Source organism: Lissotriton vulgaris, chromosome 2_1 (assembly GCF_964263255.1).
Source record: "Lissotriton vulgaris chromosome 2_1, aLisVul1.2, whole genome shotgun sequence".
Lineage (NCBI taxonomy): Eukaryota > Metazoa > Chordata > Amphibia > Caudata > Salamandridae > Lissotriton > Lissotriton vulgaris.
In genome coordinates, this window is record NC_141687.1 from 2,128,877,099 (window position 1) to 2,128,949,187 (window position 72,089).

A 72,089-nucleotide genomic window follows, 5' to 3' on the forward strand; every position below is an offset into this window, starting at 1 on the left:
CAGTTTGGGTTCTGTAGGAAATTACCATCAGTTGTGTGGTGTACCCCCGTATTTTTGTCATATCTGTTTTGCTGGCTGTATGGATGTGCACTTCTACCTCTGCTAGTTAAAGTGTCTGTGCTCCCCTTTTAAAGTGGTTGAATTGGCATAACCCTAATTGGCATATTTCACTTACCTATATGTCCCTAGTACATGGTACAAAAGTTTATCCAGGGCTTGTAAGCTAAATGCTACTAATGAACTGCAGCACCTATTGACCCATCAACTACAGTGGCAGTGCATACATGGCTTCTGGCAAACTACCACTTCACTTTAAATGGTCTTTAATCTAAAATTCAACCTGTTAAATCCGCAAATTCACAAAGTGGGAATTATTTTGCTTGGTCGCGCTTGAAAAATACAATATCGCGCGTTCACTTACTGTGATTCTGAGTTCGCGAGTTGTTTTTCTCCCGGTTTGCATGTGCTGTGCCATTTTCGATCTTGCTACGTGATCGCGCGAGAGTTTTTCGAACGCATTTTCGTCATCGTGGCTCACCATCTTGCACAACGAGAGTTTGACAATGGGAGTACGTCATAAGGGCCGCGATCACGCATTGCGGGAGTAAACAATGCCGAACACGTAGATGCGGCGCCCAGCTGACTTCTGGCGGGAGATTTGAACAGCTTGCGCTCCCGAAATTGCAAAAATTGCAATTCTGCACAAGAAATCCACCGCAGGAAGCATAAACCTTGTGAAAATGATGATTTTGATCAGAATAACTCCTCAGATTGACATTTGGTTGCACTTTTTGGTGCAAGGCGTTCATTTTTGGGGGGGGGGGTGGGAGGAAGGAAGTGCCCCAGAATCTCCAACTTCCTGTTCCTGTCCAGCAGGCTCCTCCCAGTGCTTTGTCCATATCCTGGTTACTTTTGATTGGGATCTGGAGCTGGAAGGATTACTTTTTTTTTAAAAAATCTTTATTGACATCAAGGCATAAGTTGCATGTACAGGATTACATTTGAATTGTTAACCTCTTAACCGTATATCCATGTATCTTAAGTTCATAGTCTCCACTGTTTAATCGTATATATGGCAAGTTTGTTCCAAACAATAATGTGTATGTTCGCTACCATGTATCCATAAAGCAATTCTTAAAGCATATTTTAAAAGCCTTCCGTTGAGCACTGTATAATATATTAACCATCATAACATGAATTCTTAAAACTAAAAAGAGTCATCACACTTAGGTAGTCATTCCACGTTCACACCGACCCATTAGCCACCCCACATGCTTCATGCTATGCCACTCATTAAATCTGTATTCGAACGACACTCCATCCGATCCAGCAACTCTAGCGAACCCTCACCCAGCTATCTACTCATCCTCCCCTTCAGAGTCTAGGACTTCTTCTTCTGGTAAGGGTTCACAAATTTCTCCTCTATAGATATTCCATGCTGACCATACCTTGTTCCATTTGCGGGGGCAAGCCCTGAGCACATACACCGCTCTTTCTGTAACCATCAGCATGTCCATATTTTTACTCCACCTATTCGCTGTAGGTTGTGTTTGCGTTCCCCATTTTTGCGCAATGTCTCGTTTAGCCACAGTCATAGCCAGGGTAGCCCATATTAGTCCATATCTATCCAGATCATTTGGGTCCCAGATGTTCAATAAGCATTTGCGAGGTTCAGGTAAAACGGCGATCTTAAGGGTTTGTGAGACAGTGCGCATAACCTGCTTGCAGAATTCCTGTATCTGCGGGCACTCCCACATTGTATGAAACAGTGTCCCTTCCTCCCCGCATCCTCTAAGGCAAAAGGGATGTGGTGCCCTGTGTATTTTGTGAAGTAGCGTCCTAGTGTAGTAGATGCGATGTAAGATTTTGAGTTGTACTAATCTGAATTTTGCTGAGATGCCTACTTCTCTCGGGGAGGCTAGTGCTTCATTCCATTCTGACTCAATAACCTCACCTATTTCTCCGTCCCATTTTTCTTGTAGTTTCATTGTAGGGTCCCCTAGGTTGTTGATCAGTTTTTGATATGTGAGGGAAGTTGCGCTTTGTTGCATAAAATCTGTCAGCAGCCTATCCTCCGGTGGTGAGGACTCTGGTACATCAGTGCCTGCTGGGATCGCCTGGAGCAGCGCGTGTCTTATTTGCACGTATCTAAACGTTTCAGTTGGGCTCAGGCCATATTGCTGTTGGAGCTGCGGAAATGCGACCACCGTGCCCTTGTCCCATAGGTCCCCAACTGTGGAGATTCCTATGCAGTCCCACTGCGTAAATACCTTACATGATCTGAGGTTCCCCAATGATTTTGTGTCCCATAGCGGCGTGAGTTTGGTGATCTTTCCTTTCCAGCCCAACCGCGTTTGTGCTACGTGCCACAGGGCCGCTGTGTGTTGCTGTGTGTTGCGTCGGTCCCAACAGTCTCTTGACGTGTGATTTATTATATAATACTGAGAGCATGCAATCTGTCCCCAGCTGCGACCAGTCCGCCCTATATGCTGGGTCATCTCTCGGAGTATGTATCCATTGGTTTATTATTTTAAGATGGGCTTCCCAGTAGTATAGTTGTATGTTAGGTAAAGCTATACCTCCCTCATACCAGCTTTTTATCAACGTATCATATGCCGGGCCATTATTCCAGAGCAGGTTTGTGACCAGTGCTGCGATCTGTTTGAAATATCTCAGTGCGACAAGATATGGAGTGTTTTCCAGCACATAGAGGAATCTGGGAAGTGCCATCGTTTTATAAAGAGCCGCACGCCCAAGGAGGGTCAGTGGCAAGGTCGCCCAGTGTTTTATGTCTGCACGAAGGCGTTCCATCGGCGGCTTCAAGTTTTTGTCAAAAAAGTCTGTGGCACTATCCGTAATGATAATGCCCAAATATTTAAAGGAGTCTGGCGCCAATGCCAGGGGGCAATTTTCCTGCAACTCCGGTTCCGGACCCCTCAGTGTGTAAATCACCGATTTGGACCAGTTCAGGGTATAGCCTGATGACTTCCCATGTGTGTTACAGGGATCCAGTAATGCTGGGATCCCAGTTTCAGGCTCAACCATATAAATCAACATATCATCCGCATAGAGGGAGATTCTATCTTCCCATCCATCCTCCCATTTGATTCCTTTGAGCAATGGTGTTGTTCTGATTAGGATTGCCAAGGGTTCCAGCACCAGGGAAAAAAGTAAGGGTGACAAAGGGCATCCCTGCCTAGTCCCCCTTCCCAGCGGGAACGTCTGCGAGATGTGACCATTAGCTACCACCTGCGCCACCGGTTTCGTATAGAGTAGTCGTATCCATGCTATGTACTTCAGTCCAAAGCCCATATGCGTTAGTACCGCAAATAGATATTCCCATTCAACTAGATCAAAAGCCATTTTGGCATCAAGCGAGAGAATCACTGCTTTTTCCGAGAGAAGGTGTGCTCGTGCCATTACCCCATGAACCCGCCTGAGATTCAGTGCTGTACTCCTGTGAGGCATAAAGCCTGACTGATCAGGGTGGATCAGTGTTTGCAGGTGTTGTACCAAACGGTTGGCCAGTAGTTTTGCCAGAACTTTGGCCTCTACGTTGAGCAAGGAAATGGGGCGGTATGAGGAGCATTCAGACGGGGGTTTGCCCGGCTTTGGTATGGCTACAATCATGGCAGTGCGCTGGTGCAGCGGTAGTTCCGCCTTTTCCAGGCTTTCCATGTACATTTCCATTAGCGGTTTACTGAGTGTGTTGGCCATCGATTTATACCATTCTATGGGTATTCCATTTGGTCCCAACGCTTTTCCCGATTGCAGTGCCTGAATCGCCAATTTAATTTCATCTGCTGTCGGGTCGACCTCTAGCTCTTGCATTGCCTCCTGTGTGAGCCTGGGGATGTCAATGTTTTCTAGCGTGATTGACGCCGCTTGGGCAGTGACGTCCTGCTCTCGGGTATATATCTCTTGGAAGTGGCGTGCCAAGGTGCATACTATTTCTTCTGGATGCGTCTGTAGCTGTCTGTCATGTGCGTGGAGTCTCTGTATACCTCTGTTACTTCCCCCTCTCTTATCTAACCATGCCAGCATTTTCCCAGCGTTGTCTCCTACATCGTATATTCTATGTGCTGTGCTCGCGATATAGCCTTGGACTTTCGTTTTAAGGTGGGCCTGGTATTGCTGCTGCCGTAATTGTAATAGGTGCGCTGTTTCCGGTGTGGGATCCGCCATGTGAGTAGTGTTCGTATTGTGGAGTGCCATCTCGAGCTCTGTAAGGCCTCGCCGGGACTCTCTTTTGTGCCCTGTTATTGTTGCTATTGCTTCCCACAAGACCGAGGGAGAGGACACCGTTCCTGCGTTTTCTGCAAAATAGTGTGTGGTCACTAATTTAAGTTTCTTCCTGATCTTAGGGATTTTTAAGTAGTTCGGGTATATTGGATAAATTCTAGTGCATTTCTTTTCTTTGGTGGTGAGTGATAGAGATATTGGTGAATGATCAGATATGCCTCTGGGCAAGATGTCTTTTTTGTCTATTTTCCCCAGTCCAACCCCTAGGGACAAGAAATAGTCTATACGCGACAGGCCATTGTGTGCAGCGGAATAATATGTTTATTGTGCTGCTGTGGGGTACAACTGTCGCCATACGTCCGTAATGCCCATTGCCTCTAGAAAGCCAGGGAGTGTTGCAGTTCCTCGAGGGCGTTCTCTAATGGGAAATGTGTCTAATGTTCGATCCAATATTGCATTGAGGTCCCCTCCTATGATCGTATCGCCCTCTGGGAGGTCTAGAAGGAATTTACCTAGGGCAGGCAAAGCAACAGAGTGGAGCACCGGGGGGATGTATACGGAAACCACGTTGAGGGGCTTTCCTTCCCATTGGCCATGTAGTGCTGCGAAACGACCCTGATCATCTATCTTGCGGTGTTCTACCATAAAGGGCGATGTCTTCTTCATAAGTATCCCCGCCCCTCGGGAGCCTGTCGTGAATTCTGCATGTACTGCCATCACATACCCGCATCTATCAAGCTCCTTACATGTTGTCCCCGTGAGGTGCGTCTCTTGGAGTAATACTAGGTCAGGCCCTGGCGTTTAATGGCCTGCAGAACCAATCCCCTCTTGATTCTATCGCCCAATCCTCTGACGTTCCAAGTAAGCAATCGCAGGGGGGGCACTTCAATTGTTGTAGGGGCGCCCTCAACAGGTGCAGCGTGTAACTGCTGGGCCATTGGATCATTTGGGTAGTGTTCTGGCTGCCATGTTACTGGCCTCAGTGTGCATGTAGCGTTCTGTGTCGATGCGTAGGAATAGCTCGTTACTCGGTGCGTTCGTGTACCATGTGGCGTGAGTGATGACTATTAACATTATCATTAACATTAAAACTCTCCCTCCATCCCCCCTCCCTGCTCCCCTGCTTCACAGACTTACCCCCGCCCGCTTCCCCAACTTTGCAGAGTGCTTTGACCCATCCCCAACTATCTTACTTGCTCTTGGGGTCGGTGAGTCCCCTACAGGCACCGGCTCTGCCCACCCTACTCCGCTTCACCAGGTCTAAGTTCCAGTGTATCGCATTCGATCTGTCCCATAGTCTTTCTGCCTTCAGACAGGGGCTGGTTGCCCAGAGTCAGGTGGATTCTGATCAACGTCGGATTCTGCTTCCGAAATTCCATCTTGACGTGCCAAATTTCCGGTCTGCTTATCCGTGTGTTTGCCATTATGGTGGTTTGGCCGACCCCTGTGTGAACGGCGAGGTTGTCCCACTTGTCTCCAGCCATCAAGCCAGTCTTGCGCCACTTCCGGCTTATCAAAGAACCACGTCTTCCCATCGGCTACAATCCGCAATTTAGCAGGGAACAGCATTGAGTATGGTAGTTCTTTTTCTCTCAGTGCCTTTTTCACCTCATTAAATGATTTCCGGCGTCTGGCCACTTCCGCTGTGTAGTCCGGGAAAAATGCTAATGTTGAGTTTTGGAGATTAACGGGTGGCGACACTCTCGCTGCCTGTAAGATTGCACCCCTGTCTCTAAAGTTGAACAGTCTAGCCAACACAGGCCGCGGTGCTGCACCTGGTTTAGGTGCTCCGCCAGGCACTCTATGTGCCCTTTCTACTGAGAAGAAGTGCGATAGCCCTTTAGGTTGCAATTTAGTTTTGATGAGATCTTCGACGTAGAGGTCCATTGTTCCTTTCCCTTCTGTCTCCGGAAGACCAAGGATGCGTATATTATTTCTTCGGGAACGCCCTTCTTGGTCGTCCAGCTTGTCTTGCAGTAGCCTGGTGACTTTCTCCATACGTTCCATCGCTATTTGTAGTTCAGAAGTGTCCTCTACGAGAGATTTCGTAACCACCTCTACCTGTGACACCCTTTCGGTTATTTTTTGAAAATCTGCTCTCAGTAGAGTAACCTCGGAAGAAATGGAGCCCACTGTCGTTTGCACTTCAGAGAGGGTCTTCATAATGTCCTCCAGCGTCACTTTCTTGGCCCCGTCCGTGTCTTAACTAGAGCCCGTGGAATTTCGCCCATTCACTTGCGATTGTCCATGCTGGCTATAGGCAAATTTATCCAGTGTGGCCTGTGTTGACCCACTCCTGGGTCCCCTGCCCGCCATGGCCCGAAGCCTGTAGACACTGGTCCCAGTTCCGGCCAGCACTGTCGTCACTACACTGCGAGTACCTTCACGTCCACTGTGCGGGCCAGGGAGCAGCGGCTTGGCATAATCCCAGCGACATTGTGCGTCTTGTAGTGTTTCCCCCTCGGGTCACCTTGGTGTTTGTTGGCAGGGGTGTTCAGCATACAGTGTCCGTTATGCGCTCCAGGGAGTTACCCGCTGCTTATCTGTCAACTTGTCTCTCTCCCTTCACTGATCATGCTGGACGTCTATTATACGCACCACGTGAACCTTTTCTGGCCGTTAATCCGCTTGTCTGGTAGGGGTGTTCGCTGCCTGTATTGCTGCTCCTTGCTTGTGCCTATTGCGTGGTGTTGTGGCAAGGCGCCGATTAGGCGCCGGGTGGTGACAACCCCAATATGCCCCCTGCCGTTTTGCCTGCACCAGCTTAATCCTTGTCCTGCAGTTGTTCTGGGGGTACGCCGTGAATGCAACTGCCGGCTTAGTAATTTTCCCCCACTCGCACTTTGTCTAATGGCCCGGCTAGAGACCGGCTGGAGTCACTCCAGTCCGGGGCACCCTTCGTCTCTCTTCTTTTGGGCCCGGGCTGCTTTTACTTTTGGGGCCGTATCGACAGACGCCGGCCCCTCGCATGTTCTCCCAATGCCGCCTGCGTTCTCTGCGGGACCCCCGGGGCACCTGTATGCACCGCCAAAGGCCAACGCTGTGTGTTGCCACTCGCGCCGCTGCCGATGGCATCTCAGGGTCTTCCCCTCTTCCGGCTTGCAAGCACTCCTCCCGCCTCACTCTCGTCAGTCAGGTCTCACCGTCGCTGGGGTGCCCTATGCACATGAGGCCGTGGCCGATTCGCCGCCGTCGGTCCAGTTGCACTCTTGATCTTTGCGGCAGTCGTACTTCCTCGGCGGTATCCCGAGGGCCCGGCAGGTGTCCCCGCTGGTCTCTGTCTCAGCGGCTCTCCGGAAGCCCACACTGCATCCTCTGGTGCGGGAGTGCCCTCCGCTTTGTCCCAGTCAGGGGAGGTCCCCCCGAGTGCACGCCGGCCAGACCACACTTCCGATGGGGTTGGACCTTCACTCGAGGCCGGTGCTACACTCCCTCCGCAGGCCCAATTTCGGCAGTGTTCGATGAGGCAGTTCCAAGCCCCCGATTTTTTTCTGGGTTGGATCGGATGGTGCCGCTCTGGTACCAGACCTGGTTTCCGCTCCTTCGGGTGAGTAATGTGACGGATTAGAGTGCCGGATTTTAGAAAAGGCCGTAGTGCCTTAGGGAGCTCTCACTTCACGCTGCCACCATGCTTGGCTGCTAGCCACGCCCCCCAGAAGGATTACTTTTTGTGGCTGCTGCTGGATATTTGTATTTGAGGAATTTTTGGACTTTGGAGTTTGGATCACTTTTTTATTTTTATTTTTTATTTTGGAAAACCTTTATTTACAAATCAAAGTACACAGCTATTTAGCCTTACATCCCAGAGGCTAGGCAGCATAGTAACGGTAGAATGGCCAGTGCACACAGTACATAATATGAAATCGTACCAGGTTTAGTTTTATGTCATAAAATAAGAGAACAGAAAATAGAACACAATAAAAGAGCACCAGAACCAGTGCTAAAAGGCAAGGCAAAAGAACATGATTGCGACAGTACCCAGGTCAGGGGAAGGCCGGGCCAAGGAACCCGAAAAGTACACAAATGAGCAGTGCAAAATGGACGATATCAAGAGGGAAAGAGTGCAGGATGTGCAATGTAGTAACATTTGAGTTGGAACCACAGGCTACGGGGATAGTCGTTCCTCCAAGGGGGCAATGTCGGGTGGGAGACAGATATCACCCCTATATTCATTCCAGGCCCCCCAGACCTTATGCCATTTCTTGGGGCTACCCCGGGCCACATACACTGTTTTCTCACGTACCATACACCAATCCATATTGGTCTTCCACAATTCAACAGAGGGAGACAACGTAGCGCCCCACTTCTGAGAGATGTCACGCTTTGCCACCATGTTTCCCAAGGTGACCCATTGGGTTTGCGCATTATTGTAGTCCGTGGGGCCCCACACATTCAATAGGCAACGCCGGGCCTCAGCCGGGAAATCGACTTCAGTCACTTCACTCATCACCGCGTGGACACGCCTCCAATAGGAAGCGACCACGTGACACTCCCAAATGATGTGCATGAAGGTGGCCAATGCACCACAACCACGCCTACAGAGTCCATCGACCGAATGGCTCATATGTATCAACCGAGGACCGGTCACATACACCCTATGCAAGATTTTCGGCTGGACCAAGCGTAGTCTGGCCGGGACCGCTACCTCCTTAGGGGAAGACACCGCGTACTGCCAATCTTCATCATCCAGCTCAATACCATCTCGAACCCATTGCTCTCTCACACCCAGAAGGAGGTCTGCGCGGACATTGATCAGTTTTTGTAGACCAAAGAGATGGCACTATCTGGCATATGGCCGTCCAGCACCCTGTCTTCCAAGGGGACGATTCAGGGACCTTCTCACCCTCCGGCATCACTGCCAAAAGGGCGTGTCGCAATTGGGCGTACCTAAAATATTTCGTCCCTCCCAGTTGAAACTCCGTTTGTAGAGCGGCAAAAGATTTTATCTCACCCTTGACCATCATGTCTTCAACTTTGGAAATACCAATCAGGTCCAAATGATCAAACCCTCTGGTATGCCACAATTTGCCCAGCAGGTCCGAGTCGTAAAGTGGGGTGGCCATCGTGAGTTTTCCTTTCCATCCCTGTGCCTTCGTGACCGCCCTCCATCTGTATACCGCCGTCCTAGTCGGACTTGTCATTCTGCCACCCAGAGATCTCGAGTACAACGCCCTGTAATATTTCCCATCGTCAAGGAGCCACCAATCCATGGCGTACCCCGGACTGTCAGCCGGACCGTAGAAACCATGATTGAGGGCGGCTAGTTGGGAAGCCCAATAATATCTCCGAATGTCAGGCAATGCAATACCTCCGTCATACCTCGGAAGCGTGAGTTTAGCGATAGCAATGCGTGGCCTGCCATCCCAGAGAAGGGCCCGCTGCAAGCCCTCGACTTCTCTGAAATACCCGGATGGAACCGGGTCCTGAGTATTCTGTAGCGCATACAGGAATCTGGGCAGGGACATCATTTTGAACAACGCCGCACGTCCGAGCAGGGAAAGCGGCAGCTTCCGCCACCCCTCTACATCCCGCCGTAAGCGGGCAAGAGGGGGAAGCAAGTTATGCGCATAACGTGTCTTGGCATCGGCTGAAATATAGATGCCCAAGTTGTTGAACCCCTGCCTCGCGACCTGTATGTTGCAACCCCGTGGGAGCCGCGGAACCTCACCTCTCAAAACGTATAAATGTGATTTCGACCAGTTAATGACCAGGCCTGAGTACCTACCGAAAGTGTGCAGCACGTCGCATACCACGATGAGAGATTTGCAGGGAGAGTGAGGTAAAGCAAGATGTCATCCGCGTATAAAGACACCCGGTCCTCAAATCCAGGGGACCACCGTATGCCGTTGATGTCCGGGTGGGATCGCAGCCAGGCAGCCAAAGGCTCAAGTGCCAACGCAAACAACAAAGGTGACAGGGGGCAACCCTGCCTGGTGCCCCTGCGGAGAGCAAAGGATGCAGACACGCCGCCATTGACCGTAACGTTGGCAAGTGGACTGGCATATAGAAGCTTGACCCATCCTATAAACTCCGGACCAAATCCGAACTTCGTCAACACAGCCCACAGGTAAATCCACTCAAGGGAGTCAAAGGCCATCGTGACATCCAAAGACGCCAAAACGGCTGGCTCTCGGAGTGTACGGATCCTCGCCAGAGCCCCATGGAGTCTCCTAAGGTTAAGGGCGGTGCTGCGATGAGGAATAAAGCCCGACTGGTCCGGATGAACCAAATCGCTAATCGCGCCAACCAGTCGGTTGGCCAGCAATTTAGCCAAGATCTTAGGCTCAGCATTCAGCAAAGAAATAGGGCGGTACGATCTACACAGATCTCTGGGCTTCCCTTCCTTAGGGATGACCACAATGGTGGCCAACCCCTGGTCCGGGGGAAGCGTGCCCACTTCCTGCGCCTCCAGGAACATGTCCCGCAAGGGCGGGGTGATGGCGTCAGGCTGTATCTTATAGAGCTCCACCTGGAGGCCTTTGGGGCCGGGCGCCTTGCCGGACCTCAGGGAGCGTATTGCAAGCGCGATCTCGTCAGCGGTTATACCTCTATCCATGTCATCGCGTTCAGTATCCAACAAGCACGGAAGGTCCACCTCTCCCAATAGGGCATTGGAGTCCGCCTCAGACATTTCAGAGACCGAGGTGTAAACAGACTCAAAATATTCTGCGAAAACCATGACTATGGCGCTGGGGTCGGTAACAGCCGAGCCGTCCTCCCCCAGCACCTCAGGGACCACCCGGGAGGCCTTCTCCTTTTTATCAAGCCACGCAATAAGCTTGCCTGCCTTGTCCCCGACATCATAGATCCTCCCCTGCTGTTCTTCGCCCATATTCTTTGCAGCGTCAGTAACAGTGGCCCGGTACTCTGACTGCTTAAGCGAGAGAACGTGAAGTAGGGCCGGTGTCGGGTCGTTCTCCAATTGGGAGTCAAACCCCTTGATCTCTGATTCAATCTGCACCACGTCCTCATCCCGACGTCTCCGCACCTCGGCTATCAAAGAGAAGGCCTCTCCTCTCAAGACAGTCTTGAAGACCTCCCATAGGGAGACAGCTGATGTGACCGAGCCCGTATTTTCAGAGAAGTAGAGCTCAATGGCCTTGGCCAGGAGTCCACGAGTCTTAGGGTTACGAAAGTACCACAGGCTAACTGGCGCCACCCTCTTGGACACCACGATGTCAAAGTCAAAGGACACCCAGACCGGAGAGTGGTCCGAGATGCCCCTGGCCATCAATCGGGCCTCGGAGACCGCCGAAACGTGGGCCGCTAGAGCCAGAACATAATCAATTCTGGAGAGGCTACCATGCGCCCCAGAGTGAAACGAGTAGGGACGCTGGGTAGGATGAAGAAGCCTCCAGCAGTCAATAAGCCCCATAGTATCCAAGAAGTCGGGAAGCCAGGACTGCGCACCTCGAAGATCTCTGGATGGATGCCTGTCCAAGATCCCCGAACCAACCGCGTTAAAGTCGCCACCCACAATAAGCAGACCTTCAGGCAAACCCAAAATGGCGCCCCCGAGATCCTGAAACGTGGTCGTTTGCATACCAGGAGGGACATAAACAGAAACCAAAACCAGGGTACGCCCCTCCCATCTGCCCGTGACGGCAACGTAGCGCCCCCTCTCATCAGTCACGCTGGATTCTATCTCAAATGGGAGTGACATCCGCACCATGATCCCCGCCCCGCGGGACCCTGAAGAGAACCCCGAATGTGCCACCATCTTGAAACCCTTTCTATTGAGCACGTGGCACGTGTTTCCTACCAAATGAGTTTCCTGCAACAAAATGACATCGGGCATACATCTCTTGAAAATTTGTAGTACTACACCTCGTTTAATACGATCCCCCAGCCCATTAACATTCCAACACAGAACATTCAATTTCTTACCCCCCATCGTCAAAATACAGGCCCATGCCAGCCCAGTCGGGTGGAGTCGCTACAACACAATTAGCAGCACAACATTTACCTTGCCGTGAAATAGAAAAAAGGAAAAAAGGAACAAGTAAAGAACAAACAGCCCATCCACCCCCCACCCTGCACCCCTGAATTAGACTAAAGAGCCCCCCCAACTAGCAGTGTGCCTGTCGCCCCTAGAAAACTACTCTACGAAAAGCCCCTAGAGGAGAAAGGAGTCTATCCTTTCCCCCCTGCTTCCCCCGTTCAAAAATCGAGGATAGTAACAGAAAAGTACAGTACTGCGATACCAACTGCCTGGGCAGTCCCATTGTCCGAAAAGGCCCGAAGGATCATTCTACTCCTGGCGATCAGGGCCACCCGCTGCTCCCTCCGACTGGTCCTCAGGTACCTCACGCCGCTGAGGCAAAGTGTCCAGCCAGTCCCCGGCGACCTCAGGCAAGCCGAAGAACAATGCACGGTCATCATGCTCAATACACAGTTTCGCGGGGAACAGCTTGGAGTACTTCATCCCCAGCTCACGCAGTCTCCGTTTCACGCCCGTGAAACTTTGCCTCCGCCTCTGAACCGATTGAGTGAAGTCCGGGAAAAAGTTAATATCAGCATTCTGGTATTTCAGCGGCCCACCCCTCCTCGATGCCTGCAGGATAGCGTCCCGGTCCCTAAAATTGAACACACGGGCAATGATGGGACGCGGAAGGGCACCCAACTTCGGGCGGCCTCCGGGCAGTCGATGAGCCCGTTCAACCGAGAAAAACTTGCTGAGGCCCCCAGGGGCCAGATGATTCTGGATCAAGTCCTCGCCAAAGAGGTCGGTGGCAGTCTCCTCGGCCCCCTCCGGCACACCGACAATTCGGACGTTCTGGCGCCTGGCACATCCTTCAAAGTCCTCAAGCCTACGGGCAAATAGCGAAACAGGTCCCGAACCTGTGACTGCAGGTCCGAGACGTCTGTGGTCAGGCTCGAGGTTTTTATATCGAGTGACTTGACCCGATCATTAGTCTTGCCCAAATCTGCTCTGATCAGGTTGACCTCAATGGCCAGCGTGTCGACCTTATGTGTCAGGACCTCGTGCTGTTTGTGCATCTCGGCTTTTATACCCGCGATGGCGCCCATAACATCCCGGAGGGTTGGGGCCGAGTCGTCCGGTGACACCTCTCGATGCATGTCCTTAGGCCTCGCGGCGGCACTAGGCGAGCCCTTAGGGTGGGCGTATCGTTCCATGGTGCTGGATTGGGAGTAAGCTGATTTCCTACTGGCCCGGGGCTTCCCTCTGTCGGGTTCACCTTTGCCCGCCATGTTAAGTGAACGACCACCATGATCGAGAATACCCCGGGGCCTCGACGGCTCACCCACGTGACGAGCGGCCTCAGCTGTCCCCGCCGTCCGTCCCGCACCAACACACTCCGAAACTCAGCAAGCTCCACTTCGGGGCGAAACAATCACTCTCTTCCCATGCCACCTCCGAACGGCTGTGTTGCTCTCGCCGGCTCAGGCACGGGCGCTGGTCACGTCGTCGTCCCCAAACTTGCACACGGTGTAACTTCACCCAGGGACGTTGGAATTTCAATCGGACAACGAGTCCCGCAGCAGCAGCGGTTCACCCACAGTTTCCCACTCTCATGGAGCAGGATAGACGACAGGATTAATGCGGAGGATCAGAGGGTCTTCGGAGCTCCGAGCTCACGCGGCCATCTTGGTTGCCCGCGAAGCTCCTCCTCCAGTTTGGATCACATTTGACTTGAGATTTTACAAGTAAGTTGGTGTTGTTTGTTTGGGACATTGCAGTTGAGGCAACTACAGTTTTAAAACTTTTTTCACAACTTTAAAAAAATATATATTGTGGGTAGCCACACTATCCAGTAGGCCCAGGGTTAGTCATGGGTGCATGATACAACTGTTTCTGCGATTTTGTTTTAAACTTAATTATCATTTATGTCATGGAATTTTAGCTCACTGTTATATGTTGATTTTTTTTTTAATTTTGGGGTGCCTGTAAAGCCTCACTAGCCAGTAGGCCCAGGTGTAGTGAGTGGTGCATGGACCTAGTCTTTCTGTGGGGTGTCTTGAATTTAAACATCATTGAGGGCAGGAATGGCGTTGGATTATGGTGATTTTTGTGTGTTTTTCGACTTTTTGTGGTGTTGATGGGGCCTGGCCATATGGGTGGGGGCCTTTTTGAGGCCTGGTACAGGCAGAGCCTGGCCATGTGGTGGGGGTCAAGGGGCCATTTTGAAGCCAGGCAGTGTGTTCAGGCCTGCAACCAGTTTGCCTTGCTTTCAACCATTATGCCCAGGTGTAGTGAGAGGTGCATGGGCCTAGTCTTTCCTTGGGGTGTATTGAATTTAAACATCATTTAGGGCATGGATGGCATTGGATTGTGGTGATTTATGTGTGTTTTTTGACTTTTTGGGGTGTTGTTGGGGCCTGGCCATGTGGGTGGGGGCCATTTTGAGGCCTGGTACAGGCAGGGCCTGGCCATGTGGTGGGGGTCAAGGGGCCATTGTGAAGCCAGGCAGTGTGCTCAGGCCTGCACCCAGTTTGCCTTGCTTTCAACCATTATGCCCAGGTGTAGTGAGTGGTGCATGGACCTAGTCTTTCTGTGGGGTGTCTTGAATTTAAACATCATTGAAGGCATGGATGGCATTGGATTGTGGTGATTTTTGTGTGTTTTTTGACGTTTTGGGGTGTTTAACTGATGTTCCTCTGGCTTCCATTGCTTTTAGGTGAACAAGAGAACCACCAGTGCCAGGAAGAAGTCCTGCAGCGGTGTGTGCCACACAACGTCACGTGACGTCATGTGTGGCCACAGACAAGACAACTCTGCAACCCGTGCAACTGCAGCCTGCTGTTCTGACATCTGCAGAAGATGGCCCAAAGAAAGTTGGCCATAGCGCCTCAGCGAAAAAAGTTGCCAGTGCCACTGCCAGTAAGAAGGAGCAGAAGAAGCAAGTGGCACCACCTACCAAGGAGACTGGTGTGCCCACGACACCTTTTTTTGGAAAAAATACTACACCTGCAGCAGCAGCTGTGTCCGCCGGGGATCAAGCTGAAAGCAGCGCCTCCGCTTCATTGGGATCAGTGCCACCACGCCAAGTTAGGTCCAAGACCATGAGTGCTGCTGCGGCAGCCACTTTGGTTGTTCAATCATTATCGACCAGTGATGTTGGCTCATCACAGGAAAGTACCATCCAATCAACGCCGGGTGTAACTCAGCGGACGAGTGTTCAACAACCACAGCCGCAACGACAACCACAGGTAAAACTAGTACAAGCGCAAGTACATGGGCAAGGAGAGGCGCAAGGAGAGGCGGAAGTAGAGGCGCAATGAGAGGTGCAAGGAGAGGCGCAAGGAGAGGTGCATTGAGAGGTGCATGGAGAGGTGCAACTAGAGGTTCATGGAGCGGCACAACTGCCTACAATGCTTGTTCCTCCAGAAGTTGGGGCACATCAGGAAATTGATATTCAAGCGTTATCATCCGAGGAACCACTCCTCCTGAGGATGATCCATTGTCTTCCAGATCCCCAGCAAGAAAAAAGTCAAGGAGGGCTACTACTACTACAAGTTCTTCTTCAAGCCCCATTCATTCTGATGATCTTGATCCTGATTGGAACCCACAACTGCAGTCTGAGAGTGAGGCACGCCATGAGCCGACAATAGTAGCTAAGCCTAAAAGGAAGGTTCCTGCAAGGCTTCGACTTATGTGTGATGACGACGAACAAGAAGTGGTGTCTTCTGCTGCTGATGAACAGTCTGACGACGACCCAGCCATCACAGTTGTCACTCCAGCCCCAGCGGGCATGCAGCAGACAGACATTTTGACCCTATCCCGAATGGCTGCTGAGCAGGATGTGGGCGGCGTGGCACTGGTACCACCACCAACGCAGTAATCTACAACACCAACACGACCTACAGCTTACATATTTTTTTGTCAGAAGGGCCGGCAGGGACCTCCATCCAGCTCTACCTCCATTACCTCAAGTAGTGGTGCTGTAAGGGAACAACAGAAACAAATTCAGCCAAGCCCATCCTCCACTTCATCTGGCATTGAAAGTCAAAGTAGCACCTCCACCACCAGCAGACATCTCCGGTCCCCAGTTTGGGACTTCTTTACTGTTAGCAAAAAGGCGGAAAACATGGTCGTTTGTTTGATTTGTAAAGTATTCGTTAGTCGGGGTAAGCTAGGTACCAACTATGGTACTGGAGGCCAGAGAGGTCATCTCAACAAACACCACCCTATCCAGTGGTATACGCACCTAAGTAAGATCGAGGAAGTTCAAAGTAGAACTGATCAAAATGTATCCATTCACATTGCATCTGATGCTGACAATGGGCTGATTGTGCAGGGGGAAGTCAATAACTGAGCGACATTTTTTCTGGTACACCCAGTACCCCTGGCAGCAGCACTGCAGTGGTAGCACTCACACCCTCTACCCCTGCAACATGTATGAGGCACACTAAGAGTCTGGGACAGACACCAATGCAAAAAAGTCAATCAATGAGCCTAACTGGTTTGAAGTCTGCATCATCATCATCATCACGTAAAATGGTCCAGCCCACCATTAGAAGCATGCTTTGGTCGGAGGCGCCATTTCAACGCAACCACCCAACGGTACGTCTGCATAACGCAAAGCTGGCTAAAATGCTAGCGCTGGACCTTCTCCCTTTTTCTTTTGTGGAATGGGTGGAGTTTCTAGAATTTGGGGCAACAGTCTGCCCTAAATGGAAGGTTCCTAGCCGGTCCTATTTTGCCAGAGTTGGGGTTACAGCACTATATCAAGATGTGCTGGAGGTGATTGGGGCAGCTTGCAGAAGAGTGCTGTTCACACTATCCACTTGACAACAGACATGTGCACCAGTTGCCAAGCCCTTGATGACATGTGCATCACTGCACACTGGGTCTCTTTTGCAGGGGTTAGAGACAAGTCAAGTGCAGGTGTTAACCCGGACACACTTTTTCAAGCTACTCGGAAACATGGAACATTAGCCATGTTTGCCATGGAGAAAACTCATACTGCACCTAACCTTTTGGAGGAGTTTGATAGGAAGGTCTCTGAATGGCTGCATCCAAGAAATTGCATAGTTGGTTATGTTTCCACGGATAATGGCAGTAATGTAGTTAAGGCCATGTAGCAAGGTGATTATTTCAGAGTGCTGTGTTTGGCGCACAGTATTAACATCATGGTGCAAGATTTCTTAAAAAACTGAAAACACAGTCAGCAAGTTACTGACCACCTGCCGAAGAATCTGCACACATTTGAGCCATTCTTTTAAGGTCCGGAAGCAGCTGAGGGGCATTCAACATGAATGTAGACTGCCAGTCAAAGGACTTATCCAGGAGGTGGCAACACATTGGAACTTAACCTTTTACATGCTTGAGCGTCTGTCTGAGCAGTGCATGGTAATCGATGAGTATGTCTTTCGACGGGGTTCTACTATGAAAGACATGAGGCTAGAGTTGGAGGAATGGAAGCTAGTTAAAAGCCTGACAGACATGCTTCGTCCTTTTGAGGTCTTCACGCGTGAAGTCAGCAGGGAGGACTGTTCTTTGGGTAAAGCTATCCCATTGTTGGTCATGCAAGAGCACCAACTGAAGGCGGTGTCTTCAACGTTCAGAGATAATGCTGAAAAGCAAGACGCATATCAGTTGGCAGAGAGGTTATTAAGCTGCCTAGTTGACAATGAAAGGCTTAAAAACATACATACAGAACAACATTACATTTGTGCCACTATTCTGGATCCACTGTACAAAAAGGCAGTGGCCAGTAAAGCATTCATTCCTTTTGATGAAGCAGATGTTTCAAAGTACAAACATTGGCTAGCTGTGTCAGCCACTCGGCTCGAAAAAGATCTGCAGAAAATTCAAGGAGTCGGCAGAAGTCCAACTGAATCAGCAGGCCATCCGGCATCCAGTTCCACTTCTGAATCTGTGGGCGAATGACGTCACTTTCCCTCACAGCCGTTAACGACACCAGCAGCAAACGTATCATCATCCTCACCTGCACCAGGCCCAGCCATAATATTGTCGGAAGCAGATTGGCTAACTCATCAAGGGTTTGCTCGTTCCAGTGCTGCAAAGGCCACAGATGGTATGCAAAGTGGAGCAACCGTGGAGAAGCTTGAGTCGATGGTGCATGCCTATCTGGATGACCCAACAGAGGTCTTTGTTAATAAGAACCCATTGTTGTAATGGTACAGGAAAATGCCTCTATGGCCACTGATCACCAACCTGGCTCTACTTTATTTGTCTTGCCCACTCGCAAGTGTGTCTTCTGAACATGTTTTCAGTGCTGCTGGTGCCATCGTAATTTCAAAAAGGACCCGCCTCTCACCCAAAAATGTGGAGAGGTTAACACTGATCAAGATGAATCAGCACTTCATAACACCAGATTACAAAGTACGTGAATGCACGCAGGAAGAAGAGGACACCGACTTAGGTGACAGAAGTTCTTCTCTGTTAGCTAACCTACTCTCTCAATTCAATTCATGTCAATTCATGTCAATCTCAATTCATAGAGTTTGAGGACAAGGTCTACTTCCCTGACACCGAGGCCTGAAAATGACTTCCTTTTTTTCGTCCTTATTCACTTTTAATCCTGTGTGTCTTTCTTTGTTTTGCAACTTTTACCACTAATCACCTAATCACAACAAGTCCATCAGCAGCACTGTCTTCATCTTATATTCCTTATTGATTTAAAGGTGCCGCAGTCTGCATTCCTGAGGTTCACAAGTTCACAACTCAATCATGCTCCTCTATACTCCTCCTCCAGACTCCTCCTATCTATTTCCCTCAAGGCAGATGGATGGATTACGATGAGTCCCCTCAAGTGGAAATTACTGACTGACTACTTGCTGACAGAGTTACTTCTGATATTGACAGGAGAGGCTGCCCTGTGGGCCCTCACTTTCCGAAGAAGATGCAGACAAAAAGTAGAACAGGTAATGAATATTTGAGAAGATGGCATGCATTGGACAGCAATGGCTGTCTGGCTCTGATTAAACCAATTGCTGTTTGTTTTTTGGGCATGAAATGATGAATCATATGTCTTGTATTAGTTATTATTTAATCTTTTACACAGTAATTGTAACTCATGTCAATTACTCTGGGTTTTTTACCTTGTTTAATTCAAATTGTACTTCAAATTCAGGGGCCACTATGTTGCATTTCACAATATGCAAAATGTCCTGGGAGCGGACTCACTTGCCAATATACCATGGTGATTTATTAAATAATATATCTTTTTTCTTTACAGTCACTCACTGGGATGGATGGATCATCAGCATCGGTTTACGGAGGAACTATGGCCAATGTGTGAGTGGCAAACAGGTAAACCAGTCTACAACAACTACTACAGCAGAACTACATGTCTGTCTATTCGTGGTATGTAGTGGTCGAGCGCCAGGCAGTGTACTGTTGTTGGTATGCCAGGCAGAGTCCACTCCAGAGAGCAGTTCATGTAAAATTGGGGCTATGTGGCTTTTTGCATACAATTAGATATGCTTTGTCTGTCTGACAAAGAGCCTAGGTATGCTACATCAGGTTGCTTCACTCAGTGGTGCCTGCCTTGACCGTCTGCATGGCACTGCCTCAAGCTTGGGCCAAACATCCGTTATGTTTGCGAAATTTGCTGTTTTTTGGTATTTCGGAAATCTCGCGAAATTACCGAAAAATCGCAAATTCTTGAGCGGAACAGATTTTTGGCCCATGCTTGTGGCAGGGCCATGCAGACGGTCAAGGCAGGCACCACTGAGTGAAGCATCCTCCTGATGTAGCATACCTAGGTTCTTTGACACAGACAGACAAAGAATATCTAGAGTTTAGGGTTCAGTCCGATTTACTAGGGTTTTTGGGTTTAAGTTGGTAGGGTTCCCGCTGAGTCTAGGGCTCAGAGCCCGATGCAGGCTTGTTCATAATGATGTTGGCAAGGTTTTAGGGGGGTTTGGTGTTCTTTGGTCCAGAATTGGCAGAATTTTGGCCTTTTTGGGTGTTTTGCGGGCGCGTGTGTTTGGGTGAAAACTAAGTGAAAACTAGTCGGAGACCTTCTTCTTCTTCTTCTTCCTCAAAGAGCGCTGTGGTTCGATTTTGTTCTGCCTTGCTGAGATTCTTGGGAATCGCTGGAACAAGTGTCCAGGTAAATTTCTAGAGGATCGAAGAAGTGGAAGTGCTGAAAACAGCAATTTGTTTTAAACAGTGGAATTTGCCATGTTTTGAATATACCACTATCGCATGTTTTTGGGGGGCTGTTTGCGGGTGTTCTAGATTTGTGGGGGTGGGTCGGGGGGTCTGGGAGCACTGCTGGGATAGTCTAATTTTGATTGCATTTGTTTTTCAGAAAATCCATGGTGGTAAAGGGGAGTTAGGGCCTAGCTGCAGAGGGCATTTGGACTGAACTGAAGGTAGGCCCATTTTTGCTTTTTGCCTGTTTGGGGGTGTTCTTCTTTTTTGCGGGTGGGTTCAGGGGCCTGGGGGCATAGCTGGGAAGGTCTAATATCGGAATCAAGTGGTTTGGACAAAATCCGTGGTGAAAAAGTTTTTCACTTTTCAGACTTTTCGCTCACTTTCGTGTTTTCGGGGGGCTGTTTGGGGGGGTTCCTGGTGTTTGGTGGGGGTTGGGGGGTCTTGGAGCAATGCTGGGCATGCCTAATTTTGGTTGCAAGTGGTTTGTAGAAAATCCATGGTGGAAAAGTGGGGATTTGTCCTAGTTGTAGAAAGCGTTTGTGTTAGACCTGGCACCTTGGCGTGAGTCTCCCTTCCACTTTTTGCTGATGGGCCTCAGATGTTTTTGCTGGTGTTCGATGCTCAGGGCACTGCGCCACGGCCGATCCGTGCCGCAGTGCAAGTGCTCCCAATGTAAAGTGTATGTGTAACTGATTTCCACGTTTGCATTATTTGTTTTACTGTCAGTCCTCAGTAAAGGGCACAAGGCGTGCCGGGGCTTATAGATACAAATGCCGCTAGTGGGCCTGCAGCGCTGGTTGCGCCAATCACAGAAGCGACCTCGTAAGATATGTTTTGGGTACACCATCGCTGACCCCGCGTACAGTCCCGCACTGTCACGCTGACTGTGCAAGTGCCCACACTTGCCAGTCCCCGAACCTTCCCTCACCTTCATATCAGTCACCCCTATGGTAGGCCTACGGGCAGGGTGCATTGTAAGCGTAAGGTAGGACAAGCCCAGAGTGTGGCATGTCCTAATAGTGAATTACCGCCTCTCTCGTTCTTCACTATTGAAGGGCTGCCGGTTCTCTTAGGCCAGATGAGCTGTCGGAGCTATTATACGCTATAGTCCCGGCAGGCTCAGGGAACATGGTAGCAAGTCGAGTTTAGTATGCCTGAACTCAGAATAATAAAATACTTCCTTTAGTAAGGTTTATTTTAATATCCTGTGTTTGCAAATGCTACTTTTATAAAGTTAGCCTTTGCTCGCCTAACTGTTCAGCCCGCCTCTGCCAGGATGTGTATCTGCTGTCTGGGTTTGTGTGAGTGACAGGGCTGGGAGATTCCTGGGGGATAGTCGGGTGCTCAGGAGGGTGAATGAGATGGTTACACCAGGATGGGTGGGCAGAGTAGTCCTTGACTCTGAATAGGGTTGTGCTCCACCACCACAATGCTGGCTACACCTCCTGCGAAGCGTCTGATGTCTCTGCCCCGCACCCTGAAAGAAGACGCAGCGTCCTGTCAACAAAGTACTCCAGAACCGGGTTGAACCAGGCTCAGGCCCCCTGGCCTGCCAAGACAAAAGAAATGCAGTATAAATATAGGAGCTCCGCTCCTTACAAATCAGATCCAGTTTTGACCACGACGAACCTCTGCCTGACTAGAAGGACCAAGAGAAGCTGAAGGACGGAAACCAGTCTGTATCCTGTAAGACTGGCCTGCAGTGGTGCCTCGCTGAGAACAGAGAGGAAAGAACCAGATAGGACTTTGTAGACTTGTGCCTGAAACGATCTCCAAGGGATTGATCGAGAGCTTGCCCCTGAACGGAACCCCAGGACCCTTGGGTTCTATCTGCTTGTGCCCGTTTGCTGTTGGGCCTCAGTTCTTATTCCCTCGCCAAAGTTGTGACTCGGGTGCCTTCGCCCTCTCTCAGGCCGTGACAGCTCGGAGCTTGGTCGCCCCGCCGTAGAGAGTCCCGCTCATCCCTGAGCTGCTCTCTGCTTCAGTGCCGGGCCGCCTGCTCTCCTGTCACCTCGCTGCTTACAGTGCGAGCTTCGCACCTCTCATCTTCTCCAGCCGGAATCTGGACGGAGAGCATCTCATAGCCTCGGACGGTCCGTACGTCGTAATGTACCCGACTGTCTCGCTTTGCGCTCCTGCATACCAAGGCTCGTGCCGCACCTCAAGAAAGGCCTCCCCGTACCGTGGTACCGGAAGCCTGGTGCTGCACCCGTCTGCCCGAGAACTCGATGCCCCTCACAGATCCACGAGTCAGACCCGACGTGCTAAGAAGTAGTACGCTCCGAAGGCCTGAACGGCGCCTCGCCCCGTGAGCTGTACCGATCCCGGATCGCCGCAGCCCTCCACAGTCTAGCTCCTTCACCTCGCTCCTCGAGGGGGCTTGAGCCGGTGAGATCCTCTGGAGAACCGTCGGCCTCGTTCGGGGTCCACCCTCACAAGTAGCCGCGCCTGAAACGCCTCGGACTTCCACCCACAAGGTACACTTGAACTCCGTCTCAAGTTCATATCGGATCCAGGGTCCGCAACATTCTTATTTCCCTGTCATCGTACCTTGCTGAACAAACGAACATTGAAAGACTAAGTTTGCCTATTGTAATCTAGTGACCTCAGTTACTAAACATTATTCCGGTCTTGTGATAATCCTGCTTGAATCTATCTATATATAAAGTATACGTATTTTTGATATAACCATACAACTGGTGTCCATTTGTGGGGGGTCAGTGGGTTTACTGTGTGTGCTCATGAATGCTTAACTTACTATCGCCCTGAGGATTAGCCTTGTCTGCTCGCGCCACACTACCTAGAAGGTGAGCAGGGGTTATTCGAAGGAGTAGTTCCCTTGCCCTGACGTAGAGCTGAGGGTCCCTGCTTGTCACAAGTGCAAACCTGTGCTAACCAGAGACCTCTGGGTCTAACATTGGTACCAGCGGTGAGGATTTCGGATTTGCATTCATGATTCATATACAGTGAATTACTGATCACCACGTAGTGAGAGCAAACCAATAACGCGACTAGATTACGTTCTTGCCGAGAGATCTCCAGTCTCCTAAACCATGCCTGGTTCACTTCCCACAAGAGCACTCTCTGTGATCTCTGGAGTCGACGATGTTGACTAAGACGGGCTTGAAAAGTGCAAAGCCGAGCACTTGAGAGCCCTGCGCGAAAAATTCTGAGTTTCGCAAGCAAACTGCAAAACCCGAGCCCAGCGCATCACGGCACTGAGAGCCTGGAAAGAGTCCAGAGAGCCCGAAAATCAGGTGGTAGTGGATCCACCCGATAGCCTCATCGGAGGCCTGGGAGGCCCGTTGGCCGAAGAGCTGGCAGACAGGGCCGCAACCAGAGCGCATGAAGTGGAGATGGCCAGATTGAAAGGTCAGATGGCCATGGAGGAAAAGAGGCTCCGGCTGGAGCACGAGATACGCCTAAAAGAATTGGAGCTGAAAGCAAAGAGCTTGGACGCAGCTCCCGGTCCTCAGATGCTTGATTCCGGTCTGGGAAAGATATGGCTGTGTAGTTCGGACTGGTCTGTTCCCATGGGGCACAGGGTCAGAGCTGATTTGCATAAAGCCATTATCTAACCCAGGGTGGTGTGGAGTGCAAAAAACGATGGATTTAGGCCCAGATCATTGTACTGGGGTGAATGTAAGACATTGATCTACATTCTGTCCATCAAATTGTTTTTTGTAAGCAGCTCCTGGTGGCAGCACAAGGCCAGCCCAGGTAGAGTCAAGGGTTTACGTACCGAAGGATGTGGTGAAAGATTATTTCAAGGGAGATGACATAGGGCAGTGGTTCCGAGCCTACGAGGTAACCATGTCTTCCCACCGGGTCCCTGAGAAGGATTGTGGAGCGGGCTTGTGGGGACGGTTCCTGAGAGAGGGGCGGGATACCCTGTTAGATCTTCCTTCTGAAGAGTCAGTCTCCTACCCACACATGAAAGATGCCCTGATGAATCGGTTTGGGTTAATGCCTGAAATGTATCGGCAACGGTTTAGAAAGTGTGTGAAGATTCAAGGGGGTACGTATGTGGAGTATGTGACCTTTTTCTGAAGAGCGCTGGATGGTTGAGTGAAGGGCAGTAAGGTAAATGATTTTCAAGGGCTGTTTGATTTCATCGCATGGGAGCACTTGTCGGATAATTATTTTTCTGAGTTACGCCAGCACCTGATCGATAGCAAGCTGTCCAACCCGAGGAAGCTTGCTGAGGAAGCGGACCGCTGGGTCAGCACCAGGGTCCACAAAGGTCCAGTGGGAGACTCAGCCAAAGGTGGGCAGGGTCCCCAGCAGAAAAGTGGGGGGGACAAGGGAAAACAGAAAGGATTCCACAAAGGCCCCCAAAGTAATTCCCAAGGGAACCAAGGGAAAGGTTCTCAGCCTCCTCCACCCCCGAAATCAACCGGGGCCCGACAGGTAAACCTGTTCCAAAGGGGCCCATCACCTGTTTTAGGTGTGGCGACCTGGGTCATGTTGCCTCTGACCCTAAGTATTGCTTGTTTGCAAAACCCGCACCCACTGGTGCTCCACGCCGGCAACTAGCTAATGTTAACTTTGGGGAGGAAGTAGCACTCCCAATGGGTGGGGATCCGGTCCAGATGACCCTAGACTCGCTAGGAGACACCGAGATGGTCACAGAAAACTACCTACCCAGTAACACTAAGAAATATGGGCAGGTAGTGACCATCAATGGTAAGAAAGCGGAAGCTCTTCGAGATACAGGAGCCAGCGTGACTGCAGTGAGGCAGCACCTGGTGTCTCAAGAGCATGTAGTACCGCATGCCTACTGCAAAGTTGTTAATGCTGACAATTCTGAGAGCCAGTGTCCGATGGCGCAGGTTCCCTTTGAGTGGGGGGGTCTCAGGTACTCTTCAAGTTGTTGTGAGGACCTCCATGCCTGTAGATTGTCTGCTAGGGAACGATTTGGAGAACTCCCCTTGGGAAAAGGTGGAGAAAACGACCCATCTGCGGATGGTGGGTCTACCCGACTGGGCAGGCGTGACCACGAGGTCCATGGCAGCCAGTAGGGGTGTCGAAGAGGTCCTGCAGCTGGGACCGTGGGGGCTTTGGGGCTCATAAAAAACAGTTCTTTTCAGAACTAACTTTCCTGGTCAAAAAAGAGCTATATTTCTATGATAGTATGTAAAACTTTCTGGTTTTTTTTTCTGCACCAGTTGTACTCTCTACGCATGCGCAGCCTCGCTTCCAAGCCCACGCTTCTTTGTCTTTCTTCAAGTTCACCAAGCAAGCCTGTCCTCATTTCAGGTATTAAATTTGCCACTTTCTTCTGCTGTGTCGTGTGCCTCATCCACTGCTATACTTTTGTAATATATCAATAATCATATTCTATCTATATTTATTTGAAACGTATTGCCGAGGCGCCAAACAGTAATTACATACTCCGTCCTCCGCATTTTAGTAGTTTTCCTCCGTTATTTTTTATTATACATGCTACTTTCAATTTACCTCCCTCCTCTCTTCTCTGTGATCCATGAGATTTCCTGCCACAGACACCACAGTGTTTGTCCTTGGCCTCCGATCATATCAGACTTGGTCATACGCATACCTAAAAACTAATTTAAAGCACGTTAGGCACAGACATTACAACTTGTGACCGTCACCACAAAGCCATTGCCGTGCTTATGCCTTTATCATGCGTAGTAAATGTACAGTAGTTGTAAAAGCATGCATGGTACAGCCATATGCGTGCTAATGAATTTGTGGTGACGGTCACGCGTGGGTATCACCGCGTTGTAATGGCTGTTTCCCCCCCAGGACACTGCAGGAACCTTTTCTGGGCGTGGCGGACTCCAGGGCTTCAGGGGTTGGGCCACGCAGCCTCCCTCTCACAATATAGAAATCTCCGGGGGGTGGTTGTTTTCGTGGTTCGAGGGGCGTCATTGAGGCCCGCACAGTTAATTTTGTAGGGGGGTAGGTTTGCACTCGAAAATGTCACAAGAGGTTTGTAAATGTGGTACAAATTGTTTTGTTTTACTTTGATTTCCTTTCTATGTTGTAGTCCATCCAGAGAAAATATAACTTATTGTACAGCCAGTACTTTTCAACCCTACTGTCAAACATCTTACTATAGTACTTCAAATTATATTATTTTTGATGTGGACCGTCACACCCCCCAAAAAAAAATCAAGTATATAGTTTTTTTTATTAACTTTTATTAAAACAACAATAACTGTAAACGTAACTTAAAGATAATATAATAAACAACTAGAAAAATAACTTTAATAAAACAGTATTATAAACAAATTGTGATGTGGACTCCAAAAGAAAAAAGAAAATTAGAGTTTAAAGTTATGTAGATGTGACTAAATAAGGTGAAACATTACAAGTGAAGGTAACACTACGATTTTACGTGTGTAGTGTGCCTAGTACATGTCACTTCTGTTATAGTCCCGCGTTCAAGTGGGGTCTATATGGAAGTGCCAACTGCGTTACTGACACAAAAGTGGCACAACGAGATTGTAAATACGCCAATTTCTAATGTATTGCTATGGAGGCATTGTATATCTAGACCGGTGTGCTTACCTTGTATAACTATAAACACTGCAGCCACCAGAATTCACAACTTGAATTCAACTCTTCTTCTACACGTCAAAGTAGACAGCATGGTCTATAACTTTGAAAGAGAAATGATGTCACAGAGAGTGAGAGAGAGAAAGAGAGAGAAAACAACATTAAAACTTTGAGAGAAAGTTATATATGGATCAGTTAATACAGGAGAAAATACTCATAGCTCACCTTTTGCCTCCGTTGTGTGTCCACGGATGTGCTGCTTCAGAGTGCACCCTCAACTTGCTCGATCTGTAACATCCTACATAACAAAATCAGAAAAGACGGAATTGAAAAGAATGTGGGAAGAGATTTCCCACAAGAAGAGTCTAATTAAGAAATTACATAGTTACAGTTTGAAGATGTTATCTCATCGAGAAATTGGAGTGTATGAATGTTTGGATCGCTTATCATCTGCAAGTCTATACTCCAAATATAGAAGAATCATTTGGGTGAGTCGAGGTCTTGCTGCAACACAAAATTGAATACTTAAATCTGTACAAGAAATTGAATATTTAGCTGAAAAAGAGCCAGAAAGAACAGATATTGTGAAAACAAATATGTTGGATACATAATATCCAAATAGAAGTCATCATCTTGAGAACATTTGTCTCTATGAAGTGCTGCAAAACTATATTTTTAAACAGAATATTAGAGAAAACATTAATAATGGCATATATGCCGTGATTGGTAAGCATGGGTGAATTTTGCGAATTCGCAATCCACGAATTTGCGGATTTGCAAATTCGCAATCCGTAAAATTCGCGAATTCGCGCGAATTTGCGGATTTCTTATTTTTGTGTGTTCGCGGGTGTTCGCAGGGAACTTTGCGTATTCGCGGGGCGCTTTTTTGCCTGGTTCATCACTCCCACCCGGTCGTTTTTTATGCCCTTCTGCGCTCTGTACCACTTGTTTTTGTGCCTTTCTGCCCTCTGCCCCACTCTTGTTTGTGCCCTTTTGCCCTCTGCCCCACTGGCTTCTGTGCCCTTCTGCCCTCTGCCTAACTCATGCCCTCTGTCCCACTTTGTGCCCTTCTGCCCTCAGCCATAAGTCAGCTTCAACAGGAAGCACTAATACATAAAGTAAAGCACGTGCTTGAGTTGAAGGTCAAATTAAGTTACACAGTCATTAATCACCCCAAGTTTGGGGTGATTAATGATTGTGTAACTGAATTTGAGATTCAACTCTAGCACCTGTTTTACTTTATCTATTAGTGCTTCCTGTTGAAGCTGACTTTTGTAACTATTTTAGAGGCTCTGGCAGCTTGCCGGCGCCATTCTAAAATAGTTACAAAAAGTCAGCTTGAACTTTTGACCCAATCCGTTCCGTTCGCGGATTTTGCGGGAAATTTGCGAATCTCGTGGATTGCGAATTTACAGAAAATCCGCAAAATCCACGAGCGGAACGGATTTTCCGCCCATGCTTAGTGATTGGTTCTGAAGGATGTTTGGTGAAGCAAAGAAAAGGACATTTGATTAATCACCGTAAACTGAGTTACGATCCTCCTGACAAAAGGGAATTTTAATGTGAGTTCTTAATATTGAGTACCTAGACTGTTGCACCCCATTGACACGCAGAGTCTGGAGTTGAGATTTTTTCTTGAAAAGTCAGACGCAGATTTACCAGCTCCTTGCACCACTTTTCCCATGTTAAAAGTGACACAAAAGTGGTGCAATAAGCTTGAAGATCTGTTTCTCAGACTGTTGTAACCTATCTGCTGTCACTGCTCGGAGGTAATTATACATTTCTACACAGTCAAGCTGCTGCACCCTACCCACTCTCTCCTTTTGCAAATATTTTGTTGTTTTTTCGGAAACAAAATTCTTTGCTCACCTAGTGCCATTGGTGTGATTGAAAGAGGGTGCTCTACGTATCGAAGAAGCCTTCACTGTAAGCAAGAGAGTTCACCACTTCAACTAAGATAAGGTTCTATACAGCAGACTGGAGATAGCCGCGTCCAAAACTGTAAAAAAGAAAGAAAGCGATGTGAGAGAGTAAGAAAGAGAGAGAGAGAGAGAGAGAAAAAATGACATTAAAACGTGGAAGAGACACACACGACAGGGGGGGTCCCTGAAGGCAAAGACGCAACTGCAGTCAAAAATATCGGGGGGGGGCTAGAAACAAAAATTCGGGGGGGGGGGCTTAATTTCAAGCCAAAAGAAGAGTGGAGCTGCAGGGGCTGTAAGCGGGGGGACATCAAAGCCTCATTAACAAGCAAAATGTCTTTAAAAGACCTGTGAAGTACTCTGGTGCGACTGTGTGTGGGCCCAGGAAGCTATCTCATCCTAGCTGAAGCCCCGTTAGCCCAATGTGTGTTTTGCGCGCCTGCCGCATACTACACCTTCTCTCCTTTCACAGGTAACTTGTTGTTCTTTCGGAAACAAGCTTCTTTGATCACCTTGTGCCTTTGCCGTCATTCAAACAGGGAGACAAGTGAAAGCAAAATAAATATAGACTCAGTCAGTTCTATATTACTGAAGACATGCCCAGCCGGGCAGTGGTCCTCAAAATTTATATTTAGATTAAAGTATATAAAAAGCAGTAACACCTTCAACAATTCACACACGGGGGGCACAAGCCTGTACCCAGCCACACGAATATACAGACAAGGACATACATAAAGGGCTTGCAAGGCAAAAACAGTCTCTGCAAAATTCCAATTTTACACAGAGAATTTCTTGTAGGTACCATTACACAGTATTGTATAGTCAATCATTTCTACAGGTATATGGTACACAGTAAGTCGACGACGTTTCGGACCCCCTTACTAAATGATGGGGTCCATCATCAGGACAAACAAATAATTGCCTTTAAAGATTTATAAGCCTCTTTTAGCCTACAGGGAGAAGGGGGAAAGGAAAACATTAAGTTTTGTACATATAAAAGATCGTGACTCTGTACAGTAGTTACTAATAAAGTCTACCTTTAACCAAGTGAGACCGGCGAGTGGGGTTGAGTGCATGTATCCAGGCATGTGACAGACATGTGACTTGTGACTAACTAACTGTTGCAGAGTAGGTGAACAGTGCTGGCAAGGGTGGCAAAATAAACAATTGAGGAGCGGCGCAATGGTGCGAGTGAATTTCACATTTCACATCTCATGCTCTTATGGCGGTAGGTTAACCATGGTAGGACATCGTTTTAAAATGAGAATATCGGCGCAATGGTGGCAATAGTGCGAGTGAATTCCACATTTCATGCTTTAAGGCGGTACGCTTCCCAAGGTAGGCCATCGTGTTCAATAGAGAATATCGGCACAAGGTGACAGAAGGCCACGAAATAAAGAGCAGTGCCACAATAAGTGCAGTTATGCAAAAACATTTCCACATTAAATCACAAGAGAAAACATCGGCGCAGTAGTGCAGGGTGGTATTCAAGGAGGGATGTAGTAATACTCTTACAAAGTAATACGGTAAGGCTTACCAAGGGGCATATAATATGCAGGCTTACATCAAAGCATGCAGGTGGGTTGATGAGACAGGACCTGTTAGACCACGTTTATCCAAATGGGTTGGTCTAGAGGGGGCGGAATGACAATGATTAAGAAAAACCATGCAGGGAGTGAGTCATGGGCGGCCCGTGAAATGTGTCAGACAGCTTACCAGTTAATAAATTTTTCGTCCAAGATTGCAAGGGCGGGGGAGGTTAGTTTCCGTTTCCGCAGTACCTGTGTGTAGGGTACATGTTTTACGAACGGAAAGCAGGAAGGAATTAGCATTAATTAACAGTAACGCCGTGTGGGGCTTACCTTGTTCGCCGAAAATTGCCGGAGGGCGCAATGCGCATTGGGGTCCTGGAACCAGGATAGACTAGGGGTGAGGGGAGAGATATCAGCCACGCAGTCTAATTCAAAGCGTCATGGGAGTCAAGCCGATGCCAAGAATGCGACTTACCGGGTCAGTCGGCACCACGCGATTTCCTGGTTAGAGGAAGTCAAACGAGCACGTCCTATATGAAGTGCTTGGCTATTGGCACCTACTCTGCAACAGTTAGTTAGTCACAAGTCACATGTCTGTCACATGCCTGGATACATGCACTCAACCCCAATCGCCGGTCTCACTTGGTTAAAGGTAGACTTTATTAGTAACTACTGTACAGAGTCACGATCTTTTATATGTACACAACTTAATGTTTTCCTTTCCCCCTTCTCCCTGTAGGCTAAAAGAGGCTTATAAATCTTTAAAGGCAATTATTTGTTTGTCCTGATGATGGACCCCATCATTTAGTAAGGGGGTCCGAAACGTCGTCGACTTACTGTGTACCATATACCTGTAGAAATGATTGACTATACAATACTGTGTAATGGTACCTACAAGAAATTCTCTGTGTAAAATTGGAATTTTGCAGAGACTGTTTTTGCCTTGCAAGCCCTTTATGTATGTCCTTGTCTGTATATTCGTGTGGCTGGGTACAGGCTTGTGCCCCCCGTGTGTGAATTGTTGAAGGTGTTACTGCTTTTTATATACTTTAATCTAAATATAAATTTTGAGGACCACTGCCCGGCTGGGCCTGTCTTCAGTAATATAGAACTGACTGAGTCTATATTTATTTTGCTTTCACTTGTCTCCTTGCCAGGGACCATTGTTGTTTCTTTATAATTGAGCTCCCCGAGGTCCCTCGCTGATACTAATTGGGGTCCCCTTGTTGTTTAAATAGTCATTCAAACAGGGAGCACTACTTGTCGAAGCAGGCTTCTCAGTTCTTGTTACAATGGCCAGGCATCATCGCAGAATACACGAACGTAGAGCTTTGTAAGTTTCTTTTGGGCCGGTATCGTCAATTTGTAAAACACAACCTGTTAGATAAAAAGGAAGTTAACATTGTGTGTAATTTTTTTACGAAACGAGAAAGGAAATAAGAGAGTGATTGAAAACAATACTTGGAGCTCACCTTTTTGTCACATGTTTTTCACCACATGCCGGACATATTCCATCCTGAAGCTCTACATCTAAAAGATAATAAAAGAAAGATGTTATGATTGGTAATTGTTACTATATTAATTTGGAATTAGATAACATTGTGCTTTTATACACGTTCCTTCTCACATTTCTACAAACTGTTTGTATTGGTAATATTCCAGACATTTCAGCGATTATAAAAACGTTCCTGCTATTGGGAAAAAAATGTATACATGTAAATTAATACACTATATAGGAGTGCGTTCATCTAAAATACTAAGTCTCGTTTTTGTATCTAGTCTGCTGCAACCCTGACTCCCTCCGATGCGTACTCAAGCCTCACTGTTCACCTTTTTGTGGAAAAGACACCTTCTGCATGATGTAGACCCAATCTGCAACAAAGAAGTCTCATATATGGTGCCGAGTCTTGATATCTCTATGGCTAACGACATACTCGTGCTCCCATCATCATCATCGCAGGTACTTCACCCGCACAGTGCTTTGGGCACCACTAACTCAGTGACCAAAGAGGCCATGCATGTAAAAATGTAAATGTAAATTGATGCTTGTACAGCGCACTACTCACCCGCAAGGGTCTCAAGGCGCTTGTACGAATACCGCTGTGGAACCCATCCTGGATTTCCCTGTGAGGCGTCCACTCTGGGCAACCCCAAGGTGGAGGCCAGGCATCCTTAGTGTTGTGGGGGCCGTTGTGGAGATTAAGCAAGCTATTGCCCAGAGAATGCTCTGGATGGGTGTAGTGTGGTTGTATACGAGCCATGAGGGAGTGTGTGTGCCGATCTGACAACTAGATGTGGAACTAAGAAATCACTACATTGGAAATCTGGGCCTTGTGCTGTTGTTGTGTTTTCCTGGTAGCGTAAGCACAGTAGGCTGTACTAACGTATTCAGTCTCGATTAATTTACCACCTCCCCAGGGGCTTTTAAATGTTGGGAGAGGGGTCAATATTTGTGCTGACTTTTCTCCTTTAGCGTGCAGTACTATATTGTTTTATAAAATGTATAACTCTTCAAACCATCTTTGCTCTTACGACGTACGGCCGCGATTTCCGTAATTGCTTTTAAAAGTAATATACGCTTATTTAAAGTTTTAAAAAACTATTTTTATACTTATCCCAGATAATGTCTTCCCTTAATATGTACATTAAGTACATAAATATATGTTTTTGAACAATTAGAAACTTTCACGTCGTAAACGTACGGGTCGCCGTACATGACGTCACGCTGAAATGCGAAGTCCGGTTTATTGTTAATTAGCCTCTGGGGGGGGCCAAATACCAGGGGCAATATTTTTATCCATAATTGGGGGCCCAGAGGGTCCTCCCCACGCGGGGATCACTACCCCCCAGGGCTTTAACTATATGTATGCAGTGGAAGAGTTTTGTTAGGGATTCCTTCCTGTTCGGGGAGTATAAGTGTAATGTACTCCAAGCTGGACTTTACGAAGCTTAATTTTCATTGGCTGTGAAGTATTAAAAGTAGAAGGTTTGGCAGTCATTCCTTGCTCGTCTGCGGAACAACTTGGACATTTTATTGGCTAAAGTGTTCCGAGCACAACTTTGTTCCTTATTGAGTGGGAACGGTTCACTGTTGTCAGTGATATTGTGATGCATTTTCCAAAGTCGTATGGGGAAAGAAAGTAGTAGAGGGCAGGTTAGGAACACTATTAACTCTGTACAGTGCCCATAAGGTGGTGGAGAGGGATTATGAGGGAAACAATTTTTTTCATATGTTTCAAGGGCCATTTATATAATTGCCGTGTGGTGTATAAATCACGGCGGAAAAATGACACTGTCTTGCGCTGTTTTTAATTTGTAGGTTACATACTTCTTAGGAGTACTATTTACTTATAATGTGATGTTTACTTTCATGATGGGGAGGTGTGGTTGCACAGCAAAAAAATGAGTCTAGGTTTGAAACAGTTTTTATTAAGCAAATACAAATAAACTTTCTTCAGAAACTGTCGCTGTATATATGAAAGGGGTGACAATTAAAAATGGAATTTCATAAAATATCAGTTATGCGTGGCTATATACTTCTTTTTTGTGCTAGAGTTTGTAAAAGTGTTGCCCCACATTTTTGATGATGTAAGAGGGCATCACTTACTTTTCGATAAAGTAGAATAGAACTGCTACAACAAACACTCCCGCACTACATTATCTCAGATCAAGAGAACAAGTAAAACACTGTTAAATACAAATCATTTCATATTACATGGAAATGCATGCATTATTATTTTTCAAATTTGTATTCTGTAAAATTCAGGAACATGCTGTCGCAGTGCTTAGAGGTTGCAGATTGTTCCGCTAATAAATCACATACTCACTAAAGAATTTATAGGATGTTACTCTTATAATATAAAGTACAGGTCCTATATATTCTTTAGGGAGAAGGTGAATAGGAACCGCAAATAAGAATAGAATTTAGAAAATAACATTCAGGGTTTATTAATTATTTAAAGTAACAAAGTATGCATGATAGCTGTACCCAGACCTGTGCCTGCACGCCCAGCCCGACCCTCCAGCCAATCACAGGCGCGGAAGGCGGGGCAGAGCCAGAAACAACCAGGGAGGCGAGCGGTTAGCGCTCTAGCTCTCCCCTACTCGAGGGTATAAAGACAGCGAGGAGGCGGCCAATTTTGCGGTAAGGGGGACGGTGGCAGCTCTCCCCGACCCCGCTTGGCGACATTCTCGAGCATTTAGCTCTTCCTGTGTTTAAACTGACGCTCCATGAGCTCGTGAGAACTTTTACACTGTAAAGTGATTTTAGCGATTTTAGCGCTGTTTTAAAAGGAGAATTACTGTTTGTATTTTTTCACTTTGTATAATAGTTCACATTGAAAAATTCCACTTACTTACATGCACTGAGGGAATCGATCCGCTGTACCCAGACCTGTGCCTGCACGCCCAGCCCGACCCTCCAGCCAATCACAGGCGCGGAAGGCGGGCAGAGCCAGAAACAACCAGGGAGGCGAGCGGTTAGCGCTCTAGCTCTCCCCTACTCGAGGGTATAAAGACAGCGAGGAGGCGGCCAATTTTGCGGTAAGGGGGACGGTGGCAGCTCTCCCCGACCCCGCTTGGCGACATTCTCGAGCATTTAGCTCTTCCTGTGTTTAAACTGACGCTCCATGAGCTCATGAGAACTTTTACACTGTAAAGTGATTTTAGCGATTTTAGCGCTGTTTTAAAAGGAGAATTACTGTTTGTATTTTTTCACTTTGTATAATAGTTCACATTGAAAAATTCCACTTACTTACATGCACTGAGGGAATCGATCCGCTGTACCCAGACCTGTGCCTGCACGCCCAGCCCGACCCTCCAGCCAATCACAGGCGCGGAAGGCGGGGCAGAGCCAGAAACAACCAGGGAGGCGAGCGGTTAGCGCTCTAGCTCTCCCCTACTCGAGGGTATAAAGCACCTCGTCGGCTCAACGCGCAGTGTTGACGCGCAGTGTGGCGCCTACTCCTGCGCCTAAGACGAGCCAAAGACCAGCCCGTCTGCGCCCGTCCGCGACAGGACGTGGCTAGGGGCCGGGGGATATGGCGTCCACATGTGTTCTCCCCGTGCCGACTCTTCGCCCTGCACTCACGTACTCTAGACAGTCCTTATTGGATCTGGGCAGGTATGTTTCTACTCTGTGCCACTATAGGGCTGATTGCTGCTTAGAGGGGCCTTTTAACTGCAGGGCTTGCTCTACACAGTTTACTAGCAATACTGTATTAAGTCCTTGCTACAAACAATCGATCTTTTCTGACCTTACTGAACACTCGACCAAGATAACAGCTAGCCCTCCCAACGATCCCCCTCTAAACTGTAAGAACCTTTTGTGCAATGTACGCTCATTAGTGTCTCACTCCATTCAGGTTTGGGACCTTATCACTTCTGAGAGCCCACATTTTTGTTTCTTAACTGAGACCTGGCTTAAGCCCCACACCGTCCCAGCTATAACTATGGGAGTGCCGGCAGGGTACAAAATAGTGAGGATGGACCGCCCTATTAAAACTGGGGGGGGGGTTAGCCATTGTTTTTAAACAGGAAATGGAGGTGGTGATTATTGAGACAGTATGTAACCCACAAATGGAGCTTATGATCTTTAGCATTAACCCCAGCTCTAGGGAATCTAGGAAAGGAGCACTAGTTTACCGGCCTCCGGGCACTGCTGGGAACTTCTCTATCCAACTTGTGGAAGCACTTGCCCCCCATATGCAAATGAACTCTGATTTCATTGTGGTAGGGGATTTTAATGTCCATTGCGATATTGCGACATGTCTTGAGGCACAGACCCTCCTGGCTGACCTATCCACACTTGGTTTTAATTTGGCAAATCAGGGACCTACACATGTAGCGGGTCATACCCTTGATCTTGTGCTATACAATTCCCCCTATATAAATTGTCTCCCTCCTTACCATGTGGACTGGACTGACCACACCATTATCAAATTCTATACTCGCTCCAACCATAGGACAAAAGGCATCCGGAGGAGCATGGCAGATGTCAGAAGACCCTGGAACAAACTAACTCCTGAGGGTTTTAGGGAAAAATACTCAGAACCCAACTGGGTTGAAGTTGGGGACAATGTGACCTCAGCTTTAAATAAATGTAATGAAGCTATAACTACAACCATTGATTGTGTTATTCCCCTGAGGACATACAAACCACGGCCTGCCCCTAAGCAAGAAGTGTGGTTCACAAACGACCTGAGACAGCTAAAGCTAACTACTAGGAAGCTAGAGAAACGATGGAGAGCCACTCGGAAAGTTGAGGACAAAGACAATCACAGGGCCTCCCAAAAAAGCTACCATAAAGCTCTTCGGGCCGCGCGGAAACATCATATCGCAGCCCAATTATCAGCAGCTGGCAAGAACCCCAAAGTTCTCTACCAAATACTACAAACATTCACTAAGCCCTCGGCCTGTGAAACGGATGGGATTGAGTCCCAGGAACTGTGTAATAATATTTCACAGTTCTCTGTCAGAAAAATTGATGGCATTTATGCTAAGATCTTAGCCTCAAAATCGACTGCTAATAGCCTTGACTCTGCTGATAGCATAACTAGCTTAGTAGGTAACAAGTTCAGTAAACATACGGAATTCCCACCGGTATCCATGGAGGAGATGACCACCTTAATCACTCAGACAAAGAGTGGATGCCCTTCAGATATCATCCCTGCAAGGGTCATGGCTCTTCTGAGTGACGAGCTGGGGGTTGGAATCCGACAGGTCATCAATCTTTCACTGAGCACAGGGGAAGTTCCCCTTGGTTGGAAGCAGGCCTTGGTAAGACCACTACGGAAAAATAACTCCATTCCGTGGACAGATTTGACAAACCTGAGACCCATTTCTCTCCTCCCTTTCCTAGGGAAGCTTACTGAGAAGTTTGTGAACGGGCATTTGTCTAGATACATCGAGAGCGCAGGGGTGCTTGATCCTTTCCAGTCGGGGTTCAGACCCAGGCACAGCACAGAGAGTGCCTTACTGTCCGTCGCTGACGATCTTCGTATGCTACAGGATAAAGGGTTTTCCGTTATCCTGGTGCTCCTAGATCTGTCAGCGGCGTTTGACACTGTCTCACATGAGATCATGACCTCCAGACTAAGTGACATCGGTCTGGAAGGCAAGGCGCTGGCCTGGCTAAGGAGTTTTTTTACCAACCGCACTCAGAGAGTCATACTGGGTCCATACCAGTCAGAGGAGGTTGAGATCTCAAAGGGGGTGCCACAGGGCTCCTGTTTGAGCCCAACGCTTTTTAACATCTATGTGGCACCCCTAGCTAACATCATGAGATCTCATGGGTTCATCCAGGTATCGTATGCAGACGATACTCAACTCCTCTTTCCCTTTAAAACCATGACCCCTGAGGTGCGTAACTCCTTTGCACAGGGAATGAAAGAGGTGGCACATTGGATGGCAGCAAATTTCCTTCAGTGTAACGTCTCTAAGACTGAGGTTATGCTCTTTGGGGAAGCCAAACGACTCTGGACTCCTGACTGGTGGCCTCAAGACCTAGGCCCAGTCCCCGTACCTAGAGTCGTTGTGAAAGATCTAGGAGTTAAGTTGGATCAGGAGCTTGCCCTTAAACATCATGCCAATCAAGTTGTAAGCTCCTGTTTCCATGTGATTGGCCTTCTCCGACGGGTATTTCCCATGTTACCTGATACAACAAGGAAAACACTAGTACAGTCGCTAGTGCTAAGCAGACTGGATAACTGCAACGGTCTGTTGCTGGCCGCCAATGAGGATGTCATGGCCAGGCTACAAGTCGTGCAAAATACAGCTGCACGGCTTGTTTTCAATGCCCCAGCCCGTACTCCCTCTATGCCACTTCTAAACAAACTCCACTGGCTCACTGTAAAACAGAGGGTGTTGTTTAAAACATGCTGCACCATTCACAAATGCCTTATTGGCAAAGGTCCCGACTACCTGACCAAAAAGTTCATTCCCTATACTCCCTTGAGGTCTCTGAGATCTGGAGAGCAACAATTGTTATGTGTCCCCAGGTTCTGGAAATCTAGACAAGGGGGAAGGGCTCTGTCAGTAGCTGGGCCAAAGCTCTGGAATGATCTTCCCTATGACATCAGAGTTTGTAAGGAACATTTTCCTTTTAGGAAAAAATTAAAAACTTTTCTGTTCAACTACTAGCTCTGTTAGGCATTTGTTATACACTGGTCAGGGCTTTTGTTCACAGATGTTGCCAAAGGCGCGGAGATACTCCTTAGGGAGTCGAGTTCCTAGTGCGTTACAAGTCGGTAAATAAATAAATAAATAAATTCTGCTTTTTCGTAAAACATGTTTCTTGAAAAAAATATCTGATCAAGTACTTTTTAATATTTGAAAGTTATATTAAAGATGGCGCTGAAAAATCTCCCATTCCTCTTCTGTAGCAATAGGACAAACTATTATAATATAACAATTGATACCATTGTTACAGTAAAAAGAAAAGGAAAATAAAGTTAGGTATTTAACAGAACATCCATAATGAAATTCCTTCGAGCGGTAATTATTTACTGAACTTCTTTTCTCCGGGAGGTGAAAAAGTTTGATCTTCGTGGTGACGGGTCATAAACTCCTCTAAGATCATAACGGTGAGAATAATAATATGTATATATTCTCACAGCACATGATCACAAGGGGAAAATAGACTGAAAACCGCAATCCGGTATCGTTGCTTACTTATCGTTACTCTTTGTGGCGATGGATCGTGAACTCCACTAAGATCACCAAGACTATTAATGTTATAATATACATATTAACAGTATGTGATCTCTAGGGGAAAACACAATAGCAAGTGGAAGATGGTGACGTTGATTGTAAATGTTTAGAGTTTGCGTCGACGGGTAACCAACACCTCTCAAGCTAAGTACAGTGTCAATATTATAATAAAAAAGTCACCATATGTAAGGTGAAAGGAGTCAGAAAAGGAGCAATGTTTGTTACAATCTATCTGTTTGTAAAAACAAGCTGCTGACGTTACAGAGAAAAAGCGAAAAATATGCAATAACATTTTTTTCTACATATAAATGTTTAAATATTGATAAATAGCCACAAATTATAACTAAGTACTATGCCTATGCCATATTGAAACAACTTGCAACTCCGGAATATGTTTGTTGACGCAAAAAGAGAATCCGATGCTAGAAAATGCAACCAGCAACATAGATTGGCAACTCAGAAATAACTCGCGAAAACGAAACTAATTGCACAGTAGGTGTGGTTTATATAGTTTTTGGTTGTTTAGTAGTCTACGGAAGGAAGCTGTGGGACCGCCTATTTATAGGCACATTTTGCAGTTTACACGTGCTCACGTTTTAACTGTTTTTCTTCTGCACGTGTTCGTAAAGGTTACAAACTGTGAAGCTGTAAAGGTTTTGATCGGATGTATGATGTTACCACGCGTACTTTTAGCACGCATACCATTACCACAGATTTTTTACAACGCAGGTCATTTTACAACGGATACCATTACAACGCAATACACTGCAACGCAGATACTATTACAACGCAGACCATTACAACGTAAGTATAATTATAGGTAAGTATATAATATTAATATATAATGTAAATAATTATTTTTGAATTTTTAATTTAAATTATTTATTATTTTATTTATTTAATTAATAAAAAAAAACAATCAAATAATTGTAATTTTTAAATTTGTAAATATATTTTAAAAATACCTCTGTACCCCAAAACCCAAACCCAGCCCTAAAACCTAAAAATGCCCCTGTACCCCAAAACCCAAACCCAGCCCTAAAACCTAAAAATACCCCTGTACCCCAAAACCCAAACCCAGCCCTAAAACCTAAAAATACCCCTGTACCCCAAAACCCAAACCCAGCCCTAAAACCTAAAAATACCCCTGTACCCCAAAACCCAAATCCAGCCCTAAAACCTAAAAATACCCCTGTACCCCAAAACCCAAACCCAGCCCTAAAACCTAAAAATACCCCTGTACCCCAAAACCCAAACCCAGCCCTAAAACCTAAAAATACCCCTGTACCTCAAAACCCAAACCCAGCCCTAAAACCTAAAAATACCCCTGTACCCCAAAACACAAACCCAGCCCTAAAACCTAAAAATACCCCTGTACCCCAAAACCCAAACCCAGTCCTAAAACCTAAAAATACCCCTGTACCCCAAAACCCAAACCCAGCCCTAAAACCTAAAAATACCCCTGTACCCCAAAACCCAAACCCAGCCCTAAAACCTAAAAATACCCCTGTACCCCGAAACCCAAACCCAGCCCTAAAACCTAAAAATACCCCTGTACCCCAAAACCCAAACCCAGCCCTAAAACCTAAAAATACCCCTGTACCGCGAAACCCAAACCCAGCCCTAAAACCTAAAAATACCCCTGTACCCCAAAACCAAACCCAGCCCTAAAACCTAAAAATACCCCTGTACCTCAAAACCCAAACCCAGCCCTAAAACCTAAAAATACCCCTGTACCCCAAAACCCAAACCCAGCCCAAAAACCCCAAAATACCCCTGTACCTCAAAACCCAAACCCAGCCCTAAAACCTAAAAATATTAATAATAAATAATAATAATAATAAATGATAATAATACATAATAAAACAATAATAATAAAAAAAAATAATAATAATAATAATAAATTATAATAATAATAATAAATAATAGTAGTGTATAGCGTTGTAAAGGTATCCGTGGTAAAATGACCTGCGTTGTAAAAAATCCGTGGTAATGGAATCCGTTGTAAAAAATCCGTGGTAACAGTTGTACACCGTTTTGATCGTAACACGTACAATGTATTATTATCTACATACGTTGGAGAGTTTAAAAAGTGTTACTCGGTAAAATGTGTTCTTTGCATTTTCATGATTAAAAACATCTAAATAGAAGACATAAAAAAAATATCGGTATCATTAGAAGAAAAAAAATTGAATAATATTTGTTATTATTATGTTTCCTTAATTTAAAAAATGCTAGCATTTGTAAATCGTAAACCTACCCTCGGAAAGGTGTGCTGGCGCTTCGGGTGTTGGGAAGATTAATAAATAATACATGCCCTTTTCTATGCACCTGCAAACTTGGCTTTTAAAGTTTCAATTGCCCAGTCTGTATCTTTACACTTCCTCCAAACATTCTTCTACTCCTATTTTAGTATTGTACTGAGCCGTACAGCAGTATGTGTTTATCCATACACTGTTTTAAAAGTGAAGCAGTTATACATTCAGCTCGACACTCTCCTTGGACAACTGTAATCATCCACTCACTACCTAAGTACTCATGCATTAAAACAGGCCTTAGGCCATACACTGCTTTAAACCCCTATAGACTATGCATGCATTCTTCCATGTACTTGCAACCTTGTCTTTTATACCTTCAATTCCTTAGTCTGTATGCCGCGGTTTGCGTAATTGCTTTTAAAAGTAATAAACGCGTATTAAAAGTTAAAAAAATATTTTCATAATTATCCCAGATAATGTCTTCTCTTAGTATGTACATTAAATACATATATATATGTTTTTAAACAACTAAAAACGTACGCGCCTTTCGCGTACGGGGCATCGTACATGGCGTCACACGGAAGCGTTGATGCGATGCGTAACGTCAAAGCAAATTCGTATCGTATGCACGGGTAAGTTTCACACACGTTATAGTTAGAAATTAGCATTTAAAAAACCTTGCAAATTCACTGAAAGAAACCATGGGTTTCACTCATGTTATAATTAGCTGGACATTTCACTCCTACAAAACCATTGAAATTCCCCCGTTATAGTTAGTTTAGCTAACTATAACTTGCGCGCCCGCAATGCACTGCTGATGACGTCACATATTACATCACTCATGACATGGTCAGTGACATCACTCATGACATCTCAAATTACATCACTGATGACATCACTGATGACATCATCCAGGGTCAAGGCTGCTTTGCATATAGCCATTGTCTGACCTAGAGTGGTGTGGAGTGCAAAAAAACGATGGATTTAGGCCCAGATCTTTGTACTGGGGTGAATGTAAGACATTGTTCTACATTCTGTCCATCAACTGTGGTTTTTGCAATTTTCACCCCGAGTGGGCTGGGTATGCTCAGACGTGAGTCCCAGGCTCTCCACATCACTGGAGTCAAGCTATCCAGGGTGAAGAAGGCTGATAGCCAGAAACCGGTCCTTGGATGCTTGATTCCGGTCTAGGAAAGACATGGCTTGGTAGTTCGGGCTGGACTGTTCCCATGAGGCACAGGGTCAAGGCTGATTTGCAAATAACCATTGTCTGACCTAGGGTGGTGTGGAGTGCAAAAAAACGATGGATTTAGGCCCAGATCTTTGTACTGGGGTGAATGTAAGACATTGTTCTACATTCTGTCCATCAACTGTGGTTTTTGCAATTTTCACCCCGAGTGGGCTGGGTATGCTCAGACGTGAGTCCCAGGCTCTCCACATCACTGGAGTCAAGCTATCCAGGCTGAAGAAGGCTGATAGCCAGAAACCGGTCCTTGGATGCTTTATTTCGGTCTAGGAAAGACATGGCTTGGTAGTTCGGGCTGGACTGTTCCCATGAGGCACAAGGTCAAGGCTGATTTGCATATAGCCATTGTCTGACCTAGGGTGGTGTGGAGTGCAAAAAATGATGGATTTAGGCCCAGATCTTTGTACTGGGGTGAATGTAAGACATTGTTCTACATTCTGTCCATCAACTGTGGTTTTTGCAATTTTCACCCCGAGTGGGCTGGGTATGCTCAGACGTGAGTCCCAGGCTCTCCACATCACTGGAGTCAAGCTATCCAGGGTGAAGAAGGCTGATAGTCAGAAACCGGTCCTTGGATGCTTGATTCCGGTCTAGGAAAGACATGGCTTGGTAGTTCGGGCTGGACTGTTCCCATGAGGCACAGGGTCAAGGCTGATTTGCAAATAACCATTGTCTGACCTAGGGTGGTGTGGAGTGCAAAAAAACGATGGATTTAGGCCCAGATCTTTGTACTGGGGTGAATGTAAGACATTGTTCTACATTCTGTAACACAACTGTGGTTTTTGCAATTTTCACCCGAGTGGGCTGGGCATGCTCAGACGTGAGTCCCAGGCTCTCCACATCACTGGAGTCAAGCTATCCAGGCTGAAGAAGGCTGATAGCCTGAAACCGGTCCTTGGATGCTTTATTCCGGTCTAGGAAAGACATGGCTTGGTAGTTCAGGCTGGACTGTTCCCATGAGGCACAAGGTCAGGGCTGATTTGCATATAGCCATTGTCTGACCTAGGGTGGTGTGGAGTGCAAAAAACGATGGATTTAGGCCCAGATCTTTGTACTGGGGTGAATGTAAGACATTGTTCTACATTCTGTCCATCAACTGTGGTTTTTGCAATTTTCACCCAGAGTGGGCTGGGTATGTTCAGACGTGAGTCCCAGGCTCTCCACATCAATGAAGTCAAGCTATCCAGGCTGAAGTAGGCTGATAGCCAGAAACCGGTCCTTGGATGATTGATTCCGGTCTAGGAAAGACATGGCTTGGTAGTTCAGGCTGGACTGTTACCCTGAGGCACAGGGTCAAGGCTGATTTGCATAAAGCCATGGTCTGACCTAGGGTGGTGTGGAGTGCAAAAAAACGATGGATTTAGGCCCAGATCTTTGTTCTGGGGTGAATGTAAGACATTGTTCTACATTCTGTCCATCAACTGTGGTTTTTGCAATTTTCACCCCGAGTGGGCTGGGTATGCTCAGACGTGAGTCCCAGGCTCTCCACATCACTGGAGTCAAGCTATCCAGGGTGAAGAAGGCTGATAGCCAGAAACCGGTCCTTGGATGCTTGATTCCGGTCTAGGAAAGACATGGCTTGGTAGTTCAGGCTGGACTGTTCCCATGAGGCACAGGGTCAAGGCTGATTTGCAAATAACCATTGTCTGACCTAGGGTGGTGTGGAGTGCATAAAAACGATGGATTTAGGCCCAGATCTTTGTACTGGGGTGAATGTAAGACATTGTTCTACATTCTGTAACACAACTGTGGTTTTTGCAATTTTCACCCCGAGTGGGCTGGGCATGCTCAGACGTGAGTCCCAGGCTCTCCACATCACTGGAGTCAAGCTATCCAGGCTGAAGAAGGCTGATAGCCAGAAACCGGTCCTTGGATGATTGATTCCGGTCTAGGAAAGACATGGCTTGGTAGTCCAGGCTGGACTGTTCCCCTGAGGCACAGGGTCAAGGCTGATTTGCATAAAGCCATGGTCTGACTTAGGGTGGTGTGGAGTGCAAAAAAACTATGGATTTAGGCCCAGATCTTTGTTCTGGGGTGAATGTAAGACATTGTTCTACATTCTGTCCATCAACTGTGGTTTTTGCAATTTTCACCCCGAGTGGGCTGGGTATGCTCAGACGTGAGTCCCAGGCTCTCCACTTCACTGGAGTCAAGCTATCCAGGCTGAAGAAGGCTGATAGCCAGAAACCGGTCCTTGGATGCTTGATTCCGGTCTAGGAAAGACATGGCTTGGTAGTTCGGGCTGGACTGTCCCCATGAGGCACAGGGTCAAGGCTGATTTGCATATAGCCATTGTCTGACCTAGGGTGGTGTGGAGTGCCAAAAAACAATGGATTTAGGCCCAGATCTTTGTACTGGGGTGAATATAAGACATTGTTCTACATTCCGTCCATCAACTGTGGTTTTTGCAATTTTCACCCCGAGTGGGCTGGGTATGCTCAGACGTGAGTCCCAGGCTCTCCACATCACTGGAGTCAAGCTATCCAGGCTGAAGAAGGCTGATAGCCAGAAACCGGTCCTTGGATGCTTGATTCCGGTCTAGGAAAGACATGGCTTGGTAGTTTGGGCTGGACTGTTCCCATGAGGCACATGGTCAAGGCTGATTTGCAAATAGCCATTGTCTGACCTAGGGTGGTGTGGAGTGCAAAAAAACGATGGATTTAGGCCCAGATCTTTGTACTGGGGTGAATGTAAGACATTGTTCTACATTCTGTCCATCAACTGTAGTTTTTGTAATTTTCACCACGAGTGGGCTGGGTATGCTCAGACGTGAGTCCCAGGCTCTCCACATCACCGGAGTCAAGCTATCCTGGCTGAAGAAGGATGATAGCCAGAAACCGGTCCTTGGATGCTTGATACCGGTCTAGGAAAGACTTTGCTTGGTAGTTCGGGCTGGACTGTTCCCATGAGGCACAGGGTCAAGGCTGATTTGCATATAGACATTGTCGGACCTAGGGTGGTGTGGAGTGCAAAAAACAATGGATTTAGGCCCAGATCTTTGTACTGGGGTGAATGTAAGACATTGTTCTACATTCTGTAACACAACTGTGGTTTTTGCAATTTTCACCACAAGTGGGCTGGGTATGCTCAGACGTGAGTCCCAGGCTCTCCACATCACTGGAGTCAAGCTATCCAGGCTGAAGAAGGCTGATTGCCAGAAACCGGTCCTTGGATGCTTGATTCCGGTCGAGGAAAGACATGGCTTGGTAGTTAACGCTGGACTCTTCCCAAGAGGCACAGGGTCAAGGCTGATTTGCATATAGCCATTGTCTGACCTAGGGTGGTGTGGAGTGCAAAAAAACGATGGATTTAGGCCCAGATCTTTGTACTGGGGTGAATGTAAGACATTGTTCTACATTCTGTCCATCAACTGTGGTTTTTGCAATTTTCACAGGAAAGCAGCATGCTCATTGGCTTTCAACACTTCTAACCAGGAAGTATTGGCATTCATCTTGTGCTAGGTAGACCGAGGCACAAAAGAAGCAGAAAAACAAATGTGTAAAACGCAAGAAGGGGGCAGGGTAGAAACACCCTGACCCCCTAGGGCTGCTCAGGTGGTCCCAGAAGGATATATACATATTTAAACTGATGACATCTCAAATGAAATCAATGATGACATCTTAATAAGAATATATATACATACAACAGCAACACGCGCTCCTTCAGCAGCGTAGAACGGGCCACACCAACGATCCTTACAAAGAAAGTTCTTTTTATTTCAAGACCAACAGGCATTACGCGTTTCAAGTCTAACGACTCTTAATCATATGCCACGCTGTTACATCAGTGGGTTCGTTGGCTTTTAAAACGTAACTTCTTAGATATTGAAAAAGGACTAATGTCATGCTCTTCCAATCTTAATTTAAAAGGGCAGTCAGTTGTTTGTTTAAGTTTGTGGTTTATGCAAATATTACCCATACTGCGAGGGTGAGTACAATTTCGCACTTCAGGTTTCTAATTTCAACCCCCAAATGGTTCTGTAATTCATTTGTTTTCATTTTCAAAGTTCCAGGAACTGCAACTCCCAAGGTGCACCAAAACTGCCCTTTACCTTCTTTTGTTGGTTTCAATGTCGATTTTGGCAAGACTCTACTTGATTCACTACTTTCCAAGTGCAAACACTTGCTTCAAAAGGATAATCCATTACTCGGTCACAGTGTTCAACCTGACAGTCCCACCACCACTGAGTCCTTTTACAAATATAGTCCATCTAAAGGTGAGTATCTTAAGCATGAAGTGCGTAGGGAAAATCCACTGTCAAATCCTGGCTATTAGAGAGTTCATTCCCCAAGTTGAGGCGGGCATCTCAACGTGGCCCTTCCATCGAAACCTCGTTCCTGCTCAATATCCCAGCCGGGGGGCACTTCTTTCAATCAAGCTCCTCGCTTCCAAACAACATCCTGACAGGTAGGTGTGTCGCTCCTCATGGATTGGGGCCCGTTTTTAGGTGTTTCAGACACCTCATTACAAACAACAGCAACACACGCTCCTTCAGCAGCGTAGAACGGGCCACACCAACGATGCTTACAAAGAAAGTTCTTTTTATTTCAAGACCAACAGGCATTACGCGTTTCACGTCTATCGACTCTTAATCATATGCCACGCTGTTACATCATTAGGTTCGTTGGCTTTTAAAACATAACTTCTTAGACATTGAAAAAGGACTAATATATATATATTACATTCACTGACTTCACTAATGATATGATGGTATGTTATGGCTTGCAGTGCATATTAATATAGGTTTAAAAATAACTTCAGAAATTGCAGTTAGTGCTTTTGCCAAAGTAACAATAAAAGTTGCTTCACTGCATCGGAGTGCTGGCGGTTTCCTATTACATACGTGAAGAAGCTGTTTTAGTCAATTTTACACAGCGCGCTGCGAGCGCTGTATTTCCAAGCACCACCAGCATTCAGGCTGCTATAGGAAACACACCAGAGGACATAAAAAATAAATATATTTAAAAAAAAAATATATATATATACATGTATATATATATATATATATATATATATATATATATATATATATATATATATATATATATATATATATATGTATGTGTATATATACATATTACCTACTGGCGGTCGCCAGTAGGTATATATAGTTAGGACCTAGTTACCATAAGTTTCGTGGGGATTCGTCAAGCGGGGGCCAAGAAAAAAGGGGGTCCCAAATTTTGTTTTCCCCATGTTAATTTCCGTAGGGACCTTTAGACAGGGCTACAGCCCGAACGGCTGAATGGAATTACACCAAACTTGGCAAAATGGTAGGGCCTGGTATGCAGTAGTGCCTTTTCTATATTTGGTGAAAATCCATCCAGTAGTTGTTGAGAAAATTGAATTTGAGCAAATTATATATCTATATGCGCTCAACATTGTATTGGGAATAACTTTGGCGCCGATTGAGGAATCTGTGTGTAATTTTCCAGGATTTTGTCCAGCTCCGTTCCGCTCCTTCCCTGGAAGTTTCGGGGGGATTCATCAAGCGGGGGCCAAAAGGTGTTTTCCCCATGTTAATTTCCATAGGGACCTTTAGACACGGCTACAGCCCGAACGGCTGAATGGAATTACACCCAACTTGGCAAAATGGTAGGGCCTGGTATGCAGATGTGCCTTTGCTATGTTTGGTGAAAATCCCTCCAGTAGTTCTTGAGAAAATTTAATTAGAATTTTTTCAAATGGCATTTTCTATGGGACCTTTAGACAAGGCTACAGCCCGAACGGCTGAACGAAATTACACCAAACTTGGCAACATGGTAGGGACAGGTATGCAGTAGTGCCTTTTCTATATTTGGTGAAAATCCCTCCAGTAGTTGTTGAGAAAATTGAATTTGAGCAAATTATATATCTATATGCGCTCACCGTACGTGCACCGTACGCGCACGGTACTTGTATCGTACGCGTACGTGCGCGTACCCTTACGTGCGCGAGCAAGTTTCTGATTGGCTGGCAGTCGACTGTCAACATTCCAAACTGTCCAAATCAGGAAGTGTTGGCCACCATCTTGTTTTTCAGGAGAACTGAGGCACAAGAGAGCCCAAAACAAGAGTGGAAAACACGAAAAGGGGGCAGGGTAGAGACCCCACAACCCTCTAGCCCTTCTCAGGGGTCCCAAAAGGACCCCCAAGGAAAATAAATAAATAATAAATCACGGGATATGCGCACCGTACGCGTACAGTACGCGTACCGTGCGCGTACCCCGCGATTTAAAAAAAATATATGTTTTGCACTTGATGGTCCTTCTGGGACCCCCTGAGAAGGGCTTTGAGGTCAGGGGGTCTCAACCCTGCCCCCTTTTCGCATTTTCCACTCTTGTTTTGTGCTCTCTTGTGCCTCACTTCTCCTGAGAAACAAGATGGCTACTCAGGTGGTCCCAGAAGGATAATAACATATATAAACGTTATCCGCTAATAGAATTAGCATTTACAAAACCTTTGAAATTTATTGAAAAGAAATATAGGTTTCACGCCTGATATAGTTAGGAATTAGCATTTAAAAAACCTTGCAAATTCACTGAAAAAACCATAGGTTTCAGGCCGTATATAGTTAAGAATTAGCATTTAAAAAACCTTGCAAATTCACTTTAAAAACCATAGGTTTCAGGCCTTATATAGTTAGGAATTAGCATTTTAAAAACCTTGCAAATTCACTTAAAAACCATAGGTTTCAGGCCTTATATAATTAGGAATTAGCATTTAAAAAAACATTGAAATTGCTCCTATATAGTTAGTTGTACTAACTATATTTCGCGCACCCACAATCCACTGCTGATAATGTCACATATTACATCATTCATGACATGGTCAGTGACATCACTGATGACATCTCAAATGACATCACTGATGACATCTCATTTGACATCACTGATCACATCACTGATGATATCATTCATGTGATAATACGATGCACCTCCTCACACTCTAATATAACCTTTGATACACCCAGTGTTAAATACAGACTACCATTCTTGAAACCATTGACACACCAATACCAGTTACTACATACGCACTCACTGATTCCTAGGTCTACACACACATTCACTCATTCACCCATAGAATCACTCATACATACAGTCACTCATCAATACAACACTATCATATGCACTCATACACCTATACAGACACTCACACACTGCCACTCATCCATGGAGTTACTCACACACCTAGTCCGTCATGCAAAGAATCAATCACACTTCCATTTCCTCAACTATACAGTTATACACACAACACCTTACTTATTCAAACATATACTAACACATACTTACTCTCTTATACAATCACTGATACAAGTACACAATGATCCATACAGCCACTCGCACGGCCTGAAACCTATGGTTTTTTAAGTGAATATATATATATATATATTGTTTGCCACAAAAACACAGCGGCCGCTGTGTGTATGCACTCCCATCCAGTGTTGTTAGAAATCCACAGAAACAGTGCGTGTGCTTCAATTCGATTTATTTATCCATTAAAGTTCCAGCATGTAATCACGGCAATAACGGAACAGAAAACCCAACGCGTTTCGGCGAGTAAGCCTCTCGGCTTGCTCACGGGTAACTCGTTTGTGAAAAACAACCAATTTAAATAAAGTTAAAGTTTACAAAAAAGTGTGCTCATGTGGTCAGTAGTCTGGTAATGAACATAAACAATGGACACGTATAAGCTGACAGGCTGTATATTTGTTTTTTTTCCGCTATCATACAGGATCAAGAGGACTTGTCACCTGAACTGAATAGGTTCACATTTACCCATCAGCAATATTCTTATATTTGATTTACTTATGTGTGATTTGACCTTTCGAGGCAACATTCGGCCACTTGGCATAGCAATCAAACAGCCACTACTTTTTCTAATTTTTTAACAACAATTCTCTTGTATGTAATCAATACATTAATAGACAGGATCATTAATTTCAGGTCCACTGGGATCTTGCATTAAGTATCAGCCTGTCGACAGTTTTATTTTGAAGTGACTGCACTTAGATGGGTATGCAGTTTTCTATTTAAGGGGATATGCCTGCGGTCCTTTGGTCGTCTCAAATCAGCCACTGGGCATACAATTAACTTGTACACACCACGCATGAAGGTGCTCATTACTATTGAAAAAATGTATTGTTAATTTGAGAAATACAACGTTCCGATTTAGAATATGTTTAGACATTGAGCATACTGTTACCAGTACCATGTCAAGATGTCTGCCAAAGCGACCGCAACCTGTGTCCATTGTTTATGTTCATTACCAGACTACTGACCACATGAGCACACTTTTTTGTAAACTTTAACTTTATTTAAATTGGTTGTTTTTCACAAACGAGTTACTCGTGAGCAAGGCGAGAGGCTTACTCGCCGAAACGCGTTGGGTTTTCTGTTCCGTTATTGCCGTGATTACATGCTGGAACTTTAATGGATAAATAAATCGAATTGAAGCACACGCACTGTTTCTGTGGATTTCTAACAACACTGGATGGGAGTGCATACACACAGCGGCCGCTGTGTTTTTGTGGCAAACAATTGAGACAGGGCGACCTCCCCCCCTGGAATGCACCGCAGTCGCAGGGTCCCGGTGTAAATGGAGGAAGTGGACTGTTTTATATATATATATATATATATATATATATATATATATATATATATATATATATATATATATATATATATATATATATATATATATATATATATTCAATGAAAAAAGCATAGGTTATAGGCCATATATAGTTAGGAATTAGCATTTACAAAACCTTATTTTACTCGCATAAAACCATTGAAATTCCATATATAGTTAGCTAACTATAAGCGCTAACTATATATCGCGCACCCGCAATCCACTGCTGATGATGTCACATATTACATCATTCATGACATGGTCAGTGACATCACTGATGACATCACTGATCACAACATCCAGTGATTGTATGTGTCTGTAAAGTTTAAATATGTTTCACATATTGAAGAATGAGTGGATGTATAAGTGTCTGGATGAAGAATTTAGTAGGTGCATGACTGACTGTATGAGTGAGTGATTAAATGTGTCTCACTGAGTACATGGGTTAGTGACTAAACTGTCTTAATTCGTGCATCAGTATGTTTGTTGTTGTGTAAGCTGCTGCATGTGTTGATCAGTAGCTATAAGAGTGGCCATATGGGTTATTGATTGGTTGCCCAAATATTTGAATGGGAGGCTGAGTGTGTGTGTGGGTGGCTGGGAGGTGCGTGACTCTGTGCATAGATGTGTAAGCAGTTGATTCACTAGGAGTATGAGTTCAAGAGTGCATGTGGAAACAGCTATATGGGCGGTTGACTGTGCATGGGTGTGTTGGTGAGTGAATGGATTTCTCATTGCTACATGTGCAAGTAAGTACGTATGTAAAACACAATACATGTGAGAGTTGAGATATATAAATAACTGAACATAAGAGCCAGTGAATGTGTGAGTGGCTGTATCGATCACTGTGAGCTTGTATCAGGGATTATATAAGAGAGTAAATATGTGTTATTATATGTTTGAATAAGTAAGATGTGTATAACTGTATAGTTGAGGAAATGGAGGTGTGATTGATTCTTTGCATGACTGACTAGGTGTGTGAGTAACTCCATGGATGAGTGACAGTCTGTGAGTGTCTGTTTATACTGAGTGTATGTAAGGTTATATTAGAGTCTGAAGAGGTTCATTGTATTATCACATGAGTGATGTGATCAGTGATGACAAATGAGATGTCATCAGTGATGTCATTTGAGTTGTCATCAGTGATGTCATCAGTGATGTCATTTGAGATGTCATCATTGATATCATTTGAGTTGTCATCAGTGATGTCATTTGAGATGTCATCAGTGATGTCATCAGTGATGTCACTGACCATGTCATGAATGATGTAATATGTGACATCATCAGCAGTGGATTGCGGGTGCGCGATATATAGTTAGCGCTTATAGTTAGCTAACTATATATGGAATTTCAATGGTTTTATGCGAGTAAAATAAGGTTTTGTAAATGCTAATTCCTAACTATATATGGCCTATAACCTATGGTTTTTTCATTGAATTTTCAAGGTTTTGTAAATGCAAATTCCTAACTATATATCCACTATAACCTATGGTTTTTTCTGTGAATTTCATTGGTTTTTTAATAGCAAATATGAAAAGCTTTAAAATGTCAAGTACGTGATAGATAAAAACATTTTCGTATTTATGCACGCTGATGTGCTTTGAACGCTGCCCCCCCCCCCCTCCCCTCTTTTGCCTTAGTAGTACTCTCTCTTTGCAGATACTGAAGGGTAGTTAACGCAGGGCTTTACCCCCGTTGTAATCCGTCGTGCCTCCTTGTCTCTCCATTTGATTGATTGTTGTCCAAGCATTTACTGTTTTAGAATTGGTTCTCTTTGGATCATTCTCTATTTACAAACAAGCACAAAGTCGCAATACTCTGTTTAGTCTTTGCAGATAGTGAAAAATCGTGTAAAAAAATAAAAGTAATCGAGCAAAATCAGTAGGCCACTAATTGGATCTCTTTTTGACCTCGCTAAAATAGAAATATTAGGAACAACCCTTCTTGAGAAATACGAAAATAGTGAGATGAACTGAGCTCCACACCATGAGGGCTGCAAGACAGCTCGGCTCCATCACCCATCCCGCACAAAATAACGACAAACCCTATGCAAATATTAAAAATATAGACAACACACCAGCAAAGAAACAGGGTAAAACATTTTATTAAAAAACTATTTACATAACGTTGGTTTATAAGATGATGTCAGTAGTGGACCGATGTGTGAATAGATCGAAAACAGCACAAGGCTCCAAGATCCGGATAGCAAGCTCCTGGATGTTGGGTGCCATAGTTTAGAGTTCTGAATTTCAGCCTTTTTCAATGCCTGTGCTTTGTTGAATCAAAATGGCGGCTTGACACAAAGCTGACTCAAGCGTTGTTACTGATGCTATGCAGACCAAAACTGGTTTTCAGTTTGTACATTTTTCTAGATTTTTCAATCCAAGTTTGGTTGACTTTGTAGAACGATGGCTTCAGATTTTCAACATACGGTGTGGTGGCGCTGACTGGGAGGGGGCGCTTCGCTCCTGCCCCCTCCCCAAGTAAGATTTTCATACGTGAAAGTACGTTAATGGTTTTGGTCCCTGAGATGCTTCGATGTCACTACCATTCTCAAATAGCATAAGTTCTGGATGTTGGGTGCCATAGTTAAGAGTTCTGAGCAGTGCTTGTAACACTGTCTGAAGCTTATTTCCACCTACTGCAGCTTCACTATTCTCAAAGTAAGTGAGTGTCGTTTGTGGACCTGACTGCATTAGAAAACAATGTGATATGTTACCTTCCTAAACAGCTTGACGGAGGCCCCTGAGGGGCGGTGTGATGGCCATGGACTCGGAGAAGACGCTTGGCTCCGACACCCTCCCCAAGTCTTATAGCACTGGTGTAGCCTGAGATCGCCCCCGACATAGGCGGCCGGCTCCCGGGGTCCGGCGGAACTTTTTGCCTTTTGATGACTCTTCAATTCTGGACCTTGTCCCACAATCCGTTTGACCTGAAGACAAGCTGTAGTGGGGCGCCCCTTTATCGTTTTAGTTGCCATTCCGCCCGCTTTTGCTACACTGTGCCTCTTCCGCCATTCAGCTGTTTTCCGCCCGCTCTTGCGACTACAGCGTCTCGCTCACCATGTAGTTGAGATGCGCCCGCTCTTGCGGTGCAGCGATAGGCGGCTGCCACAGGACTCTCAAAATGGCGGCCGGCTCTTCGGTTTTGGGCCTGGTCCACTAAAATGGCCCTGGGACACCTTGGAACTCGGACGCTTGTCTGCTAGGGCTTAGGTCCCATTCTCGAAAAGCGTCCCCTCAGCCGTGAAGATTCTACAAAAGTCTTGGGGGCCTCCGACTCCCGCAGGCTTCTGGTGGGGAGCGGCTGCCATGATTGCTCGTGGAATGGCCACGACGGAGCTACGAGATGGTAGTGGTCTCATGCTGACGCCAGCTTTAGTCTGAAACATCCAGAAACACTGTAGACTACCAATTCGATCAGTTCCGGTAGCGCCCCAACATGACCCGGAAGAGAAGAACTTGCCCTCCCCTCTTTGACTGATGGTTCTTGTTGCCTGTCCCCTCTGTTGTCATTTAACAGAACTTTTTGGACTGCTGAAAGGGGTTGTGTTCTGAACGCTGGTTGGTGGAGACATTTAGACTATATTCTTGACCTACGTTGTCGCGTAATGCGTTTTATGACACGCCGCGTTAGCGCACCCGGAAGTGATCCGAGGCGCGGCGCGCAGCGCGTAACGTAAGCATAACAGGTCATGTGACTTGTTAATAAAACTTTTCATTGGTTCATTTTACTTTTGTTAATTTAATGATGAAAAGCTTGGTCATATGACCTAAAAATTACGCTTTTTATTATTTTCGAACAATATTTTTTTTTCAAACATATGTTATAATATTCCAGGCTAATGTACTTTCCCGGAAAATTTACAACTGTCTTGCAAGTAAAATATATTCCTTTTTCGAGAAAAAGGGCGTTTCTTCCTTCCATGGCGGAGCCGTTGAGTAAAAGAGATTCGGCCTGCTGTCTTAGTCGCCGATACGCCTGATTATCAGATTCTTATCGATCACTTTATGTTGCAGACATGAAAAACACAACTGCCCTTGACCATTTATCTTTACTGCGTTCCTACATATTATACCTTTTATCCGTCATGTAATTGGACTGCTTTATTTCACTTGCCTTTTACTGATTCGAAAACAGTCACTAAAAGTAAAAACTTTACAAATGAAAATACTACTACCGTGTTTTGTTTTAAAAACCTTTATTGTGAAAATGTCAGTATACAAATACGGGCCTATAACCACGTGGGCCGGCCACGGAGCAAACTGAAATCGTATATGATGAGGAGACATTTACACTGTAGAAGAACGTAACGAGCGGGCCATTAGGTGACAAGAACAAAGGTGTCTAACAGTTGCGGAATCGGTGGACGTACATTTTGTAATTAAAATACGACAGGGCCACTTACAATAACATTTTCTAGATATACATTTGCGGGCAAAGAGTTACGAGTCCCATTTATACCGGCGCCATTTTGGGCGAGGCCGGGCAGGTCCAAGATATAGTCAAAATGTCTCCACCAACCATCGGCCAGACCAGAACCCCTTTCGGCCCTTTATGCTACAAGATGGTGTCTTCCATTCAGAAAATATTGGTGGCAGCATTTTGAAAGGAAACAGAAACAGCCGTTCTCCTAGTGAGTTTCACATTGTTACATTTAGGAAGAATGTTGAAGAGTAGTATGTGGAAAATCTGAAGCCATTTTTCTACAAACTCTCAATCAGACTTGGATGGAAAAAAAAAACCTGAAGAATGTACAAACTGAAAACCAATTTTTGTCTGTATAGCACCAACAGTAACGCTTGAGTCAGCTTTGTGTCAAGCCGCCATTTTCATTCAATCAATAGCGTCCCCCTGCACACATTCAGGGACCTGGTCGTGTCTTCAGATGAAACGCATTGTAGGAAAAGAAGCAGAAAGGAAAAGGAAAAAAGTTCCGCCGGACCTAGTGAAGCTGCAGCAGGTGCAAATAAGCTTCAGACAGTCTTACAAGCACTGCTCAGAACTCTCAACTGAGGCACTCAACATCCAGGACTTGCCATTCGGATCTTGGCGCCTTGTATTTTTGTTTTGTTTTTGATGGAGGGGAAACAACAAAAAACAGACATTGAAAAAGGCTCAACAGTGCAGGGCGCCTTGTGCTGGTTCCGACCTATTCACACATCGGTCCGCTACTGACATCACCTCATAAACCAACGGGGCACCCCACGCCGACTTTCGGCGCAGCATTGTAGGATGGCCACACCAGTGCGGCAATTTGCTGGACACCACCTCGGTGCCATCCAGATCTCGGCGCGTTCATTCAATCAATAGCGTCCCCCTGCACACATTCAGGGACCTGGTCGTGTCTTCAGATGAAACGCATTGTAGGAAAAGAAGCAGAAAGGAAAAGGCAAAAAGTTCCGCCGGACCTAGTGAAGCTGCAGCAGGTGCAAATAAGCTTCAGACAGTCCTACAAGCACTGCTTAGAAATCTCAACTGAGGCACTCAACGTCCAGGACTTGCCATTCGGATCTTGGCGCCTTGTGCTGGTTCCGACCTATTCACACATCAGTCCACTACTGACATCACCTCATAAGCCAACGGGGCACCCCACGCCGACTTTCGGCGCAGCATTGTAGGATGGCCACACCAGTGCGGCCACTTGCTGGACACCACCTCGGTGCCATCCGGATCTCGGCGCGTTCGAGTCACTGTGCCGGAAGAGTGACCGGAACTCAGCTGAACACGCCGTCTTTCGGCGCAGCATTGTAGGATGGCCACACCAGTACGGCAATTTGCTGGACACCACCTCGGCGCCATCCGGATCTCGGCGCGTTCGAGTCACTGTACCGCAACAGTGACCGCAATTCAGCTGGACACGCCGTCTTTCGGCGCAGCATTGTAGGATGGCCACACCAGTGCGGCAATTTGCTGGACACCACCTCGGTGCCATCCGGATCTCGGCGCGTTGTGCTGCCTTCGGCCTATTCGCACATCGGTCCGCTACTGACGCCGCCTCACGTGCCAACGGATTTTCTACGCTTTTTGTAGCCCTATGTCGCATAACAGGTCATGTGACTTGTTTATAAAACTTTTCATTGGTTCATTTTACTTTTGGTTTCCTAAAGATGGAAGGCTTGGTCATATGACCTAAAAATAACACTTTTCATTGGTTTAGAACATTTTTTTTTCCCAAACGATGAAAGCCCCACCTTGTTTCTGGATCATTCAGACTGAAGCTGGCGTCAGCATGAGAGCACCACCATCTCGTGGCTCCGTCGTGGTCATTCCGCGAGCAATCATGGCAGCGGCTCCCCACCGGAAGCCTGCGGGAGTCGGGGGCCCCCAAGACTTTTGTAGAATCTTCACGGCTGAGGGGACGCTTTTCGAGAATGGAGCCCAAGCCCTAGCAGGCAAGCGTCCGAGTTCCAAAGTGTCCCAGGGCCATTTCAGTGGACCAGGCCCAAAACCGAGGAGCCGTCCGCCATTTTAAGAGCCATGTGGCAGCCGCCTATCGCTGCACTGCAAGAGTGGGAGCAACTCAACAACATGGTGAGCGAGACGCTGTGGCCGCAAGAGCGAGCGCAACTCAGCTAGATGGCCGCCACCTGGGGAGGCCCGTTCACGCCGGCTCCCCCACGCCCCCCCCCCGGGCCGCCGCACGCCAATTTTCGGAGCAGCATTGTAGGATACCAAAACCAGTGCGACAGTTTACTGGACATCACCTGGGTGCCTGTCGTACATGTTGTGTCAGCCATGTGACACTGGACACAGACCGCTACTGACGAGGCCTCCCCCCGCACCACCCGGGACGCCCCACGCTGTTTTTCTGTGCTGCATTGTAGGATCCCTAAACCAGTGCGGCACCCAGGCGACATCACCTGGGTGCCGTCCAGAACTCTGCACGTTGTGCTGCCTTGGGACTATTCGCACAACAGACCGCTACTGACGAGGCCTCCCCCCGCCCCACCCGGGACGCCCCACGCCAATTTTCGGAGCAGCATTGTAGGATCCCTAAACCAGTGCGGCACCCAGGCGACATCACCTGGGTGCCGTCCAGAACTCTGCACGTTGTGCTGCCTTGGGACTATTCGCACAAAAGACAGCTTCTAACCATTGTTGCTTTTTGTGTTGAGAAATGTTTAAATGTTTTTAGTTTTTGTTCCGTTTGTTAAAGTTAGTAGTTAATAAAGTTTTATAACCTTACTTTGTTGGAGTGTTATCTATTTTTTTAAAAACGGGTGAATGGGGCCTTGAATCGGGTTATTGTCATGTGTGGGCTTTGGAAGTGTGCTGCTGCAGGATCGGACATTTCAAACTCAAATGCACGTTCTTTTTCTTACCTTTCCGAAGCATGGAGCGCAATAGCAGGCAGAGAAAGGGTGATGCACGTGTTGAACACTACCTGACCTGGCAAGTTGCTGGCAGTGCCCCCCCGCCCGCTCCTGAAAGAGGGCACACACACACCGCCGCCCCGAGTACTTCACAAATCTTTAAAAGACCATGCGCTTGTTCATGAGGCTTAAATGGTTTATCACCTCTTCTAGAACCCCTGCATCGACCCTCTGACGTTTCATGGAAAAATTACCATGTAACACAATACCAAGCCCTGTCAGCTGAAACCCCCAAGGAATCGTGGGGCATATTATCAAGGGGGTTTATCTCCGCTTTTTTGGCTTTAAAAACCATGAAAGCGGAGATAAAATTATTTCCCTATTATCAAGCTGTCGCTAACACCAGTTAGTGACAGCTAAAAGGAGATAGCGACCATCTTGGGCCCCGCTTTGCATGTCAGTGATACTTATCACTAATGACATGCAAAGTGGCGTGCCAAGATGTTAGCGACTGGAAACAGTCCCTAACATCGCTACCTTCTATTACCAACTTTTGGAGATATTCGCGCTAAGCGCGAATATCTCCAAAATCTAACACCTGCCCTGAGCAGTTCTTAGCCATGTTATCCAATGGGAGGTGGATAACATGGCTAAGAGCATTAGGTCGATAATACATGAATATCGCTGACTTTTCTGCGATAATAGCAAGGTTTATCTGCGATAAAAATCGCCGATGTGCGGCGATAATTTTTGTCTCTAAACAAGTTAGAGACAAAAATTATCGCTAGTTGTTCGTAATATGCCCCCGGGTTTTTGCTTGCAGAAATCGGGAGGCGGGAGACTAGCACTGAAATCAGTACTCACACGCCTGAATCAGGAGGATTGGCATGTCTGAATTCTCTACAGCTGGGGCCATAAACTACATCCGCAGGGTTAGGTGATAGCCTGGAACCAGCCTGGCATCTAAAATGGCTGCCGTGCACGACAAAATTGTGGCATTCGAAAAAAGGCAAGATGGCGCAGCCGCTGGAAGAGATATATCAACATATATCAGCCTCCTCAGCCACCCTCAGGAAACATAGGGGATTAGGATATGTCTCCCGCACCCCCTTATACCTAGTACTTTAATTAACGAAGCACAAAATGGCGAATTCTCGTTTCGCTACCAGTTTGCGGCCCAGTTCGCGGCCCGTGAAGCGCTTCTACCGTGAAAAATCATTTTTTTTTTTATTTTCCCCACGGGACCCTTTAATAACCCCAACAACATTCCTAGGGGGTCAAGAGGGGGATACCTTGCCCCCTTTCATTAAATTCCCCCTTAGTTTTTCACCTTTTCTTCTCTCTCGATCCTACCGAGAGACAAGATGGCGGCCGCTACCAGTTTGCGGCCTAGTTCGCGGCCCGTGAAGCGCTTCTACCGTGAAAAATCTTTTTTTTTATTTTCCCCACGGGACCCTTTAATAACCCCAACAACATTCCTAGGGGGTCAAGAGGGGGATACCTTGCCCCCTTTCATTAAATTCCCCTTTCGTTTTTCACCTCTTCTTCTCTCTCGATCCTACCGAGAGACAAGATGGCGGCCGCTCCGGACTGTTTAGAATGTTTACAGACACCGGAGAGCCAATCAGCTTTCTGCGCGCAAAGTTCCGATAAGCGAAAAGTAAGCGGACCGGATCGCTGCCCAGAGCGCTGTTACAGATATATATCTTGATTTAAACGTTAATTTCTCAAAATCCACTGAAGCACATATATTGAGACCTAGCAAAGGCACATCGGGCTAACAGTCCCTACAATTTTGCCAAGTTTCGTGCAAATCCATTCAGCCGTTCGAGCTAAAAGTGAGTCCAACCGCCCTATGGAAAAATGAATGGAAAAAACGCGTTTTGGGACCCCCCTTTTTTCTCAGCCCCCCCTCGACGAAACCCCCCCAAATTTTCAAGGGCTGCTCAGAATCAAAATGTGCCATTTTCCTGAAAATTTCAGCCGATTCCGTCCACAAACGCCAAAGTTATTAGACATAGAATTTTCAGAAGTCCCATAGAGAAAAAATCCTAACTATATATACCTACTGGCGACCGCCAGTAGGTAATATATATATATATATATATATATATATATATATATATATATATATATATATATATATATATATATATATATACAACAAAAGACCCCTTATATAACAGCAACTCCTCTGACTTTCACACTTCGCTGCGGAAGACAGTACTCGGACCACAATTTGGTGCTGTGTTATTTTATTGTCTGCTCAAACAAACCACAGCCATGACGCGTTTCGAGCACAAAGGCCCTGGATCACATTACGTGATACACAGTTAATGCTGGGCTTTTAAATATTATTTTTTTTCCTACTCATATTTTTTTCTTTATTTTTTAATTTTTAAAGTGACACGTGCAAAACAAGTCAAAGTGAATCATAAGATAAATAGGAGTAGACTTATTAGACATACTTACAACTGGGCACATACTTAAAACTACAATGACAGATGTGATGAAATCATTTATAGTTATAAATATATATTCATGAAACCATAATTGATTTAAATATGATAAATAAATTATCAAATGCATGAAATGCAGAATCACCATAAAAGCATTATGTTGATTACTTGATTAGCGGCAAAGTGTTGTTTTAAACCACAGTTGGTATAGGGGCACACTTTCATCCTTAATTGTAGGATGGAGTGTTTGCATATGAAGGCTTTATCAGTTGATCTTGTTATTGGATTAATGTTGCCTAATGGTGGTAATGATTATAATACCCAAGCCGTAAACTCCTAATTCTAATATTTACAATATTTTTGGAAAATTACATGTGACTATTTAATTGTGGCTGTGTTTTAATGTGCAAATAAACCCTAGAAAAGACTGTGGGGCTCATGCATCAAACTCCCGTTTTGCGTTTCCAAATTTGCGAATTTTACCGAATCGCAAATATGGATTCGCAAAACGGGATGCATCATGGAAAGTGCAAAATATTTGCGATTCGGTAAAATTCGCAATTTTTACCGACTCGCAAATATTTTGTGACTTCAAAATTGCGAATTCGCAATTCCCATTGATTCCTATGGGCCAAAAGGCCCATAGGAATCAATGGAAATTGCGAATGGCACTTAGAAAATTTCATGGGTGCAGGGGGGGGGTCCAAAGGACCCCCCCCTGCACCTCCGAAATGTAATTTGAAATGGATGTTTCACACACACATGTCCTAAGGACATGTGTGTCTGTAACATGACATCGTTTAAAATGTAAATTAGTACATTTTAAACATTTTTCGCAATTTACCACGAGGTTCAACCTCGTGGTAATTTGCACTTCCAAACCTTGTTCTCGCAATTTCATTTCTGAATGATGCATTGCATTTAAGGAATCGCAAATTTGCGATTCCTTAAATGCATTCGCATTCTGGAAAGTCGCAAAATCAGCGAATTCCATTCAGAAATGATGATGCATCTGAAAAAGCACTTTTGCATTCGCAAACGGCCGATTTTAAGGAATCGCACCGTTTGCGAATGCAAAAGTGCTTGATGCATGTGGGCTTAAAACCCATAAAACAACTGTGATAAAGGGAAATGAGAGGTAATTTCTTAAATCTTGGCATTGTAAACTACTAGACTGATATATATTGCTTATTAATTTTCGTTTAAACTATTAGTTGTTGCGGCATCTGTTGTAGGCATGTATAAAGATCCTCTGTCCCGTTAACACTCGCTGGTTGTTTACTATTCAGTTCTAAAAGATACCTGGTTTCTAATTTTAGGAGGGCTTTTTCACTGTTGCCTCCTGTTTTGTTGTGCGGTATACAATCAATTAAGAAATATTTGAGATCTTTTGAGTCTCCGTTATGTGATTCGTCAAAATGGCATGCCACAGGATAGGTCTGATCTTTGTTTAACCGTGCTCTCCACATATCGTAGGCCACAAGAACACTCCAGCACATAAATTACATATTCTGTTTTACATGTCAAATTTCTGTATATGGGTTTTTCTTTATCACTAAAGGTGTTTTGTAGAAAGATTTATTTACCCCATGTTGACATGCTTTACATGATGTGCATTTGTAAAAGCCCTTTCTTTGGTTTAACCAGGTAGTATTCTTGCAATCCCATGGGTCAATATGGACTAGTTCATCCCTCATCGAAGGCCTTTGCTGTTTGTGATTTCTGGTCTACTTGATAATGAATGGCATATGATAGGATCGCTCAGTAAGAGGGGCCAATTTTTCTTCATGATGGTGTTGATAATTTTTGCTTGTTTACTCTAACAATTATTAATCTAAAAGTTTCTAAAATTTTGCGTAGGTTCATTTTGGTTATTCATAATATTGGTTATGTTGGCCCTCGTCTGTGGAGTTAGGAGGCTATCTCTACTGACTATATTGCTCAGTGTCAATTATTGCCTTTTTCTTGTCAGTCCGGTAATTTGAAGTATGTCTTTACTTTGAAAATATGTTTATTTACGAAATCTTCACTTAAAAAAATGTATAAAATATTTAACTTTTTTTACATTCTTTTAAAGAAAACTATTCAAGCACATCGTTTTTTTTAAGCAAAACAAGTCAAAAGTCCTTGATTGTGTAAGCGCAGAGGTGCACAGCTTATTGTGTTTGTTTTCATCACTTGTTAGGCTCGGCGGACGAGGCGAGGCCCGCACTTCCTTTTACACTGGTGGGTGACGAGCCCAGCCCCCCCACACCTGCGGCGCTGGAGCTAGGTGAAGGCCGGTGGAACGGTGAAAGGCGCCCCAGGCTCTCGGGGGGCCTCTGCCCGCCTCCCCTTGCTGCCATGGCGGCCTGAGCTGGGCCCGTGATTTGCCTACAGCATACGGGCACCCGAGATTGCTGGCGGAGACAGACCCCAGCCACAACAGCAAGTGTGACCCCTTTGGGATCGACACTTACAGACTGCACTTAGCACCCAAGGACCAGAAGCGCCCGAATTAGGCCCAAAGATAGCTGCGGCCTGCAGGAGGCCTGACTACGGCAGTGCGGGCTGCCCTAGACTGGAGGAGGCTACCGCTGGCTCTGTCATGGGCTAGGGGTGAGTGCTGGGGTTGAAAAGGCCTGGAGCCTGGAGGCTTGCATGTGAGGCGACCGGCCCCACAGTCCTCGGAGTGGGCAGGGGCCCGGCAGAGCAAGAGCCGGCTGAGCAGTCTGAGAAGTGATCAACGCTGCAGGGGGTGAGGTGCGGAGGGGTGGCACGTGGTTGAGGCCTGGCCTACTCCCCCCCTGCTGCAACGACGGCCTGGGATTAGGCTTGAGAACTGGTGGTGGTGTGGGGGCCCCAGCGGGTGCTAGCAGGAGGGGCTCTTGCTCCGGGGAGTGATTGTGGCACTCCCCCGCTGGTCTTGTTGGTGGCAGGTGTGGGGTACTGTTTATCGGCCAGGGGCTCAGCGGGCAAGGCGAGGAGTGGGCTGTGAGAGCGCTGCTGGGGCCTAGCTGCAACCCTACTGGGAGGCCTCCTGTGGACCTCTACTTCTACGGGCAACTCCTAGAGACCCGAGTGCTAGTGTGCCCCCCTCCCCGGTGGCTGTCCTGTGGCCGGTGGAGATGTTGTGGCATCCTTGTCTGGCTGAAGGTGTGTGGTGGACTAAAGGGGCACACCCCGCGGAGCGGCAAGGAGCGAGGCGCGAGAGCGGAGGCGGAGGGCGGTAGCTGGACCTTTGCCCGTTGACGAGGGCCCTTGCCTGAGACGGCCTGTGAGTGGTCCGAGACCCCGACGAGCCGCCACTATGGCCTCCAATAGGGGCAAGAAAGACAAGGTACTCAAGGACCCGCTGCTGAAACTTGGGAGTCGGAGCTACCTGCAGCCGGTGGCCCCGACGGCAAAGCCAGAGAATGTGGAGGCACCAGCAACAAAGGCCTTCATGCTGGAGCTCTTCGCTGCCATCAAAGAGGATATTCTAGAGGTGCGCTTTCAACTCTCCTCGGACATGAGCGAAATGAGACGGGATGTCAACTCCATCGGAGAGAGGGTGGCGACCCTAGAGGAGCATGATGTGGGCACGGCCGACGAGCTTCATCAACTCCAACAGGATGTTATCCGGCTAATGGAGCAGAATCTGGACCTGCAGGTGCATACCGAAGATCTAGAAAACCGCACGAGGAGGAATAACATCAGGGTCCGAGCGGTTCCTTGGAAGGGAGAGGGTGAGAGTCTCCGTGAATATGTGACAGCGCTGTTCAGACAGATTCTCCAGCTGGACAGGGTACATAGAGTTGGTCTACCAAGAGGCGCCAAAGCTCCGCCACCGGACATTTTAGTTTGTGCCCACGATTTTCAGACAAAGGAACAGATCCTACGTAAGGCACGGGACCACGCCGCCATCCAGTTTCGTGGGCATCAACCTGCCCTCTTCCAAGACCTAGTGGCCTCCACACTCATCAAACGCCGCAGCCTCAAGCCAATCATATCGTATCTGCGATAGCAGGGCAAACCTTATTCTTGGGGTCATCCATTCCGCATCATCTTCAAGCTTAAGGGGAAACTCCTGCAGCTACGCTCGCTGGATGCAGCATTTGAGTCGTTGGGTTTGGAGAGGTCGGATGCTGCAGCCAAGTCCCCGGCTCGGCGGTGCAGGCGTTCCAACAAATTGCAGACAGTGTGGAGATCACCACCGGTGGGGAAGCCTGCCCCTTCTACAAGCCTCATGGAAAGAGAGGCCACCGTCTCCTCTGTGGCGTTGGTGACTGACAGTGAAGCGACTCCATGACTATAATGTGCTTGGCCAGGGTTGAGTTGCAAGGTTGTGCCGGGAGGGGCTGGTGTGGGATGTGACTGTGATATTCATCTTCCTGGTTCCTAGTGGTGGGAGTTGCCCTATATCAGGGTTGGGTAAGGTGCTGACGGGTGCCACGTTCCTCTCTAGGGATGATCTCCTTGATGAAACTAGTCATCTTCCTGTTTATGGTTCAATTGCTTTGAAGTTATGTTCTGCTGTGCGAGGGTGTGGGGGGTGTTTATTTTGGGGGCTCCCCATCAGTGCTCAGGGGGGTTAGGGGGTGGTGGGGGAGGGTGGGTGCCTCTGAGATGTCATGTAGAGGCCCAGGGATGGACACCCGATCTAATGCTTTTCTCCACCACTGGCGCCTATGGAGAAAGATTTGAAGATTGTTAGCCTGAACGTTCAGGGTCTCAACAGCCCTGTCAAGCGTGCAGCCATATTATCGCTGTTGAAGAGTGCGAAGGGGGATGTGTGTCTACTACAGGAGACTCACCTCCTCTCCAAAGATACTAAAGAGGTGAAAGACAGACGTTTCCCAGTGCAGTTGTGGTCCTCAGGTCCGGCGAAAAAGCAGGGAGTGGCTATCCCGTTGAGTGCTAATGCCCATTGCAAGAGCCTCTCTCAGGTAGTTGATATTAGGGGGTGCTTCCTTGCGGTTAGGGTACAATGGGGTCCACACACTTCACAGTGGGTTCTCTGCATGCCCCTAATGATCACCAAGAGTCCTTTTTGAAAACGGTGCTAGCTGAGGTTCTAGCTTCCCCAGATAAATATGTGCTGATAGGGGGGGACCTGAATATAGTGATGGATCCTGTACTTGATCGATCGGCAGTGCGTTCACACCAGGCAGGGGCCATGTCCCAGGGAGGGAAACAGTGGTTACTGGATGGAGGGTTGCGGGACGTCTGGCGCATTCAGCATCCTCTAGAGCACGACTTCACATATTACTCAGCGGATCACAAGACTTATGCGCGCCTGAATCACTTCTTTGTCATTGGACCTCTACTGCCCCACTTATTGGCAGCAGGTATCTCCCTGCACTCCTTGTCTGACCATGCCTTTATTTTGGTGCAGCTCACATGTGAGGGACCGAAGCCAGTGTCGTCTGGGTGGCGCCTGCGGGACGCCCTCCTCAACTCTGAGTCAGTGGTCAAGCGCATGCAGGAAACGATCACGCAGTACTTTGGAGATAATGACAGGGATGGTATGGCATTGGGGTCAGTTTGGGAAGCACTCAAGTTAGTGGGGGACTTCACTGCGGTGTCTGCGTCCTTAGCCTGGATTCGAAAGGAGAAGCGCGGGGAGTTAGAGAGGGACGTGGGAGCTCTGGAGGAGCTACACAAGAGGACGGGAGCGCCACGAGTTTGGAGGGAGTTGGAAACAAAGAGGCGTTTGCTTAAACATCTAGATCTGGACCGGGCGGAGTACGCTCTTTTGCGCTTGCGCCATAAGTTTTACCTCAGAGGGGACAAAGGAGGACGAATGTTAGCCCATTTGTTGAGGGCTAGAGCTCAACAGTCCGCAATCCAGACTATTAGGGATGCGAGCGCGGAGGAGCAAACCGGCGATTCCCTTATTGCGGATTCTTTCCCATGATTTTATCATACCCTGTTCAGCCAGGAGCCTATGGACCCTAAACGGGTAGAGGAATACTTGGAGCCTTGAGGGTTACACCCCTTTTCCAGACCTCGGTAGCTGCGCTCGAAGCTGAAATTCGTACCGAGGAAGTCATCTCTGCGATTGCGAGATTGAAGCTGGCCAAATCCCCGGGACCAGACGGCTTCTCAGCCATCTTTTATAAGAAGTTTTGTGTCGAATTGGCTCCCTTTCTAACGCGCCTTTTTAATTCCTTCCTTGAGACAGGCGAGGTGACCCCTTCTATGTTGGAGGCCTCCATCACAGTTATCCCTAAAGCAGGGAAGGACCCTAAGGCGTGTGGATCGTACCGTCCGATCTCCCTCCTCAATATTGATGCCAAACATTTCACTAGCGTGCTGGCTGGGCGCCTCAGCCCTCTAAAAGATGGCATCATATAGCCAGATCATGTGGTGTTTGTACCGATGCGGCAGGGGGGGGGAAACACTAAAAGACTTCTCCACCTCATGGACTTGGTCCAACGCTCGCGCACGCAGGCCCTCTTCCTATCAATCGACGTGGAGAAGGCTTTTGACTGCGTCGATTGGACGTATATGTTCGAGGTCCTGAAAGCTTTCGGCCTGGGGGCTAACTTCCTGTGATGGGTCTGCTGCCTGTATGTGGTGCCGAGGGTGGCAGTGCGGGTAAATGGCTGCAGGTCCATGCCCTTTCCCATATCCCGCGGGACGAGACAGGGGTGCCCCCTGTCCCCGTTGCTTTTCGCGCTCTACATGGAACCCTTTGCCCAGAGGGTGAGGTCCAATGGAGGCATTGAAGGGATTAGGTTCGGTGCTGACACGCACAAAATAGCAGAACAAAAGGGGGTGCTGACACGCACAAAATAAGCCTTTACGCAGATGATGTGAGACTCTCGCTGACGCGCCCTCGCACCTCCTAACGACAGAACTACGCAAATTCGGCGCTGTCGTGGGTTTCAAAGTTAACTTTTCTAAATCCCAGATTCTTAATGTGTCGATCCCGGCTGCTGACGTACCGGATATGCAAAGGGACTTTACCTTTCAATGGGTTCACTCTGACATCCCGTACCTGGAGATTCGTCTTGCCCCTTCTATAACGCAGACGATCTCTCTTAACTATAAAATCTTAGTCGAACAAATGACTAAGTCACTTTCAGTCTGGTCCCGACTCCAGCTTGCTTGGTTTGGTAGATAGGCGGCAGTCAAGATGACGGTCTTGCCGCGCATTTTTTACCTTTTTCAACTGTCACCCCTGAGCCCTCCGCCGGGTACCATCCAGAAATTTACGGGCTGATTACCAAGTTCCTATGGAATCACAAACGTCCGCGGCTTGCCTCCTCGTTGATCATGGCCTCTAAGGCCACCAGGGGCCTGTGTTTCCACTCCATACTAGCATATTACCAGGCGGCCTGTCTGCGCTTCACCCTCGAATGGAACAGACCATAATCCAATAAGCACTGGAATTTCATGGACCAAGCGGTAGCGGGCTGCAACATTTGACGCGAGTTATGGCTCCCTCTGAAACATAGAGCGTGGGGTCTGTACTCGTCCCCGGTAACGTCGCCAACCGTGAAGACGTGGGATCACTTGGCGCGGCGAAAGGGCTGGCCCACCATCCCATCACCGATGAGGCCGATTGTCGACAACCCGGACTTCCTGCCCGGTTGCGCTTCCCCGATCTTTCAGCGCTGGCGGGAGGAAGGCTGCAAGAGAGTAGGTAACCTCTTTAATATGGATGGCCTAATCTCGTTCCCCGCGCTCCGCCGGGACCTCTTCTCCCTATCGGACGCTGATGCCTTTCCCTGCTCACAAGTGACGAACTGGGTCACTCAACCCCATAACATGGCGGCTTTGTCCCGCCCATTGACGGCACTGGAACGCTGGGTGGTCTGCAAAAAGGATGACCGCAAACTTATATCTGACCTGTATTCTATGATCATTGCACGCACTAAGGCCCCGCGCTCTAAAGCCCAGGTCCGCTGGGAGACGGAGCTGGGGCGCCCGCTGTCGCACAAAGAGTGGGAGAGTGTGTTTTACCGGGCACACCACAGTGCGGCCAGCGTATGAAGGGTCTGAATCGGCTTATAAGATGGTGCTAGTCGTCCTTCCTGGCATTGCTTATGCCCACGCCGGGTCGCCCTCTGGGGTTTAGGCCCACCGGCTGTGTTTCATGATATTGGCCCTTCGCCCTGCCGGCCGGTGGATGTAGGCAGACGAGCTGTGTAATGAGATTCTATACTGCTTAATAAATTAAAAATGATTGATTCTAAAAAAGTGGTGTTTAAGTACTGTTCATTGTTTAGCTTTTGTTGTTCAGGAAGTCGTGGTTTAGACAGTAGCTGTTAAGTCATAAAACTGTGTGTGAGAGGCCTAAAAATCCATTAGTTTGATATATCCAATCTGAATTAACTAAGTTGGGTAGGGCGCCTTTTTTCATCACTTTTCAATTTTTGTGTGGGTTAAATGAATGTGGTACCAGTAACTTCCCCAAAGAAGTAGTATCCACAAGTGTAACGGTAAAGTAAGTAATTTAATCCTTTCCTTATGTTAGATCCAGGAGCCAGTCCTATGACGAATTATATCTCCGCAGTCCAGTAACTGAATGCCGTTGGGAACAACCAATCAGTACCGGTACCACTGAACATATAACGTCTTTCATAAAGTGCACTACATAATAAATCAAAACAGAATACATGGCACAGAAAACATGGCACCCACATCAGAATACAATTAGTATGGCAAAGCACATGTGCAAGGTAGGAATACATCAGAATACAACACAACTCTCTTTTTTCCATTATATATATACACATACATATATATGTTTTTTTTTTTTTTTTAATTTTTGGAAACCTTTATTGTGCAGTAGTAAAAGAACAAATACGGGCCCACAACCATCAGGCCGGCCACGATACCATTTCAAGCACAAGTGCAAGCAATGCGGCGACTCAGTAGCACATCAGTACAAAATGGCAATCAATTAAAGTTACACTGGATAGTGCCGTGTTACCGTGTCACAGGAGCAATGAAGGTTAATTTTAAAGATTTTGTTCCAAATATAAAAGTTTTTCTTTTTTTAAGAACAGTAAACCAAGGAGAGCAGAGTCCGTGCAAGCGCTTCATGACATAATCAGGCAACTTCGTCATGCGAAAAGCAACAACAACAGAAGCCGAAACCCCCCAGGCAGCATGGCGGCTCAAGAATATGTGTAGCAGGATCATCAAACCAATCACTATGCTCCGTGTCCTCCATCGCCCACCCCCTACCAATCCCATTCACGGACCCAAGGTAGAAATAAGAGAAGAAAAGATCACAAGAATGAGGAGAAAAACAAGGCCCATAGAAACTAAAAACGGAAAACTAAAATCCCAACCCCCAACCCCCCACCCTACACGTGTGCAGAGGCTACGGCCTACCCCCCCCAGCAGTGTGCCTGTCGCCCAATAAGGAACCCGAAATATAGAAACAAAGGAAAGGAAGAAAAGAAAAAGGAAACCTTTTAATACCAGAGGAGGGCCAAATCCTAAGTCTCCCGGACTTCCCAGCCACAAATGTACACTCCACCCCATGTATGAAAGCAAAACAATGAGCATCAAACACAAAATGAAGTGGGGAGAGTCATCACATCTCACATCAGTACGCGCTGAGGAGGCGCCCCAGTCCGAGTCCCCACCGGCCAATCAAGCACGAGTTGTAAAAGATAATCCCCTAGCCCTGGCCAGATCGCAAACGTCCCCCTAAACATGGCTTCCGGAGGGAGCTCGCCTCAGACAGAACAAAGGAACAAGATGGCTGCACTCGGCAGACTAGAGATACCCAAAAACAAAATAAACATCGCCAATCACAGTCAGTTCCATTGTCCCAAGGGAATGGCGTTTCCAGGTTTGCCCGATGTTGCAGAGTACAGTTTAATAACAGTGGAGCTTGCAGAGCGTAAACTGCCAGGAAAACCAGTTGCTGCGCCAGCGGCGCCATAAACAATGGTAGCGATGCCACGGGTGAGGTCGTAGTTTCCAGCAGGGAAGGAAACACTGTAGCGTCATTGAAATAGGCGAACAACAGTCCGCAGACATCAACACCGCCAGAAAAGCGATCCTCCGTGCACTCGAGCGGCAACAATGTAGCACAGTCAGAAATCAGTGGGGACAGATCGGTGCAATGAGGAAAACAAGCTGGCGTTGTACATCCCACTGCAAGTGCAACATCATCGAGCTGCTTGCCCAGCAATCGGGAGCTCTCACGCCATTCAGCTCTCAGGTCGGCAAGCGCAGCGAGAACGGAGCCGCAGGTTAACACAGACGGATGTTCCATCGTCTCCGCGGTATGAGGTGCGGCACACGGTCCAGCACACTGTTCAGGGCCACACAGGGCGACCCAGTCCTGAGCCGAGGCATCACCCACCCTCACCTCAACGGTGCCAGCCATCATTGCCACCCCACCAGGGGAGTCACAGGGGTGCGTGGGCGAGGTCTGCGTAGAACGGCTGGGTTCCAAGCTACCGGCGCAGTCCAGGGCAGCTGATAACGGGTGATCCACAGGGGTAGGCTGCGGTAACCGGCTATGCGCCGATATGGGAGAAGCACAGCGCGTCTCACCTGAGCGTCCCACAAAGAGAAGCGACAGAGTAGACTCGCAGGCGGCCGACGATTACATTCCGCGTGAGGGGCTGGTGAGTTCCTTCACAGCGAGTAGCGTGGTTTAGAATGCCAGCTCCGCCACAGCTCGATCGCCCCACGTAGCTCCAGCAGCCGCCATCTGTGCACCACAGCTTGGGTCCCGGTTCCAGGTCTAGGAAAGGCCGTCCAACTAACTCGGCAATATCTCCGGCTGGCAGGCAGGCAGGGACATCGGAGAAGCGCCAACAACCGCGGCGCACTTTCACCGTCCTCCCGCTGTAGAGCAATTACAGGATAGGGCTCAGGATATAGTTGCGGGAAACAAAGGCTCGCGGAGCCGGGAGATTACACGTCCGTCTCCGCCGCCATCTTGGCTCCTCCCCTAATATATGTATTTTTTATATATTCATACATATCTATATATATGAAAATACAACATTTACAACAATGAAACAGTAAATTCTTGAAAATACATAGTTTGTTTAGAAACCCTGCCACTCTTTGTTGTAACATTTTTATTGAAAAAGCCAAATTCTTTTCTTCCCTAGTATCACTGACAACTCCAGAATTTCCCTGATGATTATAGAATCCCCTAACAACAAATGCTGGTTACTGGATTCTACAAGTTGGGATTCATGATGGCCAGAGTAATGGTCACGCATA